Below are 72,089 nucleotides of genomic sequence, written 5' to 3' on the forward strand. Positions count from 1 at the left end.
GTACGAGTAAGTGCGCGTAGAGACGTGCATGCAGGATTGAACCACGAACCACTCGAACACATCAGACATCTCCAGGGTGCGGAAACTTGGTTCTAGTATCCTCCCATACTATTTCAGGTGAGACCTCAGTCCGCGCTCCGCAGAATATTGTCGAAAGCGCCAATATTACCGAGATTTGTTTGGCTAAATCACCTTCGAACCTGGGTCAAGCCCCAACCAGCCAACAAATGGTTCTGTTGTTGGGACCGGGATCTGCATAAGGGATGTCTGATGTCGTGTCATTGGAATCTGACAAAGAAAGAAATTGAAGGGTGGCTGGACAGAAAAATTCACGAGTTCACGATGTAGTAAAATAAGAATCCGCGATTATCGAAGGAACAATGGTTAGAGTGTTACTTATATATGGAAATCCATGAAATTTTCTTTTCATCCTTCCCCTCTGATTTATATGAGTGGATCGCGAAGCTAACAGACAGTTAGGGATGGTGTAGGCTCGACAAACTGATTATGTGGACTCCAAAATTGGTGCGCATAATAGAAGCATCGGAAGATAAGATTGCATGTGATGTGGACCATTGGCTCGATCAAATTATATGAGGGTTTATCACCGAGTTCGTGGTAGACACGACAGTCAGCTACAACAAGGCGAAACGACGCTTCCTCGAAGGACCGCGAGGTAAGTACATTAAATATTTGAACACTTGGATTAAAATGCTACTGTGTGAAAAGAGGATTATGCGAATAAATTGATGTTTGGGGCTATGCAAAGTGGGAAGATCTATAGAAATGAAGGTAGCGGAGAGATAGAGAATAGCCCCTTGATTTCGCCTCGGCGAGAAAGCGAGGAAGAACTCACAAAAGTTTCACAAAGAAGTGCGATGAGTCTAATAAGACATTGAATTCCACGTGTACCACCTCCACCTACACCACCACTAGTTTCACCATCTTCACCCCTATCTCCACCCACACCACCTCCGCCACCACCACATTTCAACAGGGCAAGCGCGATAAAATTTCCAGTGTTCAGAGGAGTAGGGAATGAAGATCCGGACCAAGTTTGGTTCGTGGTAAAGGTTGTATGGGAAGCATAAGGAGTCGTGGATGACAATATAAAGAAGGCAATACTGGTAAGCGCGTTGCAGGATCACGCACTGACATGGTACATTAAGCATTCTAATGACCATCCAAATGCGGGGATCGCAGATATCCACGCTGCGCTGAATAGGGAATTTAGTAGGCAAAAATCGGAGACATAGTCAATTATCAGGTTTAAGGAAATTGCGATGCTTCCAGGCAAGACCCCCTGGGAACTGGATCAAAGACTGAAGAGCATGATTCGTGAAGCCAACATGACCTTGACAGATGGGAAGCATCGCGAATGGTTTGTGGCATCACTAATGCTGCATCTAAGGACAACGTTGTCGCAGCAGAAGTTATCCACCCAGGCCGAAGCGTTGGAGATTGTAATGAGACTGCACGAGACCCCAATACAAGATCATGGCCTGGGAGTCCAACAAATCCACACGCAACTGAAAAATTTGTGTCTGGAAATGTAGAGTTTGAAACAAGACAAGACAACTCGCCCAGAAGCGCACGAGGAGGTATGGTGCATAAAATGCAAAGGCGATGGGCATGACAAGGACCATTGTCCAGTCTTCATGAACTACCTAGCGACAGGAGGGCCAATTCCATTGAGACTAGAGGCACAAGCAGGGCTGAGCCCGACGCCTACATTATGGTGCGTGATTTGTCAGATAGGAGGGAAGCATGCTACATATAACTGTCATCTATTACAAAAGTATATGCAGACGTCCCAGCAGTTGTTATGTAATTTTTGCAAGTTAGTAGGCCATGATAAACGCACCTGTAGAAGTTATGAATTGATGATGGGTCAGAATCTTGCCTACAGAGTTCAGATCGAAACACGACTCGTCGATCAAAATACAGGGATCGCACGCACTGGATTTCAGGGGCGCGAATGAGGTCGAGGTGGAATAGGACTAGGAAGGGGTCACAGACAGCTGATTTGTTACAATTGCAGAGGGACAAGGCATTATGCCCGCAATTGTACAAATTCGACGAGAGCATCATGTTTATATTGTACCCAGTTTGATCATGAGACAGAGGATTGTCCCACATTGATAGCAAGGTTGCTTGATAAAGGAATACTCCAGCCTCCCCCAACTCAGAATCTGCAAATGATGAGGTCTGAACCACGCGAAGGGGATCTGAATGTAAACATTGTGCTATGAAGCGATATTATGACAGGAGATGACAAAGGCAAGCAACTTGAAGAAAGTGCTTGGGTTCGCAAGGCTCCTACAAAGGAACCAGAATTCGATTTGGGGCGTGCAAAGGAGACATTCATGGAAGCTAAGAACAACTTCATGGAGGCCTCCACTTCAGGTAGTAAGGACAAACTAGAACCGGAGATGGACCCGTCAATGCTTACTACCTTTCTGGAGACATGCATGAAGCCGTTGCGCGATATCAAGGCTGTGAAGGGACTGCAGGAACTCATCACTAGGTGCGTTGGGTTAGGAGAACCACGCGTAGTCTGGAAGCTTGGGAAGCACACAACGCGAACAGGAAGGGAGATGAGATTGACTGTGCAAATCGGGGAATATGAAATGGATCAAGTGATTCTGGATTTAAGATTGGACGCAAACGTACTACCAAAGAAGACATGGGAGCGCATGGGCAGGCCCGTGTTGCAATGGTCCCCTATTCAATTGTGAATGGCGAACCAGCAGAAGATCCTACCAATGGGAAGATTGCAGGGAATAACGGTAGACATCGAAGGTGCGAGCGCGCTTGCAGATTTCAAAGTGATAGAGATTGTTGATGACAACAATCCCTATCTCGTGCTACTAGGAATAGATTGGGCCACTGATATGAACAGAGTGATAAATCTGAAGAAGTGCAAAATGATTTTTGAGAAAAAGTCACTGCGCGTAGTGGTACCTTTAGACCCTACAAAAGGATTGCGCTACACAGAGTCATTGATGATGATCTAGACAGTATCTACAAGATAACCGCTCAGGAACAGGATTGGGTGAATCCTACAGCGGATGACAGGATTTCGTGGGAGTGCGAAAGTTCCTGCACATCGGATTCGAATGAGGAAATAGAACGATGGCAGAACCGGTTACACGAGGTAACCACGCTCAATTGCAACACGATGATAAGATCACTGCGCTGCGTGACAATAGAAATAAGGGATTTGCCTATGTATGACGGGTTAACAGCAGTAGATGAATTCCTGAACAAATTTGAAAGAGAAGTGCCAGAACAACAGTGTTTCAACGCTATGAAATGGGCACTGCACGCTACACCTGCAAGATGGTGGGGTATGCATCAAGGAAGCTTTGAGGACTAGCGCAGATGTAGAAGGATGATGCCCCTATGATTTGGGAAACTGCAGATGCGGCTAGTAGACAAGTATGACAGACGGGATGATCCACGTACACATCTCGCGAAATGGACCAAGGTCTACGGGGAGGAGCCACAACCTGAATGGGTGCATTTGTTCTGTCATACTCTAGATGTCATACCCATGAATTGGTATACTGAGATGGAGCTCGACCATGACATGAGCGAATGAGACATCTTGCACGAAGATCGTCGGTGGGATACTATTGATGATGCGATATTGTTGGCTTGTAGGGGCCTGACCCAAGTTCGAAGGTGATTTAGCCAAACAAATCCCGGAACCAGGTTTCTGCACCCTAGAGATGTCTGATGATTTTCGGTGGTCCGCAATTTGACCCTGCGTGCACGTCGCTACGTGCACCTATCAATACCTCGCAGCCTAGGATGTTGCCTTCGCGCGGCCCTACTCGAGGTTGGATCTGTGTTGATACCCAATCCTTTATTATTAACCTGATATTAGTTGATCACTTAGCTTATATGCATGTGTTTAGTTATCCTTAATAGTGTTCACCATTCATACCAGTGTGCGCAATAAATAAAACAATATAATTGCAAAAGATATCAATCACATAATAACTCAAAACAGATACACAAGAATTGGAATCAAACTTCTCTTTATTATTCTTCCTCCTTAGTTACAACTTGACTCCGCCCTACGCACTCAGCTGCAGGGGTCCGCGCACTCAGCTGTAGAGCCTCTTCCTACTACTACGACCCAAAGAACTTAGACTTTTACTCTATGCTTGCTATCTTCTAGACTCCATTCGTTCCTCTATGTATCTCCCCTTATTATCTTTACAAATTAGAGCCTCACTCTATTGTACAATCCCATGGTCTGTGGACCATGGGTAGGTTGACACTACATTCAAAACTTAGGGCAGACAACCCTATGACTCTAACATACAATTTGCGCTCTGCGCCCGCAATTCGCGGAGTCTTTCCAACAATAATACTCAAAACTTGGGCTTTGAGCCCAAAAACATGTTATGGGGGGATTCCATGCCCAACAGGCCTCCAACACAAACATTGTGACTCGTCCTCGAATCACTTTGTCGATGCGGCGACCTTGGCGCAGAGTCCCTCCAGCTGATTCCGGACAGTCTTGATGTCTACAACGCACTAAGCTGCTGCTTGTTGTACCTACTGCATCCATTCTTCTGCGATCTCTGTGTCTGAACTGTGCCCAACCGTTTGTATTGGTATATGTTTATAGTCCCGTGCCCTTGTTTGGCTTCTGGAACGCGAAGACTATGCTTCTATCAGTTAGTCAGATAGGCGACCCATCTGCGTAAGGCTTCAAGCGGCTGCCATTCACTTTGCCTGGGAAGGGTTCTCCATTTAATTTGACGAGCTGGACCATGCCTCCATCTATGACCTCCTTAACCACGTATGGTCCCAGCCAATGAATTCTGAATTTTCCCATAAATTTTTCAAACTTACTATCATACAGCAGCACTAAGTCATTTACCTTGAAGGTGCACAACTTGATATGGTGGTCGTGCCAGGATTTTTCACGCTGCTTTTATACCTACTGATGAAATCCAGCCAAAAATTGTTCCTCCTCGAGTTCTTCCAATTGTGCGAGCGTTGCCTCCAGAGCTTTGTGGTCTGTCATCCCTGTGAGCATTGCTATTCACAGATTAGGTACGATGTATTCCATTGGCATGACAACTTCTACGCCATAAACTAACCGGAAAGGTGTTTGTCCCGTCAATTTCTTGCACGTTGTCCTGTAAGCCCATAGTACGACAGGTACGCGCAGGTCCCAATCATTTCATCGCGCGTTGCACACTTTGGTCAGTGCAGCCTCCAATATTTGATTAAATGCCTCCACTGTCCCATTAGCTTGTGGATGGTACCGTGTACTTTGCTGATGATACACCTGGAACTCTTCTGTGAGCATGTTGATGGTTTCATTCAGGAAATGTGTTCCGCAATCACTCATTAAGATTTTCGGATAGCCAAATCGGGTCAACACGTTTTCGAACAAAAACTTTGTAGTCGTAGCGGTCGTGCAGTCTTTAACTGGCTGTGCTTCCACCCATCATGTCAGGTACTCTGTCGCGGTGATGATGTAGTGCGCGCCCATCTTTCCCTGAGGTTTGATCAGTCCCACAAAGTCGATTGCCCATTTTTCAAATGGTTGCAGTGTCATTTGTGGATTTAACGACATCTCGTCCCTCCACGAGGGTTTTCCAGTCCTTTGACATATATCGCAGGCCTTACAGTGCGCTTTCGAATCCTAGTGCAGGGTTGGCCACCATAACCCTGCGCAAAGAATCTTCTATGTGGTCGCGCGTCCTGCATAGTGTCCTCCTACAACACCCCCATGTGCTTCCGCAAGGATCTGACCTCGTTCAAATTCAAGTATGTATCTTCGCAATATCTCATCATTTCCCATTTTATACAAGTGCCCCGCAATGACAAAAAAATTCGCCGAGCACACCACCAATTCCTTTTTCTGTTGGATGGAGTATTCCTTAGGCACGGTCACTATGGTCAGAAAGTGGACTATATCTTCGAAGTGTCCGTTCATGACGCGTACAGCAAAAAGCTGAGAGTCAGGTAGTCCCTCCTCCAAATTAGTGGGTTTCTCGCCCGTCTCAATGCGTGACAAGTGATCTAGTCCTATGTTCAGGCGTCCCGGCTTTTCTATGACCTTAAAGTCATATTCTTGGAACAATAAGAGCCATCTGCATATGCACCCCCCCCAACACAGGCTTATTGACCAGGTATTTCAGTGTGGAATGGTCGGTATACATCTTGAAATGTCCTCCTAACAAATAATGTCGGTATTTTTGGAGCGCATACACCATTGCTAACCCCTCGCGCTCGATGGTGGAATAGTTTTTTTTTGCTTTGGACAATCTCTGATTTGCAAACGCGATCGGGTGATCCACGCCCTCCATGCCCTCCTATGTGAGTACTTCTCCCAGCGCAATACATGACACATCAACATGTACATGAAATTCCACATCCCATTTTGGGAAGACCAAGATTGGAGCAGAGGCCAATTTCCCCTTCAGGACATCCAAACTCTTCATGCAATCATCATTCCAGCAATATGTAACATCCTTTTTCAATAGATTTTCCATCGGCACTGTTATTTGGGCATAACTTTTGATGAACTTCCTATAGTATCCGGTGTGTCCCAAGGTAGCACGCAGTTGTTTAACACTTTGCGGTGCTTCCAAATTTAGAATCACAATAATCTTCGCAGGGTCCACCATCAGTCCTTGTTTGCAGACCACATGTCCCAACAGGTTTCCAAAGGGAACGAGGAATGTGCACTTCTTAAGGTTCAGTGCAATCTGGTGTCAGCGAAAAGTATCCAGCATCAAGCGTAAGCTTGCTATATGGTGCTTCACTAATCCAAAGACAATCCAATCATCCAGATAGACCTCCAAGAACTTGTGGATGTATTCTTTGAACGCAACCACTACGATGTGTGAAAAGATGGTTGGTGCATTCTTCAATTATATGAAATGATCAGATCTGACAATGAACATCTGGCACAGGTTCAGGAGGAGCATATGCTTCTAATAATGCATTGTTGGCATTATCTTAGAAGATATTGGTACAGATTCACATAGTTTTTTTTTATTCAGGTGGAATAGGTTCAGGGGGAGAACATGGTTGTTGGTCTGGATGCTGATTGATAGATGCTGCTGATGATAGTTGTTGATGACTATCCTGGTCTTGCTTAAGATATTTGGTCTCTGTTTTTATGTCATTTATATGATTTAATGTAAAGGTCATGAAAAGACCTAATTTGTAACCCCACTATGCATGGGACGGATGATGTAATGTTTCTTGTATAAACAATTGGTATATCCCCACTTGGTTGGGTGGATGAGTCAAATTTGGTATATCCCCATTTGATTGGGAGATGGATGTATGTATGAGTCTTTGGTGATAGGAAGGTCATTAGTGATGTATGTATAGAGTCATGTTATCTTTTTGCAGACCTTGCTTGTGCTCAGGGGGAGCATGGACTCGATCATAGGAGCTTAATCAACACACTTCAACATATTAGAGAATTCAACAGGTACTCAGGGGGAGCATGACCCTTTGCCCTTGATGACAAAGGGGGAGAGTGACTTGGTGTTGCCATCAAGTCCAAAGGGGGAGATTGTTGGCATTATGACACAAGTGTTGTCCTTGATGGCAACTCACTCAGATGACAGATCACAGTACAACAGGTTAATAGCACAGAGTTTCAGATCAAACTTCACAGAATGAAGAAAGAGAGGTATACGTAGGTTCAACATTGGCCAAGCCACGTATACACGCGGGTTAACTGTATACAAGTCGTGTATACGTACACACGCACTTTCACAAAAGGAAAAGCGCGTATACCTTAGAAAACTAAGTTTTTGGTCCAAAGTATTTGGTCCATGGTATTTTGATCCATGGTATTGGTCCAAGGTATTGGGTCCGAGGTATTGACCCTAGGTATTTGGTCCAAGGTATTGGTCCTAAGTGGTTTTGGTCCATGGTATTGAGAAAGGCATACAAACTATAAAAGGAGGAGAAGATCATTAGGCCAGGTGTGCAAGTATTGAATATCTGATGAAGTGTGAGATCTTATATGTAGGTTATTGGCTTATGGTGTTGTGCTTGATCTGATCCAAGGATGAACCTTAGCGTTTGACGAAGAATAAGATCTAATGATGTATCAGGATCTTAAGGCTTGAAGTGAATTATCTTTATGTGGTTTGATCATGTATCTGAATAACTGGCGCATGTTGTAGTCTGTAAATATGATGATCTGGGTATGACTCAAGTCTGGAATAGCTGTAATGTCTAAATCATCATTTACAAATCTGTATGCATGTTTACTTCAGAAAAGAGGCATATACACGTTGGTTCTGCATATCAAAGCAGCGTATACATCATAAATTTGATTTGTAGATATGTACGCTAGTTCGCTTTGAGGAAAGTGCGTATGCACGCAGGTTCAACACATGGAAGTAGCGTATACCTTATAAAATATGTTTTAGTTGCTTTTGTTTGCTGTTGCAGTGTTCTGGGTTTTGGTTTGGATTCTGGTTACTGTATTCTGGTGACAGAATTCTGAAAATGGGTTGTCAAAGTTATTGATTGATTCAGTTGTGGTTGGTTCAAAAGGAGATTGGTTGATGCATATATATTTGATGATTAAATGATGTTATTGATGGATCCAGTCTGAAACTTTATGAAACACGGTCCCTGGAAGAAAAGAGAAGGTTGTAGCCTTCTGTAGGTCGGAACCTATGTACTAGTAAACATATCAACTAGTACAAGAGCTAGGGGGTTGTAGCTCCCTTCCAGTGGAAGCTGGAGAACGAGAGAAGGTTGTAGCCTTCTGTAGGTAGAAGCCTGCGTACTGGTATAAGACTGCACCAGTACAAAAATTGTAAACTGATTTTTCTTATTATTAAAAGAAGACAGAGCCGACAACAGCAGGTGGTTTCACCCACATTGGGTTTCCACCTTATATCTTGGTGTTCTTGTGTGTTGCTTATGTGTGATGCTTTATTCTGTTTTTACTGCACTGTCTAATGAATTCCTGATATACTGGTTAAAGTTCAAAGCATGATAATTTGGGTAAATCAAAAGATCTCTGCATATACGCTAGTTGCATTAAGTATAGTTGTGTATAGACGTTGGTTCACTAAGTTGAAGTAGCGTATACAAATCAGTTTTGAAAATTAAATTATTGATCTAATAATATTGATTCACCCCCCCTTATTTCCAACATATATTTTGTAGAGCCTTGGCAAGAAGCTGGAGCCATGGGCTAGCTAATTTCTAGGTGTGACATGTCCTGTCTTGTGTTCCAGGGATACTCTTATTTGTTTGTATTTGCAGCGGGTGGTCCTTCAAAGGTAAATTTCACTAGCTGTAGTCTTTCTTTCAAGCATAAGATATTTTGGGTTTTGGGTTCACTTATTGTGAATTGTGTGCCACCTTTCTGGCTCGAGAGGTGTGTTTTTTACTTGACTGGAACAACCATTGTGAGTGGAGATACTAGTGTTTTTGTGTAATGGGATTTAAGTAGTGCGTCGAGGTAGCCTAAGCCAGGATTCAGTGTCCTCAGGTTGTTGGGTGTGGAGCCTGATTATCTTCTTTATTCAAAGGTATCGCCGCATTGGACCCTAGTTCGTAATGGGGCGACAACACTGCCTGTTTTTGCGCGTTGCTAAGGGGGTCCAGGGGGGGCAATGACGATTCTTTAGAGGTCCCCCCCTAGCGAGGGATCGGGGGCATCACCCCCAAAGCTAAAAATAGATGTAAAGTTGCCTTGTAAAATGTTGTAATTTCGTAGTCAATCTGGGTCGTTCATTAGGCAGAAATCTGATGGTAGAAGTTGTGTTTAATTTAGCGTTTTTTCCCTAGAAGGCAATCCCTCGCTATATACGAGAGAATTTTATCGCGGCTATGTAGGTGTGTATTATGAGCGAGAAAGAGAGAGGAGATTGTGTGACAACAAAGAGGGAATTACAATGGATATGTTGTAGGGAATTACAATGGATCTGTTGTAGGTTGTATCTCTTCATTTTGTTGGATAATATAAAAGGAAGGACTAGTTATTTCTCCATGGACGTAGCCCAAATTGGGTGAACCACGTATATCTATGTCTCTCTTGCTTTATGTGTTTTATGTGTTTATATTTCTGCAATATTCTATGCGTTCCATTGCTCTGTAATATATAATTTTCTAACACAGGCACGACCTAGGCCTAATATTGGGATAATTCTGGGACTAATCCCAAAGCAATAGAGATTTTGTCGCACTATTATATAGTGCCATAGTCGGGGTGTTATTTCATAAGTGTTGGAGCACATAGGGATCTAAGACTGCAGAGACAATGAGCAGAGCATAGAGAGCAAGCCACATCGAGAGGGGGTGTTGATAGAATGGAGGCAGAGTTAGCGGAGTAGGTGGACATTTACCATGCCCCCCTCTTGGCCACGTTGTCCTTGCCCCCCACTTTTGACTTTATGGACTCTCAGATGCGGCGTATCATCCAATTGTTGGAACAATTGGAGAAAAGCTACCATGAGGACTAGAACAAAGCTATAAGCTTCATGAATGATTTACAACAAAACCAATGGAACATGTTAGACTGATTGGTGTCACTTAGACATGATCAACGAAGGTGGAAGAGCACATGGACCAGATGGAGGAAAGAATTACACATTTAGAGTTTCACGTTCATGGAGATCGCGGGTCACCGGATCCTTCGGGGCAAGTTCTGATTATCCATGTATAGGTGAATCCTCTCATCCCTTGATGTTGGTGGGTTGCCTTAAGTCTTTTGGTCACTTTGGTTATTCTGTTTTTAGATTCTCAGTGAATTTTGGCAATTTGTATTTAGTTTTTGTGTCACTTTTCTAGCCAACAAATCCAAGAGCAGTAAGGCCGAAAGATCAACATATTATGGGTAGACATGTTGTAATCTTTGGCTAAATTAATAAAAAAGTTTTTATCCACAAAAAAGAAGTAAAAAGAGACAAGTTTGCATTATGATGAGTAAGTTATTTGGCATCGTCATTTAAAAATAGTCAAAATCAATTACATCCATTTAAACATATAAAAAAAATTCATGATAAATAAATATGTGATTTAATTAATTGATATCTTTATTTTTTATTATAATTTGAAATAGAATTTTTTACTTAAAAATCATTTTTATTATTATTTAGATTATATTTTTAAATATATATATAACAATTGGAGCAAGACTACCACGATGACTAGAACAAAGCTATAAGCTTCATGAATGATTTACAACAAAACCAATGGAACATGTTAGACCGATTGCATCACTTAGACATGATCAACGAAGATGGAAGAGTGCATGGACCAGATGGAGGAAAGAATTATACATTTAGAATTTCATGTTCATGGAGATCGTGGGTCACCATATCCTTTGGGGCAAGTTCCGATTATCCATGTATAAGTGAATCCTCTCATCCCTTGATGTTGGTGGGTTGCCTTAAGTCTTTTGGTCACTTTGGTTATTCTGTTTTTAGATTCTCAGTGAATTTTGGCAATTTGTATTTAGTTTTTGTGTCACTTTTCTAGCCAACAAATCCAACAGGAATAAGGCCGAAAGATCAACATATTATGGGCAGACATGTTGTAATCTTTGACTGAATTGATAGAAAAGTTTTGATCGACAAAAAAATATAAAAATAAAAAGAAATAAATTTGTGTTATGAAGAGTAACTAAGTTATTTAGAATAGTCATTTTAAAATAGTCAAAATCAATTACATCTATTTAAACATATCAAAAAATTTCATGATAAATACAAATTTGATTTAATTAATTAATATTTTTATTTTTTATTATAATTTAAGATAATAAAAAAGTTATCAAATTTTTTTATTATAATTTAAAATATATTTTTAAATATATAAATAAATTCAATTTCCAAAAAAAATAAACCCTAACTTATATAAATTATAAAACTCAAACTTAAGATTCCAATTCCAATAAATCTTAAAAGTAATATACTTAGAACCTAAATTTCATAATAATACAAAAACTTCCATTTATATAAATATGTTTTGACAAGTATATATTCCGAAAGTTCGTTCGCACTTATGGAACAGTGACAACTCACGAGGTCGTTTTTAGTCTTTTAGTTGGTCATGGTCTCACGTCTCTCGCTTGGCATGCACTCATAAATTTGTTCCAATCTCTAAAAGGTTGTTACTTCGTTTTAAATTTCTTTCGTTTGGATGTTTTCCGGTACGAAGAGGCATATACTCGCCCAAATATTTTATATAATTTAGATTTTGAAATTTATTTCATTTCAAGTATAATTTTTTTTAGTAATTTAAATGGTGGTGAATTTAATATGATTAAAAAAAATTAAAACATTTCTCGAAAGTAATATGCCTGACTCAAAGGAATCTCCCTTTCCTTGATTTTTTTTTTTTCTCCATATTCTCGATCTTATCGAATTTCTTTTTCGATATTTTCTGTTTTAGAGAGTTAGATGTTTTTATTTTTATTTTTTTTATTAATCTTTATTTTAAATTTTATATATTTTTTAATGCCGTAGTCTTTAACGCGACTTTTTGAAAGCTTTTCCGGCCATTTTTTCCGGTGAAAATCCGGCAGTAATTTATTGAAATCCAAGTTTGATAACTAGTTTCTGCACAATGAAACCATCCCAGGGGTTTTTCAGGGTGCTGAATCCGAATATGCAGTTAAAAAACCATTTTAACTGCAACAAATCATGATTTCATCTCAATTTCTTACGCCGGATTTCGTCACCGGAATCTCAAAAAGTCACATTATAGACAACTCCTTTTTTAATTTTTTTTCGATATTTTCTATTTTAAAGGGCTAGTGTTTTTATTTTTATTTTTTTATTAAACTTTATCTTAAATTTTATATACTTTACAATCTTTAATTTATATTATTATTTAGATTTTCATTGAGATGCACCTTTGATTTTCCCTTCATTTCCATACGTTTTATTTTTATAATATGATTGGATCAATTTTGATATTTAACCCATGTTAATATCTAAATTAAGTTATATTATGAAGTATTTATAGTATAGTAAAAAATATAATTAATTTATTTTTCCAAAATATCAAATTATTTATATTTAATATAATGTTTTATAACATATTTATTTAGAGTCGGAATTTTTAGTAAATTGTAAATTTTAAAGAGTTAAGAGTTTTATTTTATAAGGTAATTAAGGTTTTAAATTTATGATAGTTGAAAGAAGACACTAAAAAACTCAATCATGTTAAGGTTTAGTATGATCAAGGTTGAACCGGATATCCAAGTGATTTTGATAGCTTATATGCCTTTAGATCACGATTTCTTAGAGCACATGTTAGTCTTGCAAATCAAGGACATGCTAGCAAAAATAAAATAAAATAATAAAGAATAAGAAAAATCATAATAACAATAAACAAATTGAAAAAAAAAAGAGACACAAATTAGACACTATAAATAATGTAAAATAACATTTAATAATACATAGTAAGCCCCCCCTCCCCCCGCCACACACACAAAGTTCAGCTTCTCCTAAAATATCAAATTGACAAACAAAATCAAATCATATTATTTATTGGTTAGATGTCTAATTGTATAATTTCAACGCTATGTTTATTATTAGCATTCAACCAAGTGTAATGGTCTTAAGAAAAAAAAAAAAAAACCACGTCTTGTTGATTATTTTAGGTTATGGAGGGCCCGACACTTAGCCTCCTCCACCTAATCCTGATATTGATGCTTTCAATGCACTAGTTGTTGATTGTCTAAGGTTCTAGTGCTCCAAGCTAAAGGATGATGTCCTAAAAAATTATGGTTTGTGCCAATCAATCTCGCACAATGGCTCTTGGGCTAGCTGAGAGAAGCCTTATCAGATAGGTTATGGGCTTATGACCCTCGTTGTGTTCTTTCAATCGTCGGTTAGATAAAAACTAAAGACCCATGATTGAAGGACAACTTTCCATTTCATTATAGAGGAGGGGATTTTTCTCTTTCCTCTTTGAAAATAAAGCAAATTGAGATCTAATTTTCCGAAGTGGGCCATATTTATGGGGACTTAAGGCTCGTATCTAAAATAATGGAGTCTAGAAGTGGATCTTGATAAGGGACTCCCTACAAAGGAGATAATTGGACTCATTATCAAGAAGTGGATTATGATCAACTAACACTTAAATGTAAGATTTGTCATGAATATGGTAATTTTTCTTGAGGATGCCCAAAAAAAATAAAATAAATAAATAAATAAATAAATAATATTGAAGAAGGAGAGCAATGGAAGCAACCAAAAAAAACAAAGGGTGCCCCTCAACAAAATAAAACCACAAGGACATTGGAAGGAAATGGATTGAGACCTAAAGACCCTCCCTTTGCGAAGAAATCAATTGCCAAAGTTGAAGAATTATCCTTTTGCGTGAACAAAGGTTTGGTAGGGAGCAAATTTATGCCCTCAATCACATAGATGAAGAAGGGGAATCCATGATCCATTGCACAATGAGATCTAGATGGTAAACTCAAATGCATGAGTTTTGAGGGTTAAAATGACATGCCTCCCCTCAAATATGTTACAATTCAAGAAAATTTAGTCACAGATTAAGAGGTTGAATAAGAAGAAGAAGAGTTATTTCATTCCCCTAGAAACATTAGGAACCATCGGGGATCTTTAGTTTACAAATTTGCAAATGAAAAATTAGAGGATGAAAAGGTAATCCATTGAAAAACGCATAAGAAAGTAAGTCGCCTCACTAATAAAGATGTTAGAAGTGCACATTCAGAGAAGGTTAAAGAATTAGGCTGTCAAAGGTCAATGCAAGATGCCTTTCAGATAACCCCTAAACAAACACAAGACAAGGACGTAGGGCCAGAAAAAGAAGCCACACCTACAACAATGGAGAAAAAAAAGGAATGTGATGTTGTCACTACAAAAAACCTTAAAGATGATAATGCTTCCTCCTTTCTGTTACTTTTAAAATTGTTAAGAAAAAATCTAGTCCCTCACCTCCTTTAACAAGAGATAGGAAAGATCGAAAAGAAAGAAAATCCAACTCTTAGAAATATCCAAGCTTCTTCGATTTAATGGGAGTGTATTTTAATCATTCTTGATCACGCTCTGTGTAAAAGACTTGGAGATGTAATCCCACCTCTTATTAGTTAGTATGTGTTGTAAATTTTGTGAACTTTTGCAATTATTTTGACGTATTTACCCATATAGGCATAATGGTTTAGATATCAAAGAAATAAAACTTTTTTTATCCATTGGGCATCCCAGGGGGTTGTGTGTGAGGCAGATAGCTAGAACAGCCCCTTCTTTTGGTTAAAAAAAACATTCAACCTAGCATGATGGGTCAACTTGAGTCGTTAAGTGTTGTGATTTACAATCAAGAGGCCTCGAGGGAAATTCCTTGCAGTGACTACCTTTGTGGACTTTATGGGTCTCACTCCATGTCCCCACCAAGTTGGTTGCCATAACTGTAACTAATTAGTTTACTCTCAATGCCATCATTAGAATGAGGGAAAGTACTTGGAGATTTTCTCGTGAATTGTTTTTCAATGAAAATAGCAACTGACATTCAACCAATTAGACCTCCCTCACAAAAAACCTCCCTTATAACAAAAGGAAACTACCTATGCATGCAACCATCAATGGACTCTCCAACACAACTAAACTCGCAACTATACTAACATCACATGCACCTCCTCCTCAATTAGATCTCACACGTGTTCTTGCAACAATTTCATCACCTTTTCCTCTAGTTGAGAAAAATATTTGTAGTGTGGCTACCACTACAAAGCTTCTCGAAAAAAATCTGTAAGCACCCAAAGTGGTTCTCAATACTTTGAGGTAAAACATAATTACCTTTCCAAATGTGCATTACCCATTCTTTTCACTTCTTTATCCCTTACTTTTCTCCAATAGGCTCATCCACTACTCCACTACTTTAGACCTAACACCACTCTTTAGAATCAAACACATGATAACATTGTATAATGTTGGTTTACTTTTAATTCTACCTAGATGCATGGTTGAGATTTGCATGTGCAACAACTTCTAATTTAATTAGTATAAACTTTGGTGAATTAAAACACATGTCAAAGAGCTTCAACGAGTTCTTCCTGCCTCACCATCACTTCAAACATTTCTTTTCCAAACAATACCAACATTCAAAATATTTATTCTTTCTTCAACGTGACTCCACTTTTGAGACATTTACAAGCTATCTCGATTCCTCACAAATGCACCTTCTCACTCTCTCACTATGGGTTGGCTCCAAAACCATGTTAAAAGATGGGAAGAATTGTGAGGACACAAACAATGAGAGAAAAAATGAGAGCTTCTACATTATAAATTATGCAACTTTGAATTTTTTTATTCACAAGAAACATGTATCTACAACTATAGGATAACTTAGATATTTAACATTCCATAGAATATTGGAAATCGCCTTATTTACAAACAAAATCAAATAAAATTGCTTATTGGTTAGATGTTCAATAACTATATACATTCAACAATAAAAATGATACAAAACTAAATAACACCATCATTTGATAATAAGTTTCTGCATTCTCGTTACTTATAAATGAACATATAGTCACAATTTACAACAATGCACCATGACACTCTACCTTGACTCAAGTGTTGGCTCTTTGCAACTTTTATTTTTTTATATCTAGGTAATTTCCTAGGATTACCTAAGAATAGCCTATGTTGAAATTGGTTGGGTAACATTATAAACCCTAGGCTAGCTATTAACAACCCACAAGGCAACACCTAGCATGAAACTCATGTCTTGCAAGCTAACATCTAACATGAAAATTCGTGATTCAACATAGGGCTAAGACATCATGACATGCCGACAAGAGGCATCTTTATTTTGGGGGTGCCGACCCTCCCAACCAAGCTATAACAAGCCAATATATCATGGGGGATCTGAACTTAAGTAGGGAGAGTGTGAAACTTGTCTCCCAACCGTTTAAGTTATTGCCCCTTGACAAAAAATTTGGCCATAGTCATAATGATTAGTGTCTGGTCTATGGATAACAAGAGGGTGGGCTTTGATCTAGTTATGGATTTATAGGGAGTGCAATGCAATCCTTAACAACCTTAGGGGTTAAACACCCTCATGGGAATTAAGCCTTAGTCCTTGATGAAAACCCCCTCATTCATCCAACCCCATTCGATGACTCATTACAACTCTTAATCTCTATCTCTCAAATTTAGCTATGGACTCACTAATTCGACTCTCATGACAACAATTCCTTTTATTCACTTGAGTGACTAGCTATTTGATTTCTTCAAAATTTTCATTTTCATCTTACAACTCTTCAAGTCCAATTTGAATATTCAACAACTTTTAAAACTTTTTAGATCCATTTCCAATGTAAAACATCCATTGTGACCCTTCAAGTCCTTTTGCTACCTTAGATTTGCACCTATCGCTTCACCTCCCAACATGACAATTTTGCTTTTTATTTGTACACTTGTTGTCATGTGCCTAACATGTTTATAAACCACATGTGTTGCACCTAAATCCGTATATGCTTTCTTTTGATGTACATTCTCTCCTTTATCACATGTGCACTTGCCATGCTTATCATATGCATTTTCTTTATCCTACTCAACATTATTACACTTCAAATGAAGTTAATTTTTTGTTTATTCTCTTCCTTTATCTCTCATACGCTTTCCAACTCTATGCTTAAATTACATGTCACATTTGTCTTTTGTTATGTCATATTTCATTTCTTACCCCTAATTTTGATAAACCGTCGTCTAACTATTCTATTTTTTTGAGTTTTTTATCGAAACATTTTTTGGTCCGATTGTGATATTTTATTGTTTAAAATGTGTTTTTGAATGCATAAATAGATTCAACACCATGAAAAGCCCATAAAAACTTAAATTGCACAAAATTCACAACTCAAACTTCTAAATCCTCCTCTATTTATGAGCAAAATTAACTAAATATATATTTTAAAAATCTCAAAAACATAAAACAATTAAACTACAAATACACATTAAAATTAATTATTTAAAAAATACCCTTACCTCCCTTATTCATTTTTCTCCTCCGCTAAAAACGTTAAAAAAATCACCCTTTTCCTCTTTTCTTTCCCTCTTATGACCACCAAAGTTAATAATCTTAATACTTTTATTCTCTTAAAATATTAATGTGTTCACTTTTCTTTTTCCAAAGTCACTTTATACACTCCTTAACATTTTTTATATGTTTTTTACCAAATCCATCGAGAGAATGAATTAAAATTAAAATAACGCTCAAATAATTTGGTGCAACCTGTCGTGGAGGAGGTCAAATCATCACAACGTGCTGGGTACAACTAATCTACTTCCCAAAGATGGTGAGGTTCTAAAATTGACCGTTTACTTTAGGTATCGATTCCCTAATTCCTACACTCCAATGACTTGTCCCCGTGGACCTCCATAATGCACATCCCTCCAAGTTTCTTGACATTTCGATAACAACAGCCTGGCTTTATATCATCCCCTACGTTGTACAAAGTACCCGGCATAGATTCCAATTAGGGCAAATATGGCAGTTATTTGGCTTCACATTTGAAAGAGTCAAACCAAAAGATTTTTTCCTTAAATGTTTAGTTTATGTTTTATGTTAATGAAGTTATAATTGTGAATAATAATGATAGGACTATTTATTTATATGAATAAATAATTAAGTTTAAATGACAAATGAAAGTCAAGTGAAAGATTTGTTTTTAATGGTTTTTTGGCAAGTATATTTTGTTTTAAGTTTGGTAGGACTACATCTTTATTATGTCTAATTTTTCATTTCGATCGGGGGATAGCACAAGATTTGAACTCAAAGTTTTGAGTTCGGTGAGACTTCATTTCCAAGACCATTGTCAATTGAGCTATCCAAGCAGATTTTTTTTTGTAAATATATTATTTACAATGTTTTGCTATAATGTTTATGTTAATGAAGTTATAATTGTGAATAAGAATGATATGATTATTTATACATATGAATAAATAATCAAGGTTAAATCACCAGTGAAATATAAGGGCTTGTAAGTACTTACAATGTTTTGTTGTAAAAAATTTGTTAAACAAAAATATGCATGTTTAATGGTTAATTATTATGGTAAATTGGAGAAATGAAAATATTTATGCTTAATGGTTCACTATGATATTAATTTAGTCAAACAAAATTACAAAATTATTTTAAGGTTTAATTCACTTTGAGATATAAAACAAATGAGAATAAGTATATATTTTTAAAAAATTGATGAAAATTGGTTCTCGTTAAAACAATTCAATGAAATGGAAGTGCTTGTGTTTAATATTTCACCCCTATCCTACAAAAGCAAGGTGTGTGTAGTGTCCTGTGAAGTATTCATGTTCAATGGTTCATCTTTGTGGTAACCTTGTGAAATGAAAATGTTTACGTTCAATAGTTCACCATCATAGCAACTAAGGTGAATGAAAGTGCTTGATGATTCAATTCCCTTTGAGACGTAAATAATTGTTAAGGCCATACAAAAAAAATTGAACAATTTTGATAAAATAGTTCCCTTGTCACAACCACTAAGCTAAATGGATATGCTTGTGTTTAATGTTTTGCGTCCGCCTCCCCACCTCCCACACACCCAACCACCCACCCACTCACCCACACTACTTATAATGCATTGTCACTCACGAAATGGAAGTGCTTGTGTTTAACGATTCACCATTGTGATAACATAATGAAAATTGTCATCTTAACTAACCATAAGCACTTTTGTTCAATGCTTTTGCTTCAATGATTCGCCATCATAACAACTTAACTAAATAGAAGTGCTTGTGTTCAATGTTCCATATCACAACGACTTAGGCAAACAAAAGTGCTTGCATTAAATATTCCCCCCCTCCCTATACAAGCCAATTTACTGCCATGCCATGACAACTTAACAAAATAATAGTGCACAAGTAGGACACTAGTAGTGTCTTATTATGATAGCTATACCAGATGACACTTTTGATATTCATTGCTTCATCATCATGATAGTGTAGTAGATTTAAAGTTTTCACGTTCTATAACCCACCATCATGGAAACATTGTTAAACCTAAGCATTTGTGTTTAATGATTCACACCTCCTCATGCAAATAAACATTTGTGGTACCTTGTCATGGCATGCTAGCTAAACATGAATGACAAGAAACAAACTTAAGTTGCCTTATTGTAACAACTTAGCTAAATGAAACTATGTGTATTCAATGCCTTATCATCATCCTAATGTAGCAAAATAAAAATGTTTGTGTAGAATGGTTCATCATCATGGCAACCTAGTGAAACATAAAAACATAAGTTCAACAATTTCCCATCATTATACAAGCATGCCATGTGTAACAAATCATTGAATAAAATTCATTTAATTATTGGAATTTATGGACTTGTAATTGTAGAGCTTTAATAGATTTAGAACTCTGATTGATTTTCAATGATTTGAGTCGATCAAACTTGGGCAAACCTTAAGGGGCATCATTCAACCACACATGGAACTTGAATAATGGATACTCTAATAATGCTTTGAGATTTCCATGAATTCATATTAAGTTTGTCACTTTAAAGAGAGTATTTTTGCTATAAGATTAAAAATAAATGCACAAACAAGTTACTTATAATCGCTAATTGTGCCACTTAGACAAACAAATGGGGGAGTCACTAAACGTACCTTGCTCTCCTTTGTCACGAAGTAACTCTATTTCTCTATGCTCCTCACCCATGATGGGTGAATCATTAGTCACAATTCTAATGACACCTCTTATATTCGATGGTTATATCATGACAACTTACGGAAATAAAAGCACTTATGTGCAATAGTTCACCTCCAACATGGCAAGTATGCCACGTGTTTTGCCAATTTAACAACACGAGGAAACAAAAGTGCATAAATAAGCCACTTCTAATACCTTATTGAAACAAGTTAGCTAAATTAAACGGAGTTAGTATTGTGGACCAAATAACCAAATAAATATACACCAATTTGGGGTTTGGCTAAATTGTGACCTTATATTATTATTATTGTAAAAGGGATGCAATTTAGCGATTAGAGAGATAAAAAGTGAATGAATAACAATGTTAATATTAAGAAGTAACTTTCTTTGCGCCGAGAAGCGCTCGCCAGATGCTATGTTTAGAGTGATAAAAAGTGAATGAATAACAATGTTACTATTAAGAAGTAACTTTCTTTGCGCTGAGAAGCGCTCTCCAGTCCAGGATGGTAGAGATGTTGTAATGTAATGTTTAACATTTTGACTAAGTCAAATTACATAAAAAAAAGATTAAATAAAATAAAAAGATTAATTTAATGTACCCATTTTAACTTGGTCAAATAAAATGAAAAGGTAACAATAAAAATAAAAATAAAAATAAAAATAACAATATAAAAATCACCCTATAAAAATAAAAATGGCCAATGGTATTGAGAATCCATGGTATTCATGTGGAATATAACCTATTTAAAGGAGGGAAATTAAACAAGCTTAGATCCATCTTAACTCTGGATCTACCAAGAGCCAAGAGGGATCAAATATCTTGATATGCAAACCTCTTTTAGAGTGAATAGAGAGTTGATTCCTCTCGGCGCTTGGTAGCTCTGGAGTTAAGATGGATCTTGGTTGGTTACATCTTAAGTTTACAAGTAACTCTTGATTGCGCCAAGAGGGGATCTAGGTTGGTTACATCTTAAGTTTACAAGTAACGCTTGATTGTGCCAAGAGGTGCTCTCTAGCTTAGTATGGTAGAGATGTCGTAACATAATGTAAACATTTTAACTAAGTCAAAATAAAAATAAAACTTAAAACAACAAAATACAAAATAAAATAAAAATAAAAATAAAAATAAAAATGACTTGTGGTATTGGGAACTCATGGCATCGACCCATAGTATTCATGTGGTATATAGGTGGGGAAATTAAACCAACCTAGATCCATCTTAACTGTGGATATATCAAGCACCGACAACGATAAAGTCTCTTGACATGCAAACCTCTCTTAGTGTGAAAATATATTCGATCCTTCTCGGCGCTTACCGGAGTTAAGATGAATCTAGACTAATAATACCTAAAACAGATCTCCTTAATACAAGAGAAAACACAAAACCATGATCCATCCAATAATAACAACAATAATAATTCAATAACCAAGTTTTTTACCATTACAAGAAACAAATGGACCCATAACAACAATAATATAACAATAAAATTATAACAAACAAAGACCCAAGGTAACAATTAATCTAGTAAGACCTTCTTTACTGCTACAAAACTTTTAAAGTTTCTCATACTTCCACCATGATCCGAGTCATATACATAGTGAAAAATTACCGAAAAATTCGGGATTGATTAAAACTTTGATTTCCTATGTTATCAAATCTTGGTAATAAGAAAGAAGTAGGTTACAAGATTAGATAACCATAGGTTAAAATGTTTGAGTCAATAATTCAACGTTATAATAATATAACTTATATAAAATAAATCTACCCTTTCAATATTTAAAAATACTATAATTATCATTAACTTATAAAAATGAATTGAAGACTCTTAAATACCTTTCTTAGAATACAAAATAATTTAATCGCATTCGAAAAAATGCATGTGTGGAAAACAAATAAATAAAAAAAATTCACAACCCATTTAATCCACAACAAAACAAAATTGCCTTCCTTAAATATTTCACCCATCACCCATCTCACCAACAAACGATGACCTTTTTGCGACATTCCAAGCATCTCTCGAAGTTAAAAGAAATACTTCATTTCCAGTAACTTAGCTAAAATAAAAGTCTCATTGCCACTCACGCAGTTAAAATAAAAAAAACTCGTGTCAGTCCGAGGAGGGTGCCCACCACGTGGATAACACCATCCACCATCCAGAAAGTCGACAACAGACCCGCCAATTTAGCGCGCAGATACCAACTTTTCCCTGCCCATCAAAGTTGGAGGAGACCCGCCAAAAATAGCCACACGCCGACCCCACCTCCAAGAAATTTACCTTATTTCGTTTTGTAATCGAAATCTCCTATTGACCAACGACTTTATTTAAACGATAAAACCTTCGTCATCGCTGCAGTTGAACACGGCAGGCAAGCTCTGTTAGGTTTTTTTTATTCAATTATTTTAGTGGTGTCTTTAGCAGGCGTAGGGCGGGGCGGTTTTAAATAGGTAGACGCCTTCTCATCATCAATTTGTCCCCAAGCCTGGGCGATTAGTGGGGTTTTCCGTGTGGTTGTTGTGTGTCGTGCTTATCCATGAGCCAATATGCATATAATCGGCGCCACCGCTCTCCTTAGAGCGACTCGAACCTCGTTCCACCCCTCCATAGCTCGAGCTGTTTCGACATCCAATTTTTCATCGGCATCTTCCCCGTTTTCTCCTCGATCTCAGTCAGTTGCAGCCCTCAGAGGGTTTCCAACCGGTTCTCAGGCCGTAAAATCTTTAAATACCTCGTCTTTCGCAGGCGATCAGTCGCGGTTCCGGAGCTTGCTAGGGTTTCATCACTGGAATTTAAATCACGGGCTCAGAGCGCACGCGAGATCATCCGCTGCCGTTCTCAGCCCTGTCGAACGGAAAATGTCCACCATGGGTAAGTAAACGACTCTTCTCATCCCTCTGCTTTGAATAAAATTGCAGAGCCTTAAAAAATCTACCCAGGGCGACGCTTTTTGGCCTTTTCATTTGTTTGTTTACCGGATCGGCAATATTCTTCTTGATATGAATGTTCTGCGTCTAATTTTTGTATCTTCAATCATTTTCACCCATTTGTTTCCGTGAATATCTGCGATTACTGTGAAAGAATCTTAACGCACGTCGATCGTGTTAAATTTCAATTCGCCATTCCACCTATGTTTTGAAGTAATTGCTGTAATCTAAATCTGGTATTTTAACTTTTTTTTTTTCTAAAATATGAACGATCGACACTTAACTAGTGATATCTCTGTCCTTTTTCTGCCTGCTTGGTGGAATATGCGCGTAGTATGAACAGCCTTATTTCAAATTGCAATTGCGTCTCTTTTATTTTGATATTTTGACGTAAATATCGAGATCTAAATCTGCTTGTAAAGTAAATATTGTGATCTATTCCTCTTTTCTTCCTTGAAATGAACATCATTTATAGTAATTAGATAGCTGAAGCTATTATAGAATTTTTTAATCAGTATTTCTCATATGCCTTATGGCATATAGCTAGCTGTTAAATTAAGGCATACTTGCAATACTTCTTATTTGGCACTTCAATCTGCTGGTGATACCAATATGTAAAACATGTTTGATGTCATGCCTTGGTTGAGGGTGCCACCATCATACTGTTGTAGCACATCAAATAAGCCTTTTGCATGTGGGAAACAATTCTGAGTTGAAGAGACTGTAACATAGAAACTTTAGAGGTGTTGTTGACTGCTACAACTCTGAAGTTCTACCCAAAAATAGCGCTTCTTGAGGAATTTTCCTATGAGAGAGTTCTTGGACCATATACATCTGAATCTTATGTGTCTGCCTCATAACCACCAGAAAAGAAAGAAGTATAGCTTATGCTTCGGTATGTAATCCAGATTGTGGGTGCTCATCAAACAACACTGGGATTTCATGGCATCCTTTGTGTAGATCACAAATCCATTAGCACATGTCAAGCATCCCAGATAACAATGAACACCTTGGCAATCAGACCTCAATTAGGCTTTTGAGAGAAAGTGCTTCTACAACTATTAAGTGGCATCATATTCTTCCACACAGTACACCAGTTGGCCTCCAAAATACTTGAACCCACATTAAAGAACTCTTCTCATTTTTCTTGCAAGCTGGAAGGGGTCTTATTGTTGGGTTTTGGACCTGAACTACATACTTCTAGATGTTTTTTGATGATGGCCATGCTGCAAATAAGCTGACTCTGCTATAAATGTGCCTTTTCCAGCTGAACTGTATTTGAAAGGGTGATTGCGCGACCTCATTAATACCTCAAATAGGCACAGATTACCTTATTTGTTACGCCAAAATCCTTCATAATGTGGTTGGCATACATTTCTCTTCAGAACATACAGGACAACCAATGATTTGGCCTCTAATAAGATCAAGGAATAGACTCTCCTTTAAGATATTACAGAATATACTTGTAAGATATATATATGTTGTATTAAGATATACCAACAAACCCATGTAACATCACCATAATCATACATGTCCTATTTTGTGAGGCCCTATAATAGTGAAGATATCATAGGAGTCTTTGCATCAAGGACTTCTCCAGTAGCATTGACCAACAGAGAATTAAAACACAATGCTTGACTTAGCAAATTTCTCAGTCCACTGTATCCTTTCATCTATAATTTGCAACTGAAAAAGATCTATAGATCTTGAAAGTTAACTGTGCCCTCTCAAGGTTGATCCAAGGCTTGTCATGAGATCTTTCAGACCAATTGACATAAGCACTTTAACATTGCCCAAAATGATTGGGAGAAATTAGAACTGCACGTTTGGGTGCTGGTAGTGCTGCCGATACAATTTGTGAAAAGAATGCTTGTGTGTGTGTTGGGAAAACATATTGGAGATAAATGTACTGCAGTAGAGAAAAACAGGCCCTCAATCAATCAAAAGCTCCATGGGTGACTACCAACTGAAGCAATTTCTACCAAGATTCCTACATTTGTAAAGCTAAAATCCTCATATCACCATGCAAGTCCCTGTATTGTGCGATACAAATCACATGTACAATCCTCATGCAACATGAGGGGTAACAGAAGGCATGGTGTGTGACTGACCTGCATTATGCAAAACTGTTTTCTCCTTAGCTGATGCAGAACCAGCCAAAGCAGCAGCAGGTTTCTTCTCTATAGAAGCTGCTGCTCTAAGAGCATAATCATCTGTCTTCTCCTCACCTGATCCAGAACCAGCAACACTAGAAACTCTTACTTTATTAGAGAAGCTTCTTCAAGTTCATAATCATCTTCATCCTTGATAGTTACTCACAGTGCCTTACTGGAGGTTCTCAAATCAACTTTTATACAAGTCCTGGCTGATGGTCTAGGGCAATAGACTGAATACATGGGTATCATTGGGAAATCTACATGTGGAGACTTAATACATGGGTATCTTTGGGCAATTCCACAAGTACATAGGTATCTTTGGGAAATCTACCCAGAGAGGATATCCATAATACAAATGACATTGCATGATCTCCTAAAAAGTAAGGTTCCCAACACTGGTATACTGCCATATTGTTCATGCAGGACCAGTGTCTAGGAGATACAATTTTGTGGACAGATGAGGCAAACTCAAAAATAAGGAAAATAAATCCTTTAGACAGTTTTCTGGATGTTTTCATCTTCGAGCAGCATTCCTTCCAATTCTCAGAAACCTACTGTCTGAATATTGCTTGAGGTGGGACCCTTCCAATAAAATATGCAATGAAAAGAATGATTTCTGATCACTGTGCTTCAGGTGAAATCATTCCAGCCATATATGTAATTAAATTAATGGTTTCTGATATCATGCATTACTTGCACAATAGCAGAGATATAAAACACGATTAATCTTAGTGCAAGTAATTAATCTTCTTGGCAGTGCCATCTTGATGGGCTAATTCTACTTCTAGGATAACAATCACATGCAGTATGATTATCCATCATACTGGATGCTTAAAGAGCTCTATGAGTTCTAAGGGCCTGGGTTTTGAGATGGTATATTTTTCAAGGCAAGTGAAGAGTTGATACAGATTATACATAGAATAACAGGTTGACCTAATACATCCTACAAGGATCCAAAAATCCTTCCAGCCATTAATTGTCATCTCTTGTTATTTCCTCATCACGAGTCTTAATTTTGCATTATCACCCTTGTTTCATTGTTCTACGTTCTTTGTTTATGAATCGAAGTAATTGATATTCTAGTAATAAATAAATATGATCTGTTAACTATAGAATCTTTACACAGATAGCATCTTGTATCATTCCTTGACATAGATGTTTGGTTAATGATGATAAAGATATTTTTTTAGTATGTTAACTTCCCAAAAAATAGATCCTTAATATATAGATGAAAATGTGATAGTAGACTTGCAAATAGAAACTTAGAATTTCCTCTATTTCTGTGTGTCTTAAAATGACTTTAAGCACCTAGTATTCTAGTAAATTAAATTGATGTATTGGTTGCACTTGTTCATAAAATTATTTCATAACCAACATTCTACTACTAAATGGGTTGCTTAAAGTTATTAATAAATCACATCATTAAGGGAAAAAGTTGAAATGCAATACCGAATAATGACAATACATTAACAGGAGATGCTTGCTGGTAATTGCTTTCATCAAGAGCTAATACTTGATGGCATTTGATAGCGATCTATCACTACATCTTATTCTTATGATGCTATTTGATATGTTGGTGCAGTGACTGAGAATGCTTTCAAGCATATTTTGACTAGCCTTCCTAAACCTGGTGGAGGAGAGTTTGGAAAGTATTACAACCTTACAGCTCTCAATGATCCAAGGACAGGTACCTTCATTTGTTTTATCTAATAGTTCTTGGAGCAACTATCTTGTGTAGCACCAAAATGTTACTTTTATCTCTAGAAACCACAAATTTAACATCTGTTTTGTCAATAGATACTGTAATTTCTGCCTCAGATTGCATTTGCGAGATTCAATAAGCAGTGTTTTAATTTTTAAAACTTTAGCATGGGGAATACAAAGCTCTACTTAATAGTAGTCACCAATGATCCAAGTGCCTTGTCTTGTGGTCTTTATCTCTGATTGAATGCCTTAAGTAGCTTCAAGTGTAGATAATTCATTTAGTAGTGTTTTTATTCCTGTGTTGTCTGTATAGCCCTAGTTAATTTCAGTTGTGCATGAGTGTATGAAGAATCTTATTCATGAGTTGCTTAAAGGGAGGGTTATAAAAGGTGTTAAGTAGCTTCAAGTGTAGATAACTAATTTAGTAGCCATTTTATTCCTGTGTTGTGTGTATATCCGTAGTTGATTTTAGTTGAGTGCATGGTTGTATGAAGAATCTTATTCATGAGTTGCTTAAAGGGAGGGCTATAAAAGGTTAGGTTGTCATCTTAATTTAGTGTGTTTTGTTTAGTAAAATGTGTTGTCCTTGACAAGAATGAGAAAAATATTTATTCTGCCTAAAACTATAACAATTAATCCCGTCTCTTCTCAGAGTTTATTCAGTATCAGAACCCATGTATAAAATCAAGACAAAGGTACATATACAAAACACTAAGTGAGTTTGTCCATGACTGGAAAAGTGGACAACTCAAGAGCCTGTCGAGAGAGAGTGAGAGAGATAGATATGATGATGAAGTTAATGGTGTCAAGGCCTCCTGAGTCCGATGGCTGAGGGTGAGGAGGGTGAGCTGGGAACTGGCTCACTGTTGGAGTGCTCTGGAATCATTGGGGTGTCTGTTAGTGTATATAGCCATTGCTTCTGGAGGTTGAGCTAGCTTGTTGTCTCCAGTGTCCACTTTCTTCCTCTTTGGAACCGTAATTTATAATAATTGTACATATTCTTGCACAGCTGGTGAGGTTAAGCAAAATATCTTGTTATCTAATGACTCACTTGGCATATTACTGAGACTTATCTGGCATACTCTTCTTGAATCCATCCACAACTTCTTTGTTTTTATCGCTGGACTATGTTGTTGAAATTAAAATTACACAGGTTCACATAGTTAACTTTGTTGAAATAAAAAAAATTATATACTTGGTGTTTTTGGTTAGTTTTCAAGTAGGGGATGGCTGATGTTTGGATTTCTCTATCCTTTTTGCAGATAGACTGCCTTATTCTGTCAGAATTCTTCTCGAGTCAGCAATTCGCAACTGTGATAATTTTCAAGTCACGAAGAATGACGTGGAGAAGATTCTTGATTGGGAGAATACTTCCCCAAAGCAAGTTGAAATTCCTTTTAAACCTGCTCGTGTTATTCTCCAGGTGAGTTTACTGGCATGGCTGCCTCATACATTGTCTTTACTGTTGGTTATTGGACAGAATGCACTGCAGTTTTCCTTGTTCTGGTCATTTTTATCTGAGTATCTTTAACATTTTGGAGGGTTTAATACTTAATTTGACATTTATTTTTACCTTTTCAGGATTTCACTGGTGTGCCAGCAGTTGTTGATCTTGCTAGCATGCGTGATGGTATAAAATATCTCGGTGGTGATCCTAATAAGATCAATCCTTTGGTAGGTTATTTGTTAAGCAAATTCTATCTCTGTTAACTGAGGCTTCTGTGAGGAGAGTTAATTAGAGATTCTGCTTCTGGATCCATCACATTATGATTTAATTCTGTCAACGTTTTGAACCACATGTCAACGTTTTGAACCAACTAATGTGGTTCGAAACGTTGACAGGATTAAAACCTAATGTGATGGATCCTGAAGCAGAATCTGTAATTTCTCTCTAATATTTTCAGCATCATTACTTACTCAGTGCCACCAATGCAGAGATGAAATTCTTTACAGTTTGTTGCTGCTGCAGTTAAGCTTAATATTATATTTTAAGACAATTGTTTCTTTCCATAGGAAAGGGTGTAGATGTTCTGTCCTGTCTCTTTTACATTTGTTGACTTGAAGATATTCTTCTTAGCTATTTTAAGATTTAAATATTATATTACAGATCACTGGTGAGAAACAATTTCTGTATAATCCATTAAATGTGTTGTTTTCCCAGTTACTGAAGATTGTTGATTTCTGAGGTGCATGATTATCATTATGCCTATGTTTGCTAACACGTTCTTTTCACCTACCTAAGGATTCTGGTATTGAATGAATGAAGAATTTTAATGATGTCCAAGAGACCAAAATGGTCTAAGGGACCTAGATATCCAACCCATACAACCTCATACAATTAAGTTTATCTCCATAACAGCCCTTTTGGCATGAATCATGATCAAAAAGTTTGACATCTTGTGAAGTTTTCCTTCCCAAACAGCTCACACAGACTGTCCACTTTCATGTCGCTTTCGGACTGACTACAAATGGCCTTATAGGCAGGACACTCCATGATGAAGTGCCATTTGGTTTCAACCACTCCTTTCTCAAAAAAGACACAAGTTCTTTATTCCTACTTTTCTTTGGGAGCTACCCATCTAACTGTTTTGCATCTAAGATGATTGGATCTGGTCCTTAGCTGTGGCACTCTAGTTTTGCTAGTATTTACTTGCACCCCCACCTCTTGACAGAATAGCTCTAATGCCTTCAAATGCTCTCTCAAACCATGAGCATATTTTGCAATTAGAATAAGATCGTCTGCATTTAGAATAAGAATAATATTAAACTGTAAATATCATTTATTGTTTCTGTATTTCTGATATTTTCTGTTTTAAGCAATATTACTCTTTTGTCTACAGGTACCCGTGGACCTTGTTGTTGATCATTCAGTTCAAGTAGATGTAGCTAGATCTGAAAATGCATTGCTTGCAAACATGGAGTTTGAATTTAATCGCAACACAGAAAGGTTTGCTTTCCTCAAGTGGGGCTCAACTGCTTTTGAGAACATGCTCGTTGTTCCTCCGGGTTCTGGTATTGTACACCAGGTAAAATATTTAGCTTATGCACATTCTGAAGGTCGTATAGTTTTGATTGGTCTGTGCCAGCATCTGCAGTTGAAATTTGGAAGTGTCAGTGTTTACCAACTGGAATATTTAATTAATGCTTTCTGAACTATTTTTCCCCAAATTTTTAGTTTTGGTTTTAAATAGGTTTAAATGAGTGATGCTATATCATGAGACCTCTGAGAATATGAATAGCTAAACAACATTGTTGGCCCTGCAGGTGAATTTGGAATATCTGGGAAGGGTGGTATTTAATTCCAATGGTCTACTTTATCCAGATAGTGTTGTTGGAACTGATTCCCACACAACTATGATAGATGGATTAGGTGTTGCTGGCTGGGGAGTTGGAGGAATTGAAGCAGAAGCTGCTATGCTTGGCCAGGTAATCTGGTTTGAAAATATAGACGTTGCTTTTTCCCCAGGAGAAAAGTCATTGTGAAAAGATATTCTATACATGCATGATGCATTCCCAACCATTGAAAATAGTTTCCAAAAAGGTATATTGATAGGACGATCAAAAAATCCTGAGGGGACTACCCCGAGAAGGGAGAATTTAACCAAAGGCTCAAATACAACTCTTCTACGAATAACAGCTCAACATCAGTTAAGGCTCTCAAAAATAAAATCTCAGAGTACTGTATTCAGTGTTGAAAGCATCATCTAAAAACCATAATGCCCAAATGGGCCACCATTATACATCATGATAGGGTAAACAACAGTAAATATGAGGTGAGCCACAGCCTACACCATCATAAGTCGTCATCATCATCTAAAATGTTGAAGTGAGCAGCGACCTGCACATTGGCATCATTAAATCAAGAGTAACAAGGTGCTCTACAGCCCAGTATGATGGAGATGTTGTTACATATGTGGGTAACATTTACATGTCGACTTAAAAAAATATAAATTCTAACAAATATTAATAAATTATGTTCTTTTTTCCAGGTTACACTGCCTAAGGAAAACCCTGGAGTACTTTCCCTCATTATTTTGAGGATGTTACCCAAGATAAACCATAGAAACTTTAAGGAACAAGGCTGGTTAATAACAGTTGTTGAAGCCATTTTTGACAATATACTCATAAAGAGCTCAACATGTCATCTGTGAGAATTGAACCTGGGTGGGGATGATAACAATCATTCCTCCTCTCAACCACCTGAGCTAGACCCAAATGACTAATAATATTATATGTTACATACATGCACACCCCTAATATAAGAACTGCCATATAGGAGATAAAAATGAAAGATCAAATTTTACTAAAATAGAAATACCATGAATATGATTCTTACATAGAAATATTGTCATCCTCTATTCCTCTTAGCCATCTTAAATGATCAAAGTAATTTACACCTAACAAGATTTGATACCTCTCAGAACTTGATATTTCTGGACTTAAGATGGATCGATGCTGGTATATAGGAACAGCTTCCTCAAAAAAATAGAAAATAATACTGTTTGATAACAGTTATCAAACAGTATTATCAAATAAACATCTGGAAAGATACTGAGTGTGCCCATCGCTCTTGATTTGAGCACAGTCCATGAAATAGCATCCAGAGATAGGCCAGCTTTGATAGAGGGAGTCTGCATCTTTGTTATTTTCTCTGTACGAATATGAGAATGAAATGGGCCTCAAGAACAGATTCAGCATCCTACTTCCCCTTTTAGTCATTTGATTCTTCATAGAATCACAATAAATATGAATATGTGAAACTCCTTTTTCAAGCAGCAAGCATTACTAATAACGTTAAAGCTTTCCTATCAAAGAAAGCTCATGCACTGTATTTGTCAATAAGATTAGGGGCAATTTGTCTACACAGTTGAATTAGGCTGAGACTTGAGCTTTGAAAGACAACTTTGCGCTGCCCACACCTGCCAGGTCCATGCTTATTTCTTTAGCTTAGATATAGTCATCCAATTGAGATACAACATCCCCGTCCAGTCCCAGTAAACCTTGACTCTTCCATCCCGGGCAACAAATTGTAGTCCTACATGCCTTTCTCGTGGAGTGAATTAGTAATATTTCTGGACAGACAAAGCATTCCCACACCAACGGATGTTGTCTTTTGTATGATGTTATCCGTAAAATGGGTTGCTGATTTTCAAAATTAAATGCTCCATGAACAAATGTAGTCATGATTCATGAAAAACGTTTTAACCCACAGGAGTTCTGTATCATTCACAGTGTTGTTTATAATTTGAGTGAATGTTCCATGAATAAATGTAGTTATGAAAAATGTTTTAACCCACAGAAGTTCTTATCACAGTGTTGTATATAAGTGAATGAGGGAATGCTTTTCTGACAGTGCATTGAAAGTCTCTTAATATAGGGTATAAAGTGGACAGCATCCATTTTTTTTCAGAGGAAATCTTGCCAAAAACCCGTCATATTGCAGAATTAGGGCTTATACAGTAACTTATTATACTTTATACCGTGGACAGGAGCCATGCCATTTAGATGACGCATAAGTCTTACCAATTGGAAGTAACCAGTAATTCAATTTAAAACTGCACAATTAATGATATATTTCAGTTGTTGAATATTTACTAAGTTAAGGTGTACTCGAGTGTGTTTTTGTTGTTTAGGTATAGATCCAAGACTCATTTAAATGTTTTCTGGAGTCAGTATGTTGTGGAAGTACTTATGAACATTTTGTTATGCATCTGCAGCCAATGAGTATGGTTCTTCCTGGTGTTGTTGGTTTCAAATTAACTGGCACTTTGAACAATGGAGTGACAGCTACGGACTTGGTTCTAACGGTGACTCAAATTTTACGAAAGCATGGGGTGGTTGGTAAATTTGTTGAGTTCTATGGTAGGTTTCACTTGGTGCATCTGCACTTTTTATAGTGTTTTCATGGTTGCAAGTTTTTAAAGCTCTAGGGTTAGTGCTTTGTATTACTTTACAGAACTGGAAGATCTTTCTTTTGAGGCTTATTGTTATCATGGTACCAATTTAGGTGATGGCATGGGTGAATTATCACTTGCCGATCGAGCAACTATTGCAAACATGTCTCCAGAGTATGGGGCAACCATGGGATTTTTCCCTGTAGATCATGTTACTCTGCAGTATTTGAGGTTAACAGGTCGCAGTGATGAGACTGTGAGGATTTCTATCTCTCTGATTGCACTGTAAGTTAATTGCATTTGGCATTCTTCTCTGCTGCTAATAAATTCTGGGGCCATTTACAGGTGAAGATGATTGAGGCCTACCTCCGTGCCAACAAAATGTTTGTGGACTATAATGAGGTGGCATGCATTGTAGTTTTTAAATTTTTTGATGGGAATTGTGTTTTTTAATGGGGATTGTATTTGTTGATTTTGTCTCATTAAATGCTTGAATTACAGCCACAAATAGAGAGGTCTTATTCGTCCTACTTGGAATTGGATCTTTCATCTGTTGAACCTTGTATATCAGGACCAAAACGGTAAATGCTTTTCTAGACTTTTAGCTGCTGTTTTAGGTATTTGATTTTTTCAAAAACCAGTGCAGTCTTGTCTTTATTTTGAAATAATGACAGATCTCAAATTAGTTTACTGTGTTATAAAAGGCTGATATGGAATATTGTGTTTTATCCCTCTGGTTGTTTTAGACCTCATGATCGGGTTACTCTCAAGGAAATGAAATCTGATTGGCATGCTTGCCTAGACAACAAGGTTGGGTTTAAGGTGAGGTTAATATGTTGGCTTTCATTTTTTACAAGAATTAAAATGATTTATATGTACAGATGAGCATAGTTATTTCATCATTTAGTAAACTCAATTGCCTCAGGCATAGGATTCTTGCTGTTTCATAGCATTGAATGAATTTCATAATTGAATTGAATAAACTAATAACCAGTTATGCAATTGTTTCTTCATCGATCAAGAATTTCAATTTTGTAAAAGAATCAAGAAAGGGATTTGATGTTTTGAAATGTTCAACTTTGGACACTGATTTGAACAACTCACTGAATAGTCAACAATTTAGATAAGGAATATCTAAATTGCCAAATTAAAACTTCTCTTCTATTGAATTAAATCAGTAAAGAAAAAGTTCATTTTATGCAAACCAAATAGTCCAAGATATTTGGAATAGAGTAAAAAAATCCATTTTAGGAATAAAAAATATATTATATCAATGTATGAATGAAGAATATGGCTGGTTACAAATGAGGGTCCTGCTTATATACTAGGCAAGGTGCCCCTTAACGAATAGTCATGTCCTTTGGGACATGTCCCTTCAATAACTAATTATCAATCAATTAATCAATAATGATTGTTATTATTTCTATTATTTTTATATATTATATTCATAACAAAATCTCATTTCTCTTATACAAGGTGCATTTTGATAAGAATAAAGTTTATGGTCATCCAATTGAAAGGGGCTTATCTTTGGACACAAGTGGATTCATCAGTCGCATTTGTATTGTGTTATAAATACTTAATAGTTGTGATGATTCAGTGAATCCTTTTTTAAACCTATCAAAATATTTTTGATACTTATGTTTTAGAGAGTGTTTTATTGGTCAGGTTATTTTTTTGCAATGTAAAGTTTAGTATGTGATAGTATTGTTAATGTTGCTTTAACAAACTATTTATTGTCATCCACAGGGTTTTGCCATTCCGAAAGAGAAACAAGAAAAAGTTGTGAAGTTTACATACAATGGTGCACCTGCTGAACTAAGACATGGTGATGTTGTTATAGCGGCTATCACCAGTTGCACGAACACATCAAATCCTAATGTCATGCTTGGGGCTGGCCTTGTTGCAAAGAAAGCTTGTGAATTAGGTCTGGAGGTATGTGTTTTCTGTTTGTGGTGATGTTGAAGTACCTTCGAATGGATTCTGTTTATATTGTTTCTACTTGAAATATGGCACCTGTGAGACTTTTGTTGGCGCTCTGGTCAGGAGGGCCAACAAAATAAAAATAAAAATTCAAAACCGCAGCAACTCAAAAATATTGCAGAAATGAACACAGTAATAAACTGCTTCCATTAAATCCCCTGGTCACTGCATGTGAATCTAAACTGGAAATATAAAGAGAAAAATGAAACATATAGCAAAAATAACCACAGAACGCTGGAATTATAAACTAAATAGCTGCACAAAGTTAAAAGTGAACCATATCTGAACCACAAAAATACTGCTGCAGCTATACCGATGAAAGGAATCTGGATTCACTTTAGCGTACACAAGAATTTACGTCAAAATATGCAGCCCTCCCTGCCATGGCGGCAGGGAGGTTGCACTGCCCTTCCAAAGTTCCTCCCACACCCAAGAACCCTATGCACAATTCTAGCAAAAGGCCCACATTCATACTCTCGTTCAACTCCTCAAAAATCCCTAACCCTAGAAGCACGAGAGGTAAAATTTTATTATTTTAACAAAACTATCTCTAACTGTCTTTCCCTCCTTATGACCAATGTTGCACGAAGCAGGGACGCGGAAGCGTCATTTCCCAAAAATCTAGGAAGCATCTACGAAATATATATTATTTTAATATTTTTTTGCATTTATATTAAAAAACATCCAAAATACCAAATTAATTGTAGAAAATATGGAAGCATGCATATTTGTACATAAATCAAGATAGATATGGCATCCATTGTACATTTATGATTAATTATTCAAGCATCAACCATCTAGAAGTTAGATTCTTCTCCTCTTGTCTAGCCTTTTCCTTTACCTCGATTGTCTAGGGATATTAGTCAACATTGCCCAATTTTAATCAAATTACCTAATCCAAGCCTTAAAATATGGTAGAAAAAGCTTATCATGCTTGATCCATGATTCTGACTTGATTGAAAAGTAATTTTTTGCCAAGGGCATGACAAAGGAGTTCAACAATTAACACCGCCAACACTAGGGTACATATAGGGCTTGGTGTTCTTGATTAAATGCTAATCACACACCCTCATACATGATATAATCTAATGAAATGCCCCAATCCCATCGATCCTGAATTCCTGAAAAGTGTCAAGTCTGCTGAATTTTGAATAGGATATCAAATTCTATTTTCTCCATACGAAGTCCAATGAGGCTGGAACCACTCTCCAACATCCTGAGTCATTTCATGGTAATGTTAAAAATTTACGTAAAAGTGACATTCTCCTTTATTTTTCGACATTCTCTTTTATTTTTCATTTTCATAAGGTTAGCATTACCATGAGGGAACATCTAGGGAGCATCAAGGGAACACCTTGGGAGCTTCTGAGAAGCCCCAACCCAACTTAATTGAAAGAAAATAAATAAATAAATTTAGAACCATGTGGAACCACTCGTCTCCCGTCGGATCTGCTTGGGATTTGTACGAATCATTGCCTAATCCGCAGCCGATCCAGGGAGAACCATTGTTTAATCTGCGGTTTGGAAATCCGGAACTGTGGATCGGGTCAATACAGTTCCGAATTTCTAGGAATCGTCTTTGTTGGCTTGATCTGCGGTTCCGAAATTCCAAACTGTGGATCCGATGGCAGATCATCCATGGATCTGTACAAGACGCGATTCTTGGTTTGGATCCTTGGAGGGGTGTTTCGTGTAACACTGCTTATGACATGCACATTTCACAACATTTCAATTACATTTCCTTTCATTTGCATTTTACTCTTCATTTTGCATATTTCATTTACATTTACATGAAATTTTCCTAATTAACCTGGGCTCCGACAGGCCCCTGACACAAAATCCTGGCTCGTCTACAAGCCAGCTGCAGGCGGACACCCATGCTTGCTTATGCTGCTGCTGCGCGGTCCAAATCCTCCTCTGAATGCTGAACTGCATAGCTGCTCCCCTACTCTATTATTCTATTATGCGCATCCTCCTGGTACACATCTTCCTCCTATGGTGTCCCAGCCTCCTGCTCTCAAGACCCCCATTCTTTCTCCTTCTCTACTCTACTATCTACTGCAGCCTGCAATTAGCTCCCTGTTGGTCTCCCTCCTTCATCTATCCCTGTCTGTCTTCTTATCCCTGTCCGCTGCATCTGCACAGATACTCTGTCCTTTCACTTGCCAGAGCCGTTGGATTTCTCTGCTTCTGTTGGGTTAGGGTCTTCAGCTGTCAATCTTTGTGTCTCTCCTGTACCTTCTGCTTGTCTGGGACATTAGAAAAAGGCTGTGTGGCAGCTGGTTTGATCAGGACCAGCTAATGGCACCTGTGGTAGTCTTAATAAAGATCGCCTATATCCTTTGCCTAGATTTCCTTTCTGCACTACTCGGGCATTTGAGAGCCAACAAACAGAAAAACAAAATGACAAATACCACAAAATAAAATGGCCCGCAACAAAAGTTTAAAATTTCTGTGTCCTATGCAGTTGTGATTGTGGCTCCCCCTGCACAATTTGGTTCTTACCTTCAATATTTTCTTCTCTGCGGCACTCTAGCTATGCTGCTATCTTGATGGAAGTGCCAATGTTGTATTCCATGGCAACCTTGGCGAGAAAAAGGTTATCGGTCCTTGAATCCTTCAGACTGAAGAATAGCATAGTCTCCACTGTTTCCTGCAGCACAGCCGGTGCCAGCATCGTTTCCTCTTGAAATTAATCTATCAGTATTTGTGTCCTTTATGATGCAAGAATTGTTATGTGCTTTCCTTTCCACATGTATTACTCATCAAACCTTTGGCATTTTTCATGGTTTTCAATTGATTCACCTAACAATGCCAGGTATTGTCCGCTGTATCTCCACACTGGAAGCAGTAGAAGAACCAGCTGTCGGCCCACCCTTGGATACCCCGGGCTTCGCAGCACAACATACTCTACAGAACAATGTGGCCGTGAGAACAGTGAGCTGTAGTGGTCCCTCCCTCAGAACACCAGAACCAAGAGAGAGCATGGCCGTGTCAACACCGCACAAGCTCAAAACACTGAAAAGCTTCCTGATTGTGCAATGGAGGAACTGCGCAGCCGCCTTGTCACTGCATTGTCTCCTGTCCATGCACCTGCGCAGCTAGTCAAGCTTTCCTTCCATGTGCAGCCAACTACTTCTCTGTCACCCCTTCATTCACCTCTGCGGCACTGCCTTGTCGCATTCTCTTCACAGTGAAATCATTCCTCCACAGTGCAGTGTCTTGGCTGCAGCGCAATCCTGTGTGAGGTCAACTCGTTGTCTCTGACCTTTGGAAGGTGCTGTGGAGAGACCAAAAGTTCCTTTTCTGCAGCCGTGCCCAACTGGTGGCTTTGATTGTCTAAGCGATCAACATTATGATACCAAGTCCCATTAATAAACACTTCATTGCAGTTTGGCACAGATCCACCTCGAACATTCCAGATTTTGGAGTTCCAATTCATTCCAAGAACTGACAACTTCCAATGCTGCAACTTCTAGTACGACTGTCCATATGTGTGTGTAATACTACCTCGGGTCCATGCAATAAATACTTCGACACTACCAGTTTGCCATTGCCTTGCAGAATGGAAATATTCAAGGGTTGCACTGAATTAAAAAATATGGAAACCCTGGACATGTTCTCCCTCGAGCCTTAATAGGTTGTAGTGATATTAGTCATAAGAACGGCTGGTTTCCAAAGAACAACATCAATCACCAGACCACCGGGGACAAACTGTTGTTAAGAATCCTCTGTTGATCACTCAGAATCAAAAGTTTTCCAGCCAAGATGTTTATTCTTCTGTATTCTTTCTGAAGTTGCAGGCTGGACAGGCCCACAACCCCCTTCCAACCACAGAGTCGTTTACTTGGGCTCTCCACCGCTGCTGCCACCCAGCTGGAGAGGGAAACCAAGCTTTTCCGGCTCTGTACTGTGGCAGGGTACTATTCTACCACTAGACTTGGGTTCAATTCCTGGATGGTGCACTTTGTTGGTGCTATGGCCAGGAGGGCCAACAAAATAAAAATAAAAATAAAAATTAAAAACTGCAGCAAATCAAATATATTGCAGACATGAAAGCAGTTTATGGACAACACATTAACAACAAATTACACACACTGCTGCAAATAAACTGCTGGCATTAAAGCCTCTTGTCACTGCCTCTGAATCTAAACTGGAAATAAAAAGAAAGAAAAATGAAACATATAGTGAAAATAACCACAGAACGCTGGAATTATAAACTAAATAGCTGCACAGAATAAAAGTGAACCATATCTGAAGCACAAAAACACTGCTGCAGCAATACCAAACAATGGAATCCGGATTCACATTAGCGTAGACAAGAATTGAGATCAAAATATGCTGCGCTGCCCTTCCAAAGCTCCTCCCACACCCAAGAACCATATGCAGAAGTCAATCAAAAGACCCACACTCGTACTCTCATTCAGCTCCTCTAAAATCCCTAACCCTAGAAGCATGAGAGGGAATATTCTATTTTTTTTAACAAAAATATCCGTCTTTCCCTCCTTATGACATGCACATTTCACAACATTTCAATTACATTTCCTGTCATTTGCATTTTACTCTTCATCTTGCATATTTCATTTACATTTACATGAAAACTTCCTAATTAACCCAAATTTGAACCTGGGCTCCAAGAACTTTAATTTATAGTTTAGTCAGAAGTTGGTGAGGAAATTTGGTGAATATTCCTACTTTTTTGAAATTTCAATTTGCCACCGTTTTTCAGGTCAAGCCATGGATTAAGACCAGTCTTGCCCCAGGATCTGGAGTTGTTACTAAGTACTTGAAGCGGAGGTATTTTCATGTTCTAAATGACAAATGCATGATGGAAATGGCATATTTAGGTTATGTAACATCATTAATCTGGGTGTTTGCAGTGGCCTGGATAAGTACTTAGATCAACAAGGCTTTCAACTTGTTGGGTATGGATGTACTACATGTATTGGAAACTCGGGAGATCTTCATGAATCAGTGAGCTCTGCTATTGCTGAAAATGGTAATTTCCCTGTGGTGTTGGGAGTTATTTTATTATGTTTCAAAAAGAAAGCCAAAGAGATACCTTAATGTGCTAAGCAAAGCAAAAGGGACAGGCTGACAGCCTACCATTCTAATAAAGTTTACTGTCATAGTTGGTTTCTCACTATTGATCGTTTTCTTTCAGATTTAGTTGCGTCAGCTGTGCTGTCTGGCAACAGAAATTTTGAAGGGCGTGTTCATCCTCTGACGCGGGCAAACTACCTTGCTTCTCCTCCGCTTGTAGTTGCATATGCTCTTGCTGGCACTGTAAGTTTTGACCACTCATCCCTTTCTGGTTTATGGAACAACGTTTTATGTTTAAACATTGGAAACTTGGTCCTTGGATGTGAATTCCCACGTCATTGTTAATGCTATAGGTTGACATTGATTTCGAGACGGAGCCTATTGGTACTGGAAAGGATGGGAAGAAAGTTTACTTCAGAGATATCTGGCCTTCAACCGAAGAAATAGCAGAGGTTAGGATGAGTTGGTTTTTGAATGTATTGTTTTAATGAACTGGTCATCTATCAGAGACATGAGTTGTTTTTTGTAGTGCTGAAATCCTGAAGCCATTACTTGTGCTATACAGGTTGTACAATCTGCTGTCCTACCAGACATGTTTAAGCAAACATATGAAGCAATAACAAAGGGCAATCCTATGTGGAACCAGCTTCCTGTTCCAACTGGCACTTTGTATACGTGGGATCCAAAATCCACATACATACATGATCCTCCATATTTTAAAGAGATGACAATGACTCCTCCTGGTCCACATGGCGTGAAAGATGCATACTGTTTGCTTAACTTGGGGGACAGCATAACAACAGATCACATTTCTCCTGCAGGCAACATCCAGAAAGATAGTCCAGCAGCAAAGTATCTTATGGAACGTGGAGTTGATAGAAAAGACTTCAATTCCTATGGAAGTCGTCGAGGAAATGATGAAATCATGGCTAGAGGAACATTTGCAAATATCCGCTTGGTGAATAAGCTCTTGAATGGTGAAGTTGGGCCAAAAACCATACATATCCCCACTGGAGAGAAGTTATCTGTGTATGATGCAGCTATGGTACGTTTGTGATTTGAGTCCATTTTCAGCAGCACAATCTTTTTGGTCGTTTTACCTGATTTTTCACCATACATACACTTTCACAGAGGTACAAAAGTGCAGGGCATGATACAATTGTTCTTGCTGGATCTGAATATGGTAGTGGAAGTTCTCGGGATTGGGCTGCAAAGGGTCCAATGTTGCAGGTCTGTGTCTTTGATTTGATTTCTGTGCAAGCTTAATTTATGGTAGTTCAATATTGATATTCTACTTTTATCTAGGAAATATGAACAGTGATGGAGGAAATACAAACATGACCCGTTCTCTTCTATTGTTTATTGTTTTCAACCAGGGTGTGAAAGCTGTTATTTCAAAAAGTTTTGAGCGTATTCATCGCAGCAATTTGGCTGGCATGGGTATTATTCCATTGTGTTTCAAATCTGGTGAGGATGCTGAGTCGCTTGGCCTGACAGGGCATGAGAGATACACAATAGATATTCCTAATGATATCTCTCAACTGAAGCCGGGTCAAGACATTACTGTTACAACAGACACTGGAAAATCATTCACTTGTGTTGCAAGGTTTGATACACAGGTAATATACTGTGTATGATATCGTGATGATTTTAAACTTGTCTCTTGTTTCTACTTCAAAGAGCAGTGTCTTTGCAGTGCCTTGTAAGACTGATATTTTGTTTTTGTGATTTGGTGTTAGATTTAAGAATGTAATTCATGTTTGGCTTTTTTGCCGTACAGGTTGAATTGGAATACTTCAACCATGCAGGCATTCTTCCTTACGTTATGAGGCAGCTGGTTGGCAATCAAAAGTAGAGTAGCTGTGTCATTGAATTATGCAGGAATCCTGTTGGATAGAATGATTTTTTTATCCACAGTTTTATAAATAATTTTGACTTGAAATAATGTGCATTGGTTTATGCACAGTGGGTACACCCCGAGGGGACATTTTTGATGAGGCTATGCCGCCATTAGAATTCATGTCAGTATTTGCAGTTTACAATATTCCTCTTATTTTGTAAGAGGATAATGTGATAAAGCCTGTTATGCACTGTTCCAGTTGATATTTATTCAATTCTCTAAATGGCAGGAGATTTTGGATTCCTTATAAGCGCTATTCTGATTGATTGTTTATTTTGTTGCCTTTGGAGATGCTAACTAGATAGACGACACTTACCTAAAGAAGTCTCTTAAATAGGCTTGTTGATTGTAGGAAAGATCGAATGTGAGTTGATTTTGTTCTAGAAAAAGGTAATGGGAGATTCCCGAAATACCTAAATGTTGTTGTTCCACCATTTTATTAATTCTAACCAGTGGATAGAGCCATAATATCCCCAAATGCAGACCAATGAGGGACAAATGTCAGAAAAGTTTCCAATATTTTTGTAGCAATAATCTCTTCTATGAACAAAATCGTATCCTCTCTACATTTAATATTTTTAACAATTAAAAGATGATACATTTTACAGGTCTTACAATAGCATTTCTTTAAAGTTTGGAAAGATGATCCTGCCTACGTTTAATAAATAAATACGTAAATATAAGAATAATTTACATAACCCAATGAATTTTTAGACAAAACAGAAGCAAAAGGAAAAGGATGAATAAATCCTCGGTTCTACCTTTTTTCCTCCCTTTTTCTTCTATTTTGACTTCAATTTGTGCCACTGAAGAATCACAAAGATGTTCTGTAATACAGAAGCCGAATTTTCACAATTCATTAAAGGTACACGTGCCTTATCAGAATTAAAGTTATCGGATTTGTGAGATCTTGTCACTCGCGATGTAGCATCCTTAACTACTACCATCTATGATGGAGAAATATCTATATTATGAGCATCCTGCTCCTAACCATATTCATCAATTGGCAATAGTTATTTAGGGAATTGACAAATTTTTGTTTAGGTCGGGCCTTTTCTTTAGTGGAACGACGAGCTTGTGCATGGGTTATGGATCCTGTAAATGTCCTATTTGTTGTCAGATTCAGTGTCGGAACATTTTGTTCTCGTAATCCAAGAGAGAGCATCTAAAATTGGAAAGGCACTTTTTGGATGTATATCAACACACATGAATAAGTCTAAACTGTCACAGTGCTTTTGTTATGATACGGTACAGACACTAGGCAGGGGATGGTATAGTACAGTGTAGGGGATGGTGATGATGGTTAGAATTGGTTTCGGCCTGAAAATGCGGTATTCCTCGTCTCCAAGAGATTAACACGTATTGGTTTTGATCTTTGTATTAGAATGTATTTTTGTTGGAAGCATTGTTTGATTTACTAATCATTCACAATGTGTTAGAGGCATTGCATTTGCAGTCACCCCTTGGTTTACATGGTCTGATATGATACAAACCAAGGGAGGAGGAAAGGGATGTATGAGTGTGTTGTAAGATAGGTTTCAAAATTTTGATGTCAATTGGAGGCAAAAGCACCTTCACTACTTGCGTTGGTTTACATGGTCAAATAGATGAAGATTTGTTGACAGGATTCAAGCTATATTGGGTAGAATCAATGTCTACAAGGGAAACTTTTCTCTCCCACGCAAATTGATGGGGTGTAGGTACTCATGAATATTGGTAATAAACTTTCCTTGCTTTTGTTATTTGATTCCTAGGATTGCCGGCCATTACTTGCCAAAATTTGGACTAGAACCTAGTGCATAGCGTGAAGGTGGATCGATTTTATGCTGGGCGGTAAAAGTTAGGGATGTTAAATTCTGTCATTTGATTCGTAGGATTGCTGGCCATTAATTGCCAAAATTTGGATTACAACCTAGTGCATAGGGTGTAGGTGGATCGATTTTATGCTGGGAGGTAAAAGTTAGGAATGTTAAATTCTTATGTCTGTGTAAAGAAGCAAAGCAAATTTGACACATCTTTGCACCTTGTAGGTAAAAGTTAGGGATGTTAAATTCTTGTCTGGGAGATGTAAAGAAGCAAAGCAAATTTGGCACATCTTTGCACCTTGTTGGAGGAAGATATGCATAATGTCTCATTATAGGAAGAAGTATCCAAAGAGGAGCATTTCCTTGGGGATAGGGAAGAAAATTGTATTTGTGGTGCCCAATTTTTGTCTTAGTTGTAGTGGGTTAGAGAAGGGGAGTAATCTTCCGAGTTTCATTTTGATAATATGAAGCATAATAATGCACCATAATGAATTATGGGTTTGATGAATCTTGATGGGATATTGGTAGCATGACATGGGTTTGATGAATCTTGATGGGATATTGGTAGCATGACAAACAAAGAAAAAGAAAAGTACCATAATGAATTATGGGTTTGATGAATCTTGATGGGATATTGGTAGCATGACATGGGTTTGATGAATCTTGATGAGATATTGGTAGCATGACAAACAAAGAAAAAGAAAAGTATCTTTTAGGGGACGAAATCAATAAATAAGATTTTTTAAAAGCTCTCTTATTAAGATGAAAACGGATGAATCATTGATAATTAATGAATTAACTTTTGATTTCTTTAAGAGAAAATGCTAAGCGATTAGGAAAGGCATGTTGGTTATGGTGAAGTATTTTTGTAGAAAAAACGGGCTAGTTCCAAAATCAAGACTTGATTAAATTAATTCCTAAGAACTCGACTAGAGATTATTAGAGCATGTTAGCCCAAAATCAAGACTTGATTAAATTAATTCCTAAGAACTCGACTAGAGATTATTAGAGCATGTTGGTAAGCTAAATTATAAAAATATTAAAGTTGTTGAATCCTCAAAGCCTTAAATTGTTAAATGAGGTGAATGGGCTCTTTAGGCATTGTGCATTATATGTGTAACCCTCGTGGCCTTGGATGTTGAAATAATCACTATCCTAGTTATGAATGATGTGGATTTATTAATGTAGTGAAACTAATTAAATTAATTCAATCTATCTCATCATTAAGAGCTCAGGAATTATGTAGGTCAAGTACTCTAGTGAATAGAGCTCTCTCAAGCTTCACTCATGAGTGTATACTTCACACTTGCATAAACTAGAGCATAATATTAAAAGTAAATCACAACATTCAAGAAGTGTGATTCTTCAAAAGTTGTTGCTACTCTTTATATGAAACATGTTGGTAGCTTTCTTTATTTGATGCAGAGTTTACCTAATAAATCCTTTGTTGTCACTGTAGTGTGTAGGTTCATGACAAAACAAATCTAAAGAGAACCACTTTATATATCAAGCAAGAATAAACTTGGTATAAAGTATTGCAACAATAATCTTAATTAGTTGGTTGATTATACCTACTCGGATTAAGTTGGAGACATAGAGGAAAGGAAGCTGACATCTAAATATATGTTTCATAAGAAATTATGCTACAAGGAGCAAGAATCATATCTAAAGTGCACTTAACTTGTTCAATACAATAACTCTTCATGAAACACATGGTCATGGGATGTTGGTAGAAGAATTCAATAGAAAGTGCAACTACATAATAAACTACTTTAGTTAAACAAGTTGCTATTTAGCCACTTACATGTTTGTAGGATGCTTGAAGAGTAATTGCAATCAACATGCAGAAGTACCCTACAAACATGTAAGTGGCTAAGTAGCAACTACAATCATCTTAAGAAATCAATATGCAGAAGCAAGGACACACATAATGGGTTTATTTCCCTATAAACTCTCTACATGGGCCCTTGCTTGAAGGGGCTTGATGAATCTCTATAATTACTCTATTTTAAACTTTACAACAAGTGTTTCTATCAATGGAAATTCTCTAAATTACTCTTAATACTCACGAACTCTACCTAACTATGAAGAATCTAATCAAAATGGGTGTCTTGAAATTTCATGGACCCCTCCAATTGATTTCCCCCCAAGAATTGCAAACTACCTTGTCATGATCAACTAACACGCTGGTAGGTTGATGGATAAGAAATTTCTCAAGTACATGATCCTTCTTGATTAATTGAATCGGTAGATCTTGTTTGCTTGTTCAATTGTTAAATGATCATTAACCTAGATTATTGTATCTAATAAGTTTCTTCGGTCTCGCAATGGGTTATGGAGTTTGAAAGACTTCATAGCCTATCTATCTATTGGCTTCATTATCCATTATTAAAATCAAATACTTGTAGGTTTGAACCCTGTACATAAATTACTTTCAAACGAATTCTTAAAAATAGAAAATATACAATGTCGAGAACATAAAACAAATACATAGAGATTTTCCACTAGATTTCAAAACTGAGACTACCAAATTGATTTTTGATTTCCTTTCAATGTTACAATACATATATATACATGTCGAAGCATTCATAAACCTCAATCCATTAATCATCGATTAGAACATAATTGTAGTTCCCTTGACTGAATCTACAAAATACCATGGAAAAAAAACCTCATGCCGAAAACCATGTGCAAAACTTTGCACAAAATCATGGGCAGGTCCGCCCAACTATTATTGGGTTCGCATAATTTTTTTTTTCTCGAGGCATTGCCTTTGACCCTGTGTAGGGGGGGTGGGTGTGGGGCAAATCCCCTAACAGGGGGGGCTACTGCCCCCTCCACCTCTCCTCCCTCCATGACCCTCTCGCTGCACCCGGTGCAATGCACAACTCATGGGGCTTGTTGTGGAAAAAATATAACACATATCCAACATTCTCACACTTGTTGTTTTCTTTTCACACAGTACGTCACAAGAGAGCTTTGTCATTGGTCTAGCCCTGCAACACCCATTGTTTCTCTACACCAAGAAACTTTCTCAGTGTTCACAGACTTCGTCAATGCATCTGCAACATTCTTCGAAGTGTCCACCTTTACCAACAACACCTTTTTGTTCTCAACCATCTTCCTCACAAAGTGAAACTGAACATCAATGTGCTTTGTCTTCGAATGATAAGATGGTTTCTTTGCCAAGAAAATTGCACTTTCGCTGTCATAGTTTATCCTTATAGCTTTTGCACCAACCCCATACTTGAACAAAATCTCTGCAACCAAACTGCTTCGTTGCTTGCATGAGTGGTTGCCATGTATTCAACGTCTGTAGTTGAAAGTTTCATTACAGATTTCCCTTACTGATCCAACTGACTGCACCTCCAAATAGGTTAAACACGTACCCACTTGAAGATATTTTTGATCTAGATCTCCAACCCAGTATGCATCAACAAAATGTCCAAAACTTTGTCCAATCTTGGTCTTCCTTGGTAGCACAAATAATGATCATTAATGCCACACGAATACTTGAAAACCCGCTTCACTGTTGTCCAATGCTCCTTCCCTGATTTCGACATAAACTTGCTCAATACTCCCATTGCGTGTGCAATGTCTGGGCTAGTGTAAACCATTGCATACATCAGGGTACCAACTGCACTCACATATGGAACACGAGACGTCCTTTTCCCCTTCTTGTGTTTTAGGACAATGTTCAACAAATAAAGTTACACTTACAGGATTAACAACCTTCACCGATTTACTATTATGCATATTAAATCTCTGGAATACTATCTCGACATACTTTCTTTGATTTAACTGAAGCTTCCTCTTTACCCGATCTTGCTTAATTTCCATGCCCAAAATATAGTTTACAACACCAAGATTCTTCATGACGAATTTGGAGAACACTTGAGTCTTCAAATCCTGGATAATTTCTTTGTCATTTCCACTAAGCAACATAACATCCACACTTGAATTTATTATATTTGTTTCTAAAATATTGGTATTTGATCTGAAACCCCCAGTGGAAGGCCAATAACTCAAGGAAATGAAAGGATCAATTACATTTTTCATACGCTCTCCCCTCATAGGTAAGGATATGTTCTACAGAATTTTGTTCTTTTCTTATTTGATCCTATCTAGTTTTGGATAAGAATATTTGTGATACTTAACTTAGTCCCAGGTCTTTTATAAGGATAAAAAGAATTTGCTTGCCCTATCCACTCCCTTCCCTGCCGCACGCGTCATGAATCTTTCCGACCGAAGTATAGTTATAGGAAGAATAATTCATTTGCTAATTATTCAGATCAACCTCTCCTGTAGTTGAACAAGGAAATTATTGGAGAAATACTAATGTAATGATGAGGTGTAGGGATCTTTTTTTAGGATTAAACAAAGGGATTCGCAAATAGAAGCGCTAGGGCCACAACTAGTCCATAAATAGTTAAAGCTTCCATAAAAGCTAAACTTAGCAGTAAGGTACCTCGTATTTTACCTTCTGCTTCTGGTTGTCTTGCAATACCTTCTGCAGCTTGGCCTGCAGCAGTGCCCTGGCCAATGCCAGGTCCAATGGGGTATCTGTGGGCTTTTTTTTTTTTTCCGTTCATTATACTTCGAGGATCAGTCATAGTCTTCCGAACTTTACCGATGGTATTGACGAGTTTTCTACTTCATTCAAATGTGTAAAAGATCTTAGTCGCACTTAAAAGTTGAGTACTCTACCATTGAGTTAGCAACCCATATTGCGAATAGATATTGAGCATATATACGATCGAAGTGGAATGCGAGGTTAGTCAATATGAATCGATAAATCCAACCAATCTAATTGATGAACGAGAGGGATCAAAAACCTACGTGAATGACCAAATAATTCACTCATCAGTTCATATAGGAATATGTAGAGTTTCGATCCACCATTCCAGAATAAAGTAATCTAGGTTATGAATAAATGATCCATCGACAAAATTATCATTATTGGATAGAATCACTGATAAACGATGAACCGAAGATATCTATTTCTATTGTGAATGGACGAATTATATCGACACAATACACTATTGTCAATCCAGAATAAGAGATAAATGAATTGTTGGATTGGCGCTATATTGGGACGAGATGTTAGACGCATCGATAGAAAATCCTAGGCTTATTTGTAACAATAGAACGATTCAAATATTTGTCATCTTTGTATGGAATTACGTGGAAACGAGATTTACTTGGAGAGTATATAATAAAATAAGAATAATGTTGAGCCAAGGGCATTTGATCCTAATATGAAATTGTTGACACCTAATCCTTGTGATTGGGTGAATTAATGTAAATAGATAAATAGGAAATATGAACAGTCATTGGGAGACGAATCCTCATGTATATAATGAAGACCTACCTGAAGGAATAGATCAGTCGAATCATTTTTGCCTTATGGAGTTACTGCTTGGCCTGACATGGTATCAGAGCGTAGGTCACGAGTTCAATACACACCTGGCTCGTGTTGGGGGGGAGATTGTAGATACATAAGGCATTTACAAGCCTGACATTTGAACGATGTCTGACCATCTATTTGAATGCGTTGAGTCCCTGCCATTACCTGCGCTCTGCTACAATCCCATGTGGAGTATGAGGACCGTCCTGAGAATTATGAGGTTACCCATTACCTTTCAGAAATGAGTCGCTGGATAATCCTTTCGTCTTTTCATTGTGATGTGAAGGGGAAAATCTGTCTGCGTGAGTAGAGAGGTTTTACCACATGACAATGGTGATGAATATTTGCTTGCGCAGTGTGGTGTTCCAAAGCGTCTGCTTGCGGTTTGAATCCTTGGACGAGTTCTTTTTTTTGTACATTTCCGAGCTAGTTCTTTTGGAATGTAGAGGCAACTTTTCGGTTTTGATGAGTGTTACTGCATGAGCTTTCATACTTCAATTGATGGAGCTTGAAACCAAAAAGCTTGCGCATAAGGAAACTGTTGTTTTCTGAGAGTGCTTTTGAAGTTACTAAGTGGAGCGTTCTATACATTGCAGAGTGCCAGACCTTGATTTGCGCTGTACATGCATGCTTGCACTACGCCGGTTGCGACTAGTGTTTCGGCAAGCAACCCCGAGGTACTGCTTCCTCCATTTAATAATAGTATGAACAAATCTCCGTTGATTGAGTTGGCGCCGTCTGTGGAATAACGCAGATTACAATCACTAATGTACCCCTGCCATAATGAACCCAACAATCAGTGGATGATAGGTATATAAAGCGAAGACCCCTGCCTTAATGAACCCAACAATCAGTGGATGATAGGTATATAATGCAGTTTGGACGGGAATAACGCTGAGGTTTAACACCGATATTATAACACTGCTGGACTTAACGTCGCTGCTCTTAACGCCAGTATTATAACCCTGTTTGGCATTGCATATAATGCTGTTTTGGCATATAACACTCGTTTCAACGATTTCTGAAGATTGTTTTGGCATTGTATTAACGCTGGATGACATATAACGTTGTTTTGACATATAACACTGGCACAACGATTTTTGAAGTTTGTTTTGGGAAATAAAGCTGGTATTTACATTGAAGTTTTTTTTTTTTTTGCTAAATGCCATATGTACGCTGCTCCATGCGTTGAACTGTACGTTGCTCCATGCGTTCACTGTTTTGGACGCTGGATTATGTTGTTTGTTGATGACATGACATATACTGCATGATTGCAGTCGATTCCATTTTTTTTGGAAAGTCATAGCAAATTATTATTAGTGTTTTGCTACGAATACTGTAATTATCTTTGGGCTCAGTTCAAATTTTTATGATGGAGAAGTTTGTTGAAAAAGTGAAGGGTTTGGAAAAGAAGACAACTCTTCTTGCACACAGAGAAGATAATCTTGCTCAAGATTCTTCCAAAGTAAGAGGTAGAAGAGATTTCAGAGGCAGGGGGGCAAAGACTCTCAAGGAGAAAAGGCAGATTTGCATTGCATACGCTACAAAAGAAATGGATCACATGATGCCTCTACATGCAAGCTACCATGGGACAAAATTGAGCAGAAAAGAAACCAACATAAAGGTAAAACTGATGATACAGACAAAGGTAAAGCACCTGAATTCGCTCACTATGTTATGGCACAATGTAACATTGGAGTAAATGAAGATTTGTTTAATGCTTCACTTGCTTAATGGAAAAATGATTGGTTGCTTGATTCAGGAGCAACCTGCGACATGACTCAGAAAAGATTTTTTTGAAGATTTCACTGACAATGTTGATGGAGCCGTATACTTTGTAGATCAATCAAAAATCAAGCCATTAGGGCTTGGCACAATCAGGCTTAAACTACGTGGTCTTCCAGACTTTCTTCTACATCATGTTCTATATCTCCCACAACTGAAGAAAAATTTGTTGTCCCTGATCCACATTCACCAGCAAGGTCACTCCATTCATATGTTTGATGGCAAGCTTGAGGTAAGAAAAGCATCTGACCACTCACTTGTCATGAGGGGAATAGAAGAAGAAAGGCTTATCAAGCTGCAAGGAACCTCTGCTCATGCACAACATTTCTCATACAATTCTCATCATGAAGAAGGTACACTTCCATCAAGTTTATTATGGTATGCTAGATTTGGACATTTGAACTATGATAGTCTCCGCTTATTGAAAAGAAATGGTGTTGCTACGTTGCCTACAATTCCTAGGAAACTTAAGCAATGTGATGCTTGCATTCTAGGAAAGCATAGCAAACAGTCTTTTCATGATTCACATTCAAGAGCACATAGGAAACTTGAACTCATTCATTCAAATTTATGTGGTCCAATCCCTGTTCCTTCTGCAAATGGAAATAAATATATCATGATATTTATTGATTACTACACCAGAATGTGTTTGGTTTATTTATTGAAGAACAAATCTGATGCTTTTCAAACATTCAAGAATTTTCATAAATGGATTGAAAATGATGCACAATCTCATATTGGGTCTATTCGCACTGATAATGGAAAAGAATACACATCAAATGAATTTGAAGACTATCTTCGCCAACATGGGATCAAACATCAAACTACTGTGCTTTATAATCCCCAACATAATGGTGTAACTGAAAGAATGAATATGACAATCTTAAATATGATACGATCCATGCTCTTCTTCAAAAATGTAAAGATAATGTTTTGGGCTGATGCTGTTCTATGTGCTGCATATATAAAGAATAGATGTCCATCTAATGCTATAAGAAACAAGACTCCATATGAAATGTGGTATGGACATGTTCCTTCAGTAAAGCATCTCAGGGTCTTTGGTTCCACCTGTTATGCTTTGATACCAAAGGTACATAGAAATAAACTTGGTGCTAGAAGTCGTAAGTGTATCTTCCTGGGGTATTCAAACACCTCCAAAGCATACCGCCTCTATGATGAAGTAAATAAGAAGTTTTTTGTATCTAGAGATGTAATTTTCCTTGAATCATCCAAAACTGACAATGTTTTTGAGCAGCAACTTGATCTCTTGGATAGATTCGCAAAAGCAAAATCATTTCAAGAATTTGGTAATCAGATTCCACATCTTGAAGGGGGGATTCCTATACTAGATCAACATGTGGAATCTTCTTCTGAAGAACACTCTCCCCCGCATGGAACTCCAACAACGGATGATTCTGTAAGTGATGTAATTTATAGAATTGGGAGACTCAATCTTGACTCAGTCCCAACTCAATCAACGGAGCAACCTGGACCATTTGAGAAAGGTCCCCCAAAGTGGCTAACAAAGACACTTGAAAGTGTTCATCCTGATGAAGTTGGAAATAAAGGAACCAGAAATTCAAACCGGCAAAATGGAGGTGATGTAGATGACTCTAATTCACCTGTTGATATGGATCTTTCTTATGATTGTGAATTGAACTTGTCTACAGATTTTGAACCAACTTTGTTCAAAGAAGCTGCTTCTCATGATGAATGGAAAGAAACGATGCAAAAGGAGTATGATGCCCTCATAAAGAACAACACTTGGAAGCTAGTTGATCCTCCATTTGGAACCAAACCAATTGGCTGCGAGTGGGTCTATAAGAACAAGTATAAAGCTGATGGCTCACTTGACAAGCACAAAGCTAGGCTTGTGGTAAAAGGTTTTGCACAGAAGGAAGGGGTCGATTATGAAGAGACTTTTGCCCCCACAGCAAAATGGGCTACCATCCGGACACTCTTTGCACTAGCAGCACAGAATGGTTGGAAAGTCCATCAAATGGATGTAAAAACTGCTTTCTTGAATGGAGATCTAAAAGAGAATGTTTTTATGTCCCAGCCTGAAGGTTTTGCTGTGAAAGGACATGAACATAAATTATGCAAACTTGTGAAGTCCTTGTATGGCCTCAAACAAGTACCGCGAGCCTGGTATGAAAAACTAACTGAGCATCTTCTGAAACTCAATTTCAAACATTTTGATCTTAATGATGCAACTTTATTTGTCAAGAAAGTTGGCAAAATAGTTGTATATCTTGTGGTATATGTAGATGATGTTTTGATGACAGGGAACAATGAAAGCTACATTGCATCCATAAAGAAGGAATTGGGGAAACGTTTTGAAATGACTGATTTGGGCTATGTTCATTACTATCTTGGCATTGAAGTAACCCAACATCCAAAGTCCATATTTCTTTCTTGAAAGAAATACATTGGAGATCTGTTGAATAGGTTTGGCATGACAGAGTGCAATCCTCTCACTACTCCAATGGAACAAAACTTAAAGCTCACATCTATTGAAGGAAAAGAATTTGAGGATGCAACAAAGTTTAGACAGCTTGTAGGAAGTCTCAACTACCTAACTACAACCAGACCAGACATTTCGTTTGCTGTTGGAATCCTCTCCAGGTTTATGCAAAAGCCTTGTGAGGGACATTGGTCTACTGCAAAAAGAGTTCTAAGGCACTTGAAGGGAACTCAAGACTTTGGAATCAAGTATACACAGGTGGACGACTTCAGTTTGATTGGATACTCTGATTCAGACTTCGATGGAGAAAAAGAAACTGGGGTATCAACTTCAGGATATGCTATGAGTCTTGGATCGGGAGCTGTCTCCTGGAGATCACGCAAACAATTAGTTCTAGCAGATTCCACAACAGAAGCAGAATACGTGGCAGCAGCTGAAGCAACAAAAGAAATTGTGTGGCTCAGGAAAATTCTTGAAGATTTGCAGGTAAAACAAGTACAATCAACTCCACTCATGATTGAAAATACCTCTGCAATAAAGTTGGCCAAGAACCCAAAGTTCCATGATCGAATGAAGCACATCAATACTAAAATCATCTGATTCGACATCATGTTGAAACAATCCATCTTCGTCATTGTTCCACAAATGAGCAAATTGCAGACATCTTCACCAAAGCTCTTGGAAGGGAAAAGCTTGAACGATTCAGAATGATGCTTGGACTCACCAACATCCCTTCAGATTAAGGGGGGGAATGTTGACACCTAATCCTTGTGATTGGGTGAATTAATGTAAATAGATAAATAGGAAATATGAACAGTCATCGGGAGACGAACTGAATAGTCTCTCCCTCATGTATATAATGAAGACCTACCTGAAGGAATAGATCAGTCGAATCATTTTTGCCTTATGGAGTTACTGCCTGGCCTGACAGAAATGATGTCATAATCCATATCCACGAAACCCATTATGTAAACTACCACATCGTTTTAGACGATGTTTTGAAGATTCCTCGCTGATGTCGAACCATGATCGAGATCAGTGATCTCGAATCATGATTCGAGACGTGATTATGAATAGTCATTAACTCAAATGATATGATAGGAATAGGTATCGAATCGGATCCACTCTTTTTGTATAGAATACACTCAATGTAATCAATTAATTTATATTATTAGGTATTTAACTTAATGCTTCTTTAGCTGCATGCATTACCGCGATAGTGACGTTCAAAATGCCCTTTCGTCGTGCAATTTTTTTTGTATTTCGTTTTACTTCATCCCTTACAGAACAGGGGATTTTACCCAATTCTTGCCGACTTTCAGGATCCAAAATTGGACTAATATTTGTGGATAAGGATTTAGTCATTATTTCCTTCATATCATGACCACAAAAAAATCTAGAAGATGATCCTCCATACCCAGAGCGAATGAGTTATAAACTAGATCAACTATTTGATTAGTACCTTCGTAACCCAAGAAGGGTCGATATCCCAAGGAAAATTTTTGGATATGAGTTGGGGCGGAAATAACTTCATAGGGAATTTCAAGACATTTACCAATATGACATTCCATTTGAGTACCAAATATTGCAGAGGGTTCCATGCGAGAGATAATATCTCCTACTTCAGCATGATCATCTGTGATGATTATCTCATCACAAAAATCTTTAATTTACTCTTTGAACCATTCTGCATCATGTTTACAATAAGTACCTATACAACTCACACGAATTCCCATCTCTCTAGCAAGTATCTTAGTGATTGACGCAGCATGAGTTGCATCACCAAAAACCACTGTTTCTTTCCCCGTAAAATTATGAAAATCGATAGATTTTGAGAACCAAGTAGCTTGGGAAACAAATCGAGTTTGTCCATCAATATAGGATTCGTAATCAACCCTTTTGCTCGATAAAATAGGAGCCACCAAGGTCTCAAGAGATTTCTTTATCTGTCGGATACACTCGGCCATATCTACAACTCCCATAGGAGTTGTAGATACATAAGGCATTCCAAATTCCTTATTCAAATACATCGCTGTCATTAAGCCCACTTCACGATAAGGAATTAAATTGAAACGAGATTTCGGTAAATTTTTCAGATCCTCTATAGATCCTCCTTCAGGAATTACTTGATTAATTCTGATGTCTAGATCTTTTAATAAACGTCTCAACTCACGACAATCATGTTGATTATGAAAACCCAGAGTAAGAATCCCAATTATATTTACAGAAGGTGCATCTGTTACGAATTGATCTAATGTATGGGATTTCTCTAAATAATATTGAACTACCTGTTCCAAAGTTCTATCCGTTGCCTGAATTTCATTTACTTGATAATGATCCACATCTGCAAAAATGACGTTGCAATCGAAGATTATGGATGCTCTATCCACAAAGTTTCTTAAATTCTCTTGCAAGATACTAGAGGTACATGTAGGTGTTAATATTATCAGATCGGGACCTTCCTCCTTATCTTTTCAAATAATATGATCCACAACTCTTTTTCGAGATCCACGTGCTAGTACGTGACGATCTACTATACTAGCAATTGCAGGAGTAAAATTTCTTTCCCGTTCTAACATAGAACACATTAAATTAAAATAATCATCTCTTAGAGGAGCATGCATAATGGCATGGGCATTTTTGAATGAACTAGCTACTCGTAGAGTTCCAATATGAGCATGTGCAACATACATCCAATGGGCTAATTTCATAAATTGAACCTTATCTCAAATTGATCCATATTCCCATCTTGCACCACAGATATATCCCATTATCTCTTCCCTATTGTAATCACATTCCCTTCTGATAAGTATGGTGAAATTATAATAAAAAGGAAAACAAAATTCCATTGAACCCTTTACGAAAGAAAAAAGGGAAGAGCGAAGGAAGGGAAAACAGGGACCAATGAAATAAGTCAGGGACTGAAGGATTCAAACCTCCGAATAACAGGATCAAAACCTGTTGCCTTACCGCTTGGCCACGCCCCATTCCCATCCTATTTCCCTATTCATATGCTAATGAATACTTATATCAAATTTTTTGTCAACCCATTAATATCCAAGATTCATTAGATCAGATTTCAATTGGGGAATTTTTTGTGTGTGGATATTTCAACAAAATAGGTTATTGATGGAATTGGACATAATAGGAGAAACAAAAGAAGGGACAAGAATATCCATTCATTGAACATTTTCTATTAGATTGGGTAAAATGTTGTATGTATGAAAGAATCATCCCTTCCAACCCTAAGTCCGGTCAAACTTGCTGAAGAGCTTCGATCGATTTGATCAATCAAAGACTTTTCTGGCTTTACCGCGGCCGCCCACCACCCCCCCCCCACCACCACCACCCCCACAACCCTAATTTTTATTGGAGAATAAAAATGCCAGTTATGTTCAATATTTTTCTAGATGATGCCTTTATTCATTCAAATAATCCCTTTTTTGGAAAATTACCCGAGGCTTATGCGATTCTGATCCAATTGTCGATGTAATGCCAATTATTCATGTTCTCTCTTTTCTCTTAGCCTTTGTTTGGCAAGCTGCTGTAAGTCTTCGATAAAAAGTATCCCCTTTTTTCTTTTTCAAGTTTTTGGGTCGCTGTCATTGATCCAATTTTTGTATAACTCTTTCCATTTTCTTGTGATAGAAGTTCTATCCTTGCTCCACCTGACGATACCAGATTCAGATACCTTATCTGCTCCCGGATAAAAACTTTTCCACTCACCTTCATCAATTCCTTCTGATCCCACCGCTCACTTCAGGCTATTGGGTCACGTATTGATACGATCACCAATGACTTATTTTCATAAATATTCAATAAATATCTAGTTGATCCAAAAAAATAAGAGGGAAAAAAGACCATTTTGAAAACAAAGAGAAAAATTATATCCTTCTTTCAAATTGATTTTCACACGTGATTTAGAGAAATGATTTCGTGATTTGTAACAATAATACTATTGTTTGGTATTCAAGTATCCATATATGGTACAAAGATTGATGATCTATTCTATTGTACTTATAATCAGGATTCTGGAGATTACGTAATGCTTACTCTTAAGCTGTTCGTTTACGCAGTAGTGGTATTTTTCATTTCTCTTTTTATCTTTGGATTTCTATTGAACGATCTAGGACGTAATCCCGAACGTAAAGAATAGTGAAAAAAGTCTCTAGGTTAATGGGTCTTTTCCGTTCCGTAGAAAGATTCAGGGTTATTCGTTTTCAGGATCAATAATGGACGAATAGAGAGAGAGGGATTCAAACCCTCAGTACGGATGACCTGTACTACAGATTAGCAATCTGCCGCTTTGGTCCGCTCAACCATCTCTCCAAGATGGAAGAGTTCATGTGTAACAAAATGAATGGTGGAGTAAAGGTGTATATCATAGTATGTACAGATTGTATCGACAATATAATGAATATTACAATTATTCAGTTGGATAAAGAACAATCCAGTCAATCATATTGTTCATTTCGTTCCAAATAGTTCTTTCTTTTCCTCTGATTTTTTTGCTTTTCTTGGCCTGGTCGATGGCCAGGCCAAGAAAAGTAGAAAAATTAGTCATATAGTGCTTGACCTAATTTGAGAGCTAGAATACTTGCTGTAAAAGCAAGAAAAAAATCTATCAAAAATTGAACCTCTATTATCATCTCTTCATTCCCTCCCCAATCAGTTTGATTAAATGCGTTACATGGATTAGTCCATTTATTTCTCTCCAGTATCAAATTTTATTATCTAGATATTGAAGGGTTCTCTATCTATTTAAGGTTCCCTATCTATTTTATGTATTATTGTAAAGATATCAGTTGCTCAAGGCCATAGGTTCCTGATCGAAACTACACCAATGGGTAGGAGTCCGAAGAAGACAAAATAGAAGAAAAGTGATTGATCATGACAACATTTTATTCATACAATAGATTCAATCGATGGAGGGTGAAAGAAAACCAAATGGATCTATAAGTTATTGCGCAGCTCACTGTTCTGACTTTGATGGTTGTATCAGGCCCTTTAGTTATTGTTTTATTAGAAATTCGCAAAGGTAATCTATAATTACAATGAGACATCTCCAAAGATTGCTCATTGTAATGATGAAAACGAGGTAATGAATTATAGAAACTTTCAATAGAGGTTGATTGATAACTCCTCATCTTCCTATTCGTTGGACAAAAGATCGATCCATATGTTACAATCAGATTGTGGCAGGTATAGTTTAGTGGTAAAAGTGTGATTTGTTACATTATCAACTCGAATAGTTGAAGGATCTTTTACATGGATCTTTGATCCATCTAAAGCTCTATTTCCAGATAGGTTCAAAACCTCCCCTATGAATACCCAGGAATAGCATACCTTCTCGTAATCTAGGTCTGAAATGATGAAAGAAAGATAAACACATTTTTGGTTCCAAGATAGCGACACAGAATGTTTGAAAGGTTAGATAAATTATAGATCTATGGGGAAGATATTTTTTCATCGTGACTAAACCTTGAACTTATGGATGGAAGGACCCCAAGTTGAAGCCGAATAGCTATAGAACTATGACTTTGGTTTAATTGGGTTATCGACATTTCGTTCGAGCTTGGTGGAATTCGTTCTCCTAGGGATCAGAATCAGTAGAAATAGGGAACGAAGTAACTAGAAATATTTGTGATTATTTTAAACTTTTAAAATTTCTCTTTCTATCAGGAGCATCTAGAAAGTGAGTAAGTATTTGTTGGGTGTAGGAATTACACTTAAGCAAATTCCTCAACACTTAAATTGTCAACCCAGGGGATTCGTAAACTTAGAGACGAAGCATAGGCAATGCCAGAGATGGTATGGATATTTCTAATGTCAATCCCTACTTTATTTAAAGGAAAGATTGGAAAATCAAACTAAAGAGAGAAAAAGACAACTTGAACCATCAAAATAATCTAAGACTGGAACAAAGAAAAATGAATTTGCAAAAGAGATTTAGAAATAAAGGGGCAATCGCTCTAGCTAACTATTGATTAAATACTGAGTGTGTATTTTTTTTAGCATAGACACTTTAGTAGTCTCAACAGATGGGCCCTTCAAACCTGCTTAAGTAAAGATTTCCTTCTTGCACTAGTGCAGTCTGCTTGCACTAGTGCAGGAACAAAGATTTATGCAGAGGGTATAAATGGTGTCTGTACTAAAAGCGTTTTCTTCGTGCAAGGGCTTGAACTTTCTCAAGTTCAGAGCACTCAGATCCCATGGCAAGAAACTAGTTCTTGCACCAGATCAGAGCTTCTTACACTTAGCATTTAATTCTTGAAATAAGTGCTTAGTTACTGCAAGTGTTGTGAAATCAAATTGCACACATAAAAATGAATGTTTTTGATTTTAACAGAGTGCAGAAAAAGAAACAATCCTTATAGTTTATCTTTTCATGAAGCATTAATGAAAGCAATAAAACTGCTGGAAGCTCTTGCTTGGACCAGGCAGGGAAAACCAAATCAAACAGAACTGAAGAAAGTGAATAACACACCAAAGTGCACTGGTGTAGGGTTATTTCTCCTGCTTGAACCAGGTGGGGGAAAACCAAATCAAACAAAACTATAGAAAAATGAATAGCACACCAACGTGCACTGGTGTAGGGTTAGTTCTCCTGGTTGGTTAGGCAAGAACAAAAATCTGAAATCAAGTGCAGGAAATGAATAGCACACCAACGTGCACTGGTGCAGGGTTATTCCTCCTGCTTGGACCAGGTGAGAAAACCAATCCGAAATCAGATGCAGGAAAAGGAAATTTAACTACTTCACATTGGGGATCCGCTTTCACTCAAACATGAATACATGTGCTGTAAACTAAATCACACTTGGTCGTATAAAAATAAATTACAAGAACAGAAAATAGGGTAAACGAGCTGGGTTGGCTGGGCCCTAGCCAACCAGTGTGTTTCCCTTTCAAATAGGAACGCTGCTCAGTACTTTATCGATTCATCAGCTTTCAAACATAAATACGATTTATGCAACATAAGGCAGAGCTCCCATTCTTATTAATTCATAGAGGCAAATAAATGCGTGAAACCATAGTCTAGCCCAGATTTGGGCGATAACAAAAATACAAGCCTGTTACCGCCTCCCTGGTTATATCTCTGTTCTATACAAACTCTATCAGAAAAACTATCTCGTCCTATTTACATGACTCATTATATAGATCCTTGGACGAAGGCCAAAAGGATCGTCTAACCAATTACATAACCGATATGCAGAATTTTTCTTTCGGCCTTCAAAAATAGGTAGTTTAACCAAATTGGCCGTAGCCAATCTCCAGCTGTTTGTTCTCATAAATCCGATCTCAGCTACCTTTGATCGACCTTGTTGTCATGGCCGAAGTTACGCAAAATGAGGCGGTGATCAAGGAGGTCCAGATCTTCTACAAAGATTCGCTGTGCTGGAACCGGTGCGAGATCCGATCCTGCACTAGGATCAGCGGCCATGATAAGCACTTGACTACCAAACAAACATTGGAGATATCGATAAGTACAAAAGTGATTATAAGCAAGAAACCATGTAATAAATAATAAATTAATGCTAAGTTAGTTAAAAATATGAAATATAAAATTCATGCGAAATATGTCATCGTTGTTGGACTAGTGCAGGATGAGGGTGTATAAGAGAGGTCAAACATCGGTAAATGGTTATAATTTAGGAAGGGAAAAATGGTCAAAAGAGAGAAAATTAGGGGACTAACATCCTCCCATCCCTAAACTGTTGTGTGTTCTCACAGAACTCTTTACCTTTGCAAAAAACTTCAAAACTTTGAGAGTTCCAGCTCAATCCTGCACTGGCATACTATCATCAGCTTGCAACATTTCAGAATTCTTCTTTCTGATGGTCTTTAATTTCTTTGTCACCTTTTTAAGTCGCCTGAAACATTGCACAGCTCGATACTTCCAGACTTTAACTTCTCTTTTCCTTTTCTGGATCTCTGCCGTCAATTCTCCTCTGCTCTGTTCTTTATCCTCCTGTGCTTTGGCTACAAGCTGCTCTAAATTCTGCACTTGAAGCTCTAACTCAACTACCCGAGCAGTAGGAGTTACCAAATATTTTTCTTTTTCTGTTTCAGCAGGAGCTGTGTCTTCCTCGGGGACCTCCATATCCGCCATGGTTACATCAGGAAACTCTTCTCCCTCTGGTCCCTCTTCTTCTGGTTCTTCCTCCTCTTGTTCTTCTTCTTCTGGTTCTTCTTCTTCTGGTTCTTCCTCCTCTGGTTCTTCTTCTTTTGTGGGTTCTGCCTCTTCTTCTTCGGATTCTTCTCCTCCTGCTTCTTCTTCTTCTGTTTCTTCGTCGTCTGGTTCTTCTCCTCTTGTCTCTTCTTCTTCTGCTTCTTCGTTTTTTGCTTCCTTTTCCAGTTATTTTTCTCGCACTGGTGCTTCTTCTTGTACTGGTGCAAGAGGGGATTCCACGCCATGTGGGGACTGTGGTTCTTTGCCTGTATCAGAGATTTTACTCTTTTTTGGGGGATTTTTGATAAAATCTTCTAACAGAGCATCGTCTTCGACCTCTGCAAACTTTGCTGCATTTGCAAGGATTGACAGGTTGTCATTTTCGGGCGTAGAAGGGGTCTCTTCAGCTGGTGCTCTAGCTGAGGCCTTTTCCGCTTTTTCAGATCATTTCCTTCTTGCACTGGTGCAAGAAGAAATTCCCTTTTCATTTTTTCTCGCGCCCTTGCTTGTGTTGGTGGGGTCCTCTATTTCCTTTCCAACGGCTGTCTCTTTGTGCAACTGTTTTAACAGTGCCTCCCATGTCATACCTTTCCATTCTAGCTGTTTCAGGACCAAAATTTTTATCAAGCCGTGGTGATATAGCCTTGTGTCGGCCTAGTCTGCCTTTCTGTCTTGCACGCTTTTAGCCATTTTCTCTAAGCTCTTAAGCATGAAATAAGGAAAATTCATCCTCCACCGGACATGCCGGCCGACTTCAAAATGTTGCAGCATTCTAAAATGGTATACCAAGGTGCAGGTGTATCTTCCCTTGCAAGTCACAAACTTCTGTAAAATGAAAAGGAGGTCTTTCCACTGACCCAACAGGGCACTGCGGGGAACTCCTACTTTCTAGTCTACCTCTATCTTCTTATCAACGACGAAAAGCTGCTAGCGCTTCCTTTCTAGATTTTGATTTTTAAACCACTGTTCGCCAGTGTTCTCCAAGCCCGTTGCTGCTGCTATAGGTGAATTTTCACTCTGCCGTTTCTAAAACTCCTTGCAAATTGTAAAGCCACTTCTTTATTGTGCCCGTCAAACTTCTGTAGGAACTGTAGAAAACCCGAGTCTCGTAATAGTGCAAGACTATTGTGATACTCGACAGTCTGCTCTATTTTGCTGAGAGACAGGGGTTCATTCCGAATAGGTGGCATCGCTGCTTAACGACTATGAACATTCGGGTCCTGAAATTTTACATGCAATACCAGGGAAATCAGTCCTTATAAATAGAAATCTAACTATCCACCATCCTTTCCATCATATCACCGCTTCATTCGTCGTAGATGCACAACATCTTTGAGGTCAGTCGGATTGGTACTTGCGGCGGTGGTTTAACGGTTAGGTGAGGTAATAATTATGAGTGAAGGACGTTTAGGATTATGGTAGAAAGGGGTAATCATGTCCAAGCAACGGTTAAAATATTTCCGCATTCCTTCATAATTCAAAAAAAGAACTTAGCATTTATTAAAAAAATCATGATTTCTAACTTAAAAAAACACCTTGTACTTTAAAGAATTTCTCCTAGTTAGTATGATGGCATAAGTACTCATCGACTAAGTGAAAGGATTTTCATGATAACCACTTTCCTATGCCATATGCTATGAAAAGAATAACTTGTACTATGTTGCTGACGGGGTGCATGCTTGCATCGATTAATTTATACTATTCTATTGGTACTTTTTTGCTTACTTTATCATATAGGACAACATGCTTGCACTAGTGCAAGCATAATATCTAAAAACAGAGAATTTAAATAATATAGGTTGGATTTTCACATGACTTCCTCAACTTATTCTGGAAATTTGCTTCGCCCTTTCTTGATGCTTCAGAACATATCCTTTTGCTATTTGTGTGCGAGATCCTGCAATAAATTCATGAGGGAATAAATAAGTGGGAAAAGGGAATTTTCAAAATGGGAAGGAATTTTGTTATAGGGACTGCAGGAATAGTACCAAAAGGGGGAATAAACAGAAGTGGGATAGGGAAAAAATTTCAAGGGTAAAGTGGGATTTCTTCGAATCGGACACGGTAAATTTTAGAAGAATGTGGGAAGGCTGATCATTCTGGGATTAAAGAAGAAAACTAAGGGAATATTACAAAAGTGGAGTATGAAGAAAGACAAATTTTTTTTGGAAGGTCTGCCTGCACTGATGCAAGAAAAATAACTGCAGCGAAAATTAAACGTTACTTGAGTAAAAATATCCATGCTAATTACCCCGACTGTATAAAGGTTGGTTCTGCTGAACCTGCTTCTACTTGGTGGTCGTTAGCATATCTAAATATCAAACAACATTTTCTTTTTATTAGAAATTTTTGATCTTCCTACTAGCAAGCTAGTTTTCAGGTTGATCCTTCTGCAATCATGTCAGCGAACTGATTTTCATAATTATAGGAAGATATTTTTTCTTTACTTTTTATTTTTATTTTTAAGAAGAAAGAGAATTCATGTTTTCAAAAGGTTGGTATTACCATTCACCACTACCGTCCCAAATTGCTGTTGGACTTGTTGTGTAAAATCTTTACTGGTAGGTGGCTGAAAATATTTCTTTAACCTATGTCCATTTACCAAGAATACTGAATTTTGTCCGTCAATAGTTTTAACTTCTACTGCTCCATTCTCAAATACTCAGATCACTTCATAAGGTCCCATCCAACGTGTATGGAATTTACCTTTAAATATTTTAAATCTAGAATCATAAAGGAGCACCCAATCACCTGGTTGGAACTACTTTTTTTGAATAGTCTTGTCATGCCACTTTTTGCGTTACTGCTGAATTAGTATTTTCTGCCGAATAGCATCCCTACGGAATTCATCTAACTCATTTAATTGGAGAAGACGCTGTTGTTGTGCCTTAGAGATATCTAGTCCCAACTAACTACAGTTCTGAAAGTTTTGATATGGAATTCAATTGGTAACAGACCCTGTTTGCCATAAACCAGCTCATATGGTGTATGTCTCGTACTATTCCTCCAAGTGGTTCTATATGCTCACAAAGCCTCTAGTAATCATTCAGCCCAGTCCTTCCGATGCATATTTACTGTCTTTGTTAGAATGTACTCGATCACTTTGTTCGTGGATTCCACCTGGCCATTTGCTTGCGGGTGATATGACGTGGATTTCCTGTGCCGGATCTTATATTTCTCCATCACACTGTTGGGTCCCTATAATACTAGTGATTACCCCATTACTATTGTAGTTATACCCCTTATTTATATTGATGTACCCATGTAGTGCCCATATTGTTACTATTGTGCCACATAGAAGCCCACTATTGTTATTGTTGTGCCCTACAATATTATTGTTATGTAGGCTCTGATTGTATTGGGACCACTTAGACTCCTATATATAGAAAGGAGGTATTTTCATTTGTATCATCCAAGAATTGTTCATTTATGTAATGTAAAGGAGGTTTCCCCTCGAAGAGGCTGAATTCTAAGGCGTTGATCTTTCTTTTCTATCTTTTCTTGAGCTGTTTTCATAACATTTGGTATCAGAGCTTTGGATTCTAGGGTTTCGCTGCTCCAAACAAGTCATCGTGGCATTTTCGCTATAACTTTTTTTCTGTGACGTTTCAGAAGTCGCAAAAAAAACCCATTTGAGAAGACATCGCGCTGAACCTTGGGTCCGAATTTCAGAGCTTTTCGCGTGATATTTTCGGAGATATGATCTCAGGAAGTTGGTCTTTTTGCAGACTCCTGAATTACATTCAAAACAGGTGACCTGGGGAAAATCGTCATAACTTTTGTTCTGAGCATCGGATTGAAGTTTCGTAAGAAGGTACAGAAAGAGGACAGACTGTAGTTTGTTGTGGGTGTTTTTCAGATCCAAAGGTCGAAACAGTGACTCGTGGCACGTCGTACAACTTCGCTCTACTGAACCAGTCTAAAAGCAAGTCACCGTGGGAGATTTCACATAACTCTTCCTTGGAGAATCCAATTTGGCTCAGACTTGTGGCATTGGAAAGAGGACGCAGAAGGCTACTACAGGTACCAATTTCAGAATTGGATGATCCGAAATTACAGAGATACATCAGATTCAATATCAGGCTTCTATAAAGTGAAAAAAGGTGTGTAGTTTTTTTTTAATTTTTGTGTAAGCTTGGTTTAACGGAATTCAAAGGGCATAGTAAAGCATTATTATCGGTAACTGATGCCCCGAGGAAAGAAAATGCAAACACCTAGTAAGGAACCTGAAAGCTCTAGCATGACTCATGAAGAAGAGGAAGAAATGCTACATGATATATCAAAATTACAAGAACAAGTGCAACAAATGTCACGCTCACAAAAGCTAACAGAAGCTAAGATAAGTGGCGTGGAATCTAAGGTAAATGGCGTGGAATCTAAGATAAAGGGCATGGAAGCTAAGATGGAGGATTCGATGGCAAATTTGAAGATAGATTTGAATACAAACATGGAAGAATTGAAGAAGTTGCTACAAGAAAGGGTCACTAATGGTGAAAAGGTAGTAAAGGAAACTCATGATGAGAACAAAAGAAATGTTAATCATGATTCCATAGACTCTAATGTTGGATCGAAGACTCACCATGTTCCAAAAATCGATATGAGGAAGTTTGATGGCAAGGATCCCGCCACATGGATATTACAGATGGAGCAATTTTTCGATCTCAATAATGTGCAAAACACACAAAAGGTACGTATGGCAACTTTATATTTGGAACCAAATCAGTTTGTATGGTATCAATGGCTTTGTTCTCGTAAACAATTTATCACTTGGGCAATTTTTACGGAAGAATTGATAGCACATTATGAGGATACAAAAAGCAACACTTTTTTTAGCCAATTGATAAGTCTCAAACAAAAGGGTTCAATAATGGAGCACATTGAGGAGTTCCAAAAATTGAACATAAGGGTAAAAGATATTCCAGAGGAGCATAGGATTGATGTGTTCATAGGGTCTTTAAAGGATAATATCCAACATGATGTGCGCCTTTGGGAACCTGATTCATTAGAGAAGGCATTCAGGTTAGCAAGAAAAATGGAAAGCAAAATTATGGCAACTAGGAAGCATACCATTCACAACTATAAAGACGGAAGTGTTGTTGCCCATAGTCTTCCACAACCTACAAGGTTGACACCACAACAATTGGAAGAAAAAAGAGCAAAAGGGCTTTGTTACAATTGTGATAGCAAATACACAAAAGGTCATAAGTGTGCTGAGAAGAAATTATTCTACATAGATTGTGAAGAGGAAGAAGAAAAGGAGCAAGAAAGGTCAAAAGAAGAGGATATATTCCAGGAACAAAGCCTAGATGAAGAACAAATAAATCCGACCATATCTTGTAATGCATTGGCGGGAATTACCACTCCTCAAACCATCAAGATAGAAGGACAAATCAAGAAGAAAAAGGTAATAGTGTTGATTGATTCAGGAAGCACCCACAATTTTATTCATTGTAGGGTAGCAAAAGAATTGAATTGCTTCCTATATCCAGCACCAGAGTGTCAAGTGATGATTGCAAATGGAGGAACAATAAATTGTTCTGGAAAGTGCCATAATATCAAGCTATCCATGGGAGAATATGTATTGACTAGCCCAATGCTTTCCATTCCAATGGGAGGTGCTGATGTTGTACTAGGAGTCCAATGGCTACAATCCTTGGGTACAATAGCTTTTAATTTTCAAGAACTTTTCATGAAATTTTCTGTGGAAGGAAAGGAAGTTGAATTAAGGGGTATTGCAGGGAAACCAGGAAAGATAATCAGCTCTAATGGTATGACAAAGCTTCTAAAAAAGGAGCAAAGAGGTGTAATTGCACAATTATGTTCGCTAGATGTTTCCACATTGGAATCATCTATTTCTCCAGATCTCCAAAAAGTCCTGGACAATCATTCCAAGGTATTTGAGACTCCCAAAGGTCTCCCACCTATGCGTGATCATGATCATGCTATTCATCTGATTCCAGGAAGTGTTCCTCCAAACATCAGGCCGTACAGATATCCATATGTCCAAAAAAGTGAAATTGAACGTATGGTTGCAGAAATGCTAGAGGCTGGTATAATTCAACCGAGTCAAAGTTCTTTCTCAGCTCCAGTAGTATTGGTGCACAAGAAGGATGGATCATGGCGCATGTGTCCAGATTATAGGGAGCTCAACAAGCTCACTATTAAAGATAAGTTCCCCATTCCTGTTATTGATGAATTACTGGATGAATTGCATGGATCAATTTACTTCACCAAGTTGGATCTTCGTTCGGGATATCATCAAATCAGAATGAAGATTGAAGACATTCCGAAAACAGCATTTAGAACTCATGAGGGTCATTATGAATTTTTGGTCATGCCTTTTGGCCTTACCAATGCACCTTCAACATTTCAAGGTTTGATGAATTCAATTTTCAAACCATTCCTTAGAAAATTTGTGTTAGTATTTTTTGATGATATACTAATCTACAGCAAGTCTTGGAAGGATCATGTTGAACATGTTGACAGGGTGCTACAACTATTGGAGGAGAAACAATTATATGCAAAAAGATCCAAATGTTTCTTTGGAGTCCAGGAGGTGGAATATTTGGGTCATATTGTATCTCATGAAGGAGTTAAGGTAGACCCTAGCAAAATTAAAGCCATTAAGGAATGGAAAATCCCCACATCCATAAAGCATCTGCGAGGATTTCTTGGGTTGACAGGGTATTATCGCAAGTTTGTTAAGAATTATGGGAGAATAGCAGCACCTCTAACAACATTATTGAAGAAAGATTCATTTTCATGGACTCCGGAAGCAACAAAGGCCTTTGAACATCTTAAAGAGGCAATGTGCCAAGCACCGGTCTTAGCTACACCGGACTTCACAAAAACCTTTATTGTGGAATGTGATGCTTCAGGAAATGGAATTGGTGCTGTTCTAATGCAAGATGAAAGACCCATTTCTTTTGAAAGTCGTCCAATCAAGGAAATGTTGGCAATACTCCATGCACTTAAGAAATGGCGACCCTACCTAATGGGAAGACACTTCAAGGTAAAAACGGATCATGATAGCCTTAAATACTTTTTAGAACAAAGATTATCCTCTGAAGAGCAACAAAAGTGGGTCACAAAGATGTTGGGTTATGACTTTGAAATCATCTACAAAAAAGGGAAGCAAAATGTGGTGGCAGATGCACTCTCAAGAAAGGATGAGGATGTGGAAGCATTGTTGTGTGCCATTTCTATTATCCAACCAGATTGGATAAACGAAGCAAGGGAGGAATGGAAGAATGACGAAGAAGTGTGGGCACTTATTCGAAAGCTACAACAAGATTCCAGTACTTCTGATACATTTAGCTGGAAAAATGATTCGTTATGGTACAAAGATCGCTTATACCTCTGTAAGAATTCCCAGCTAAAACAAAAGATTCTTATGGAATTGCACACTTCTCCCTTAGGAGGGCACTCAGGATTTTTAAAAACTTACCACAGGGTTAAGAAGGAATTTTTTTGGGATGGCCTTAAATCAGATATTCAAAAGTTTGTGGCGGAATGTTTGGTTTGCCAACAAAATAAAGTTGAAACAATTAAGACACCGGGTCTATTACAACCTTTATCCATTCCAAGCCAACGTTGGGAGGAGGTTTCAATGGATTTTATCACAGGTTTACCCAAGTCTGAGGGAAAGAGTGTCATCATGGTGGTAGTTGACAGACTTACCAAGTATGCACACTTTTGTGCATTATCACATCCATTTAAAGCCAGTACAGTTTCTACTGCATTTATGGAAACAGTTCAAAAGCTACATGGAAACCCAAAGATTATTGTAAGTGACAGAGATCCCATTTTCACTGGAAATTTTTGGACAGAATTATTTTCTTGTCTTGGTACTCAGTTAGCTCATAGCTCATCTTATCATCCTCAATCTGATGGGCAAACTGAGATAGTAAACAAATGTTTGGAAGGATATCTTCGTTGCTTTGTATCTGATAAACAGACACAATGGGTCAAATGGTTGCCTCTGGCTGAATGGTGGTATAACACTTCCTTCCATACAGCAACAAAAATGACCCCATTTATGGCACTTTATGGGTATCAACCACCATCCATCACATCATATTTAAGAGAAAATTCTAAGGTTCAGGCAGTGGAACATCACATCGAACATCAACAACAAGTCCTCCAACTCTTAAAGGATAACCTCGTGTTGGCACAAAATAGAATGAAACAACAGGCAGATCAACATCGCAGTGAAAGAAGTTTTGATGTAGGTGATTGGGTATTCCTACGGCTACAACCATATAAGCAAATGTCCCTCAAGCAAGCTAAGAAGGATAATAAATTATCACCAAAGTATTATGGTCCGTACAAGGTGTTGCAAAAGATTGGTACTATGGCATACAAATTGGAGCTTCCTGCAGCTTCTCGATTGCACCCAGTTTTCCATGTTTCATGTTTAAAGAAGGTTATAGGCGACAAGCTCCCAGTTCAAACAATATTGCCAGAACTTGACGAGGAAGGAAAAATTATATTGGAACCGGAAGCAGTCACAGAAACAAGAACTCGACAGCTACGAAATCGATCAATTTCAGAGTATCTTATCAAGTGGAAGAACTTATCCGCTGAAGATTCCACATGGGAGGATGAGAATTTTATGCAGAAGTATCCAGAACTACTCAAGCGTTGAGGACAACACTTTTTTGAAGGAGAGGGGCATGTTGGGTCCCTATAATACTAGTGATTACCCCATTACTATTGTAGTTATACCCCTTATTTATATTGTTGTACCCATGTAGTGCCCATATTGTTATTATTGTGCCACATAGAATCCCTCTATTGTTATTTTTGCCTATAATATTATTGTTATGTAGGCTCTGATTATATTGTGACCACTTAGACTCCTATATATAGAAAGGAGGTTTTTCATTTGTATCATCCAAGAATTGTTCATTTATGTAATGTAAAGGAGGTTGCCCCCTCGAAGAGGCTGAATTCTAAGGCGTTGATCTTTCTTTTTCTATCTTTTCTTGAGCTGTTTTCATAACACACACCCTATATCAGACTAGAAATAAAATGTGGACCATTGTCAGAAACAATTTCTCTAGGCACACCAAATCTAGTAAAGATTTCAGTAAAAAGAAAATCAACAACTTTTTTTTTCCGTAGCAAAAGAAATAGCTTTAGCTTCTACCCATTTCGTAACAAAATCTGTACAAACCAAGATATGCATTTTACTTAATGATGTTGGATTTATTGGCCCTATAAAATCAATAACCCATTTTTCAAATGGCTCAATCATAACCTGAGGGCATAAAAGCATTTCATTGGTTTGATTAGGGTGGCCCATTTGCTAACAGCTATCACAATGCTTGACATACTGTTTGGCATCCTTAAACAAGGAAGGCCAAAAGTAACCAGCACGAAATACTTTATATGCAGTCCGCTTATTAGCGAAGTGGCCTCCACAAGGTTCATCATGAGAAAATTTCAATATGTCAAACACTTCGTCCTCTCTTACACATCTACAGATAATAAGATCTGGACCAGTGTAAAAGAGATCCTTGAATCCAGGAATATGCAACACTTTTTGAACAATACTCCGCTTTTCACGAGCGGACAAGTGGGGAGGTGTTTTCCCAGTAGACAGGTAATTAGCAATGTCAGCAAGCCATGGGGAATCCGTTGACATAGCAAAAATATGTTCATCCAGAAAATCATCATTAACAGGAATTATTTCACCAGGATTATCTAATCTAGAAATAAAATCTGCTACAACATTAGATTTTCCTGGTCGATCAACAATAGTAATATTAAATTCCTGCAGTAGTAACCACCTAGTCACTCTACCGCTAGTTAATGGTTTATTCATCAAATATTTAATTGCGGACTGATCAATATGTACAAATACTTCATATCCTGTAATATAGTGCCTGAACTTATTAATTGCAAAAATTACAGCTAAAAACACTTTCTCTGTAACTGTATAATTTAATTCAGCGGAAGACAAATTCTTACTAATATAATAAATAACATAGGATTTTTTATTTTCCTCTTGTCCTAAAGCTACACCAATAGCCAAATCTAAAGCATTAGAGGAAATATGAAAAGGCAGAGACCAGTTAGGACCTCTTAACACTGGTGCATGTACTGAATTTTACTTCAATGTTTCAAAAGACTGTTGGCAAGCTGTGGTCCAAGAAAATTCACTATCCTTAGCTAGAA

General features: G+C 37.7%; 1 protein-coding gene across 1 annotated transcript; it reads left to right on the plus strand.

Annotated features, from left to right (window-relative positions):
- Positions 1-23,053: 23,053 nt before the first annotated feature.
- On the plus strand, positions 23,054-42,519 carry LOC149211619 (aconitate hydratase, cytoplasmic). Its single transcript, XM_089391551.1, has 20 exons — positions 23,054-23,540; positions 27,335-27,439; positions 28,719-28,879; positions 29,038-29,130; positions 30,297-30,482; positions 30,721-30,882; positions 33,174-33,318; positions 33,464-33,606; positions 33,696-33,752; positions 33,852-33,931; positions 34,097-34,172; positions 35,100-35,285; positions 40,063-40,130; positions 40,214-40,332; positions 40,498-40,619; positions 40,730-40,828; positions 40,942-41,421; positions 41,508-41,606; positions 41,753-41,995; positions 42,157-42,519. The coding sequence occupies exons 1-20, from the start codon at positions 23,216-23,218 to the stop codon at positions 42,229-42,231; spliced, it is 3,024 nt and encodes a 1,007-aa protein (XP_089247677.1). The 5' UTR covers positions 23,054-23,215; the 3' UTR covers positions 42,232-42,519.
- Positions 42,520-72,089: the final 29,570 nt, after the last annotated feature.

Source organism: Pinus tabuliformis, chromosome 1_1 (assembly GCF_031772625.1).
Source record: "Pinus tabuliformis cultivar Carrire ecotype Pingquan chromosome 1_1, CPIR1, whole genome shotgun sequence".
Taxonomy (NCBI): domain Eukaryota; kingdom Viridiplantae; phylum Streptophyta; class Pinopsida; order Pinales; family Pinaceae; genus Pinus; species Pinus tabuliformis.

Bases quoted from the DNA above. Each gene is read 5' to 3' on its own strand.
- LOC149211619 (XM_089391551.1), top strand. From the start codon at position 23,216: ATGCATATAATCGGCGCCACCGCTCTCCTTAGAGCGACTCGAACCTCG. The intron at 23,541-27,334 runs GTAAGTAAACGA...ATGTTGGTGCAG, and splicing joins ACGGAAAATGTCCACCATGG to TGACTGAGAATGCTTTCAAG. The intron at 33,319-33,463 runs GTAGGTTTCACT...GTACCAATTTAG, and splicing joins TAAATTTGTTGAGTTCTATG to GTGATGGCATGGGTGAATTA.